The 72,089-nt window shown below is 34.2% G+C and overlaps 2 protein-coding genes across 2 annotated transcripts; one reads left to right on the forward strand and one right to left on the reverse strand.

Moving 5' to 3' along the window:
* Window positions 1-14,114: 14,114 nt before the first annotated feature.
* LOC139512855 (transmembrane protein 19-like) lies at window positions 14,115-33,542 on the reverse strand. The gene is made up of 6 exons (XM_071300784.1): window positions 33,386-33,542; window positions 29,904-30,017; window positions 23,162-23,299; window positions 21,459-21,716; window positions 20,699-20,914; window positions 14,115-17,144 (listed from the first exon to the last, which is right to left on the reverse strand). The coding sequence occupies exons 1-6, from the start codon at window positions 33,471-33,473 to the stop codon at window positions 16,978-16,980; spliced, it is 981 nt and encodes a 326-aa protein (XP_071156885.1). The 5' UTR covers window positions 33,474-33,542; the 3' UTR covers window positions 14,115-16,977.
* LOC139512852 (uncharacterized) lies at window positions 33,514-59,087 on the forward strand. The gene is made up of 4 exons (XM_071300782.1): window positions 33,514-33,593; window positions 48,398-49,007; window positions 50,624-50,833; window positions 57,332-59,087. Exons 2-4 carry the CDS (start codon window positions 48,413-48,415, stop codon window positions 58,744-58,746), a joined length of 2,220 nt encoding a protein of 739 aa, XP_071156883.1. The 5' UTR covers window positions 33,514-33,593; window positions 48,398-48,412; the 3' UTR covers window positions 58,747-59,087.
* Window positions 59,088-72,089: the final 13,002 nt, after the last annotated feature.

The following is a 72,089-nucleotide window of genomic DNA, read 5'->3' on the forward strand; positions in this document are numbered from 1 at the left end:
TAAGGCATTGATCATAATGTTCTCATACGATCGGGAGACACGGTTAAATAAATGACCCAACAGCTGATTCAGCCGGTAACGAATTTCCGATGTCATAAAAGATTCACAATACAAAGGGAACTTCCTCTGCTTAATTGAGCCCCTAAATAAATGTGAATAGTTAAGTTTTATTCAAAATTGTCCAAAGCAAAGTTTCATATGTGTTCTCGTACAAATACTGAATAATAAACTGGAAATCTGCTTGTATTATCGCTACACTCAAACTATGAACAAAGTGTAGTAGTCAGTCGAGAACCAGCTTAACTAAATAACAGACGGACGGCCACACGAAAAAAAAAATTGAAACTGTTCACTTTCGATCAAAAATCCGGAAGATGACAGATATATCGCGTATCATTTTAACACTGCTAAAACTGTAAACTTGTGTTGTTTATAATATAAATTCAAGTTCTTCGTGTACATATTGTCAATATTTCATTTTATTACTTAAAAAAAAAGTTTTGGTGTAGAAAATTCAGGGGAGGCAGTTGCCTCCCCTGCCTCATAGGTAGTTACGGCCCTGGAAAAATAGTATCTTCTCCTATGTGAGACTATTTCATGAAAAGCTAGAAAAATAAGGACAATTGGTACACACACCGCGTGTTAGTACATTAGCAACACGCCGTCTCAATCTTTTAAAACGTCATTATTTTGTATTTTTTTAAACTTTTCTGCAATATAAACGTTTTATGCTATGCATTATTGATGAACACCACCACTAAACGTTTTACTTCCGTCATTCAACATACCCCCGTTCTACTCACGGACAAATATTACCCACACAAACATCAAGGCCAAAATATTTCATTCTTTCTTAGAGATTTTACAAAATCATAAGTATATGATGACCTATTGAAGTACGAATTTTTAAACTCATCGATCATATAACATGTATTAAAGATGCACACAATATCTGTTTGCAATATAACTGTTTTATGGTACATGTTATTTTCAAAAATTTATTGACTTTCTTGTGAATAAAAAGAAATGAGAAGTATACTTCAAAAACAGCAACCCATTTAGGCAAACATATAAGACTTTAAAGTCATATGAAACTTCAAATTAAAAAAAATGATATATATGTTTTTATAACTTAATGTCTATGAACATATACTTTTTTCTCAAGAAAATTCTATAATTTGTCAAAATTTAAAAGAAATTTTACTTTTTTTTTATTGTTTGCTTCCAGTAAACAATTCGCCGATATGTTTTCCGTATTCACTCGGCGTGACCTTCTCGTAAAACTCCGGTGGTCGCAATACGCATGGATCTGTCATTGAAATAAACTATTTTCGTATTGTGCATGTTATACACTTGCTCAAAGTCTATGCTTCTGTGTTGACTTTAAAACACGACAATTATTTAGCTGCCATATGCACATCATAACATTGTTGGCCAATTATACGATATGGATGCGTAAAAAATAATAAAATCGTGCACAGAAAACTAAGTTTATGATATAAACATGCATTGACTCGAGAATAGGATAAACATTATTTTTCACCAGTCACTCCTTTCATATGACTTTAAGGGGCCACTGTGTAATCCTGAACAAAAGGTAAACGTTAGCCTATATAACAATCGCCCAGAGTCTAGAAAATACCCGAAACCATCAAAGTTCTGTCATCAATAATACGTTTAAATTCATCACTAATAATGTAATAAAAAAAGTCAAAGGCAGATGAGGTTTCCGACTTGGGACATTTAACACGTGTCAAGATTAAACACCAACCCCACTTCTTCTATCTTGATCAGTGGAATAATACATACGTGTATCCCTTCGTGCAAATTCATGTGTCATATCTAGTGTTAGTATATTTGGTTGAATATAAAAAAAAAGATGAAGAAGATACCAGAGGACAATAACAAATCACAAGTAGGAAACCTTGACCTTTGATTTTATATTAAAAGTCTTAAAGATAAAGATTTTACTAACAGCATCACATAAACTTAACATTTTTAAGATCCACGACAATGAGGTCAAGTTCAGATTAATCCTGCCAGATAGACATATACACCATACCCGCCGCAATTTTGCGCCTGTCCCAAGTCAGGAGCCTCTGGCCTTTGTTAGTCTTGTATGATTTTAAATTTTAGTTTCTTGTGTATAATTCGGAGTTTAGTATGACGTCCATTATCACTGTACTATTATGCATATTTTAGGGGCCAGCTGAAGGACACCTACGGGTGCGGGAATTCTCGCTACATTGAAGACCCATTGGTTGCCTTCGGCTGTTGTTTGCTCTATGGTCGGGTGGTTGTCGCTTTGACATATTCACCATTTCCTTTCTCAATTTTATTTTATACACCAAAAACCATTTGACTTATTGCTCATGGTAATTTAAAAACTGAACCATGAAAACGAGGTCAAGGTAAGATTAAACCTGCCAGACAGGCATGTACACCTTACAATTACTCCATACACCAAATATACTCTACCTATTGCTGTTAGCATTAGAAAAAAATACCAAATCACAAAAAATTAAACATTGATCAAGAACCAAAAGCGTGAGATCAAAGTCACATGATACCCGTCAGATAGACATGCATACCTTACAATCATAACATACGCAAAATATAGTTGAACTTCTGTTTCAAGTACTTGAAAAAAGACCAAAACACAAAAACTTAACATGGAACAATGAACCATGAAAATGAACCCATTACAATCACTCCATACACCACATATAGTTGACCTATTGCTTATAGTATTTGAGAAACAGACATAATTACTTAACTTTAACTTTGATTACTCATCCATTAAATGAGGTCGAGGACATGTGAATCCTATCTGACGGATTTGGAGATGTTGCAAAGGAACTCATATACCAAATACTAGTATTGTTATCCTATTACTTATAAAAAGTAACTAAGAAACTAACATGACAAATAAATCTCAAGGTTTTTAATATGAAAATGAGGTCAAGGACAATGACAGACAGAAACTTCGAACCATAAAGTAATTGCATAAAGATATGAAACGGTTTTTATAACTTCTGAAATATAAAGCTTAGAACAAATATCTTACCCTCGCCCCCTCCGGATAGTAAATTTTATGTCTCGCATATTGCGACGTCGTATTGTTCAACAAAATCAAGTAACATTCGATGATAAGTCGCATCCGATCACACAGATGTCTCAATCGAGATATAAAACACAATGGCTACGACAATTATAACAAACCCGTAGTCATCTGTAACTGATGAGGACGGTAAAATTTTCGACAAGAAATGTCCTCAACATTACAAATACGAACCCTTGGTTTTATAGAATTCCCGTGATCAACAACATAGCTATGTCAAGGAAATCAAAATAGGAATCTTAAGCCCCGAATTACGTATATATATCTAATTGTAGATATATAATCCATATATGTAGACGCTGTTAAAATGTTGCTACATTGAAATGGAAAAATACGGGAACACAAAAATCCAGTGTCAGTTATCGATTGAACTTTGTCTTATTCTGAAGTTTTATCAATTTCCTTTTTAATTTTGTGGGCGTCATTGATTTATGTATGATGCTTATAAATTCTATAAAAAGTGCAAAATCATTCAAAATCAGCTTAATTCTGTCCTTGATTTCTTTAAAAATCTTAATTATTCCATTGGAAATTTAATCACTTATATCAGAGACTAGATAAGATCATCTTCGGTCTATTTTGTGTACTTAATTTAATTATGTTAGTGACTACTTTAATTATATCAGATATTCATTAACATATTATTTTCATTGATTATTGCCGAACACCACCACTTAACGTTTTACTTCCGTCATTCCAAAAAAACAACAATTGTCCAGATATGTTTTTTTAGTTCTATCCAAGGACAAAAATCAAATTTCACCCACACAAACATCCAGGCCGAAATATTTCATTCGTTCCTCTAAATTTTATAAAACCGATAAAATATGATGACCTATTGAAGTACGATTTTTTATAGACTTATCGTCCACATATTGTATAAAGAAGCATTCAATGTCTTATTAGTTCAGATTTTCGAGAAAAAAAAAATGCACTAAAAACGAGATCAGAACACGATGAAACGGGTGTTATCAGAATACAACGAAATAGGTGTTAGCAAAAAAGCGATGAAAGTATACTTAGCACAATACATCGAAAGAATTGATTGCAGATTCCAACGAAAGGAGTATCAGTATATAACGACGAAAGCAGTGTTACCACAATACAATGAAAGGAATGTTACTGGAATACGGACAAAGGAGTGTTAGCAGATTATGATGAAAGGAGACTTTGATAGCATAATCCGATGAAAGAATTGATTGCAGAATACCTGGAAGAGGGTATCATTATTTAACGTTGAAAGCACTTAGCAGTGTTACCTTAATTTAAATATAATGAAAGAAGTATAAGCAGAATAAGATGAAAGGAATGTAAGCGAATATGATGAAATAGTAGAATTTGATGAAAGGAGGGTTATCAGGATAAGATGAAAAGAATCTTAGATTGTTTGCTGAAAAAAATGAAAGGAGTGTTAGCAGAATCGGATGAAAGGAGCTTGAGCAGAAATAGACGTAAGGAGTGATAACAGGATAAGATGAAAGCAGTGTTAGCAGAATTGGATGAAAGTGCAGCCGTCATACAGTCCTTGGTCATCGTTCGTTCTAGTAACGAAAAAGGATGGAGCTCTTGGATTTTGCGGTGATTATAGGCGCCTGAATAATGTCACGATAAAGGATGCGTACCCGATACTAAGAGTTGATGATTAAATTGACACTCTGACAGGAGCCAAATGGTTTTCCACTTTGGACTTGTTTGCAGTCTAATGGCAAGTTGAAATGGAGGGAAAAGATAGAACGAAAACTGCATTCTCTACTAGAAAGAGATTGTTTGAATTTACAGTAATGCCTTTTGGGTAATGTAACAATGGCACGACATTTGAGAGGTTGATGGAAATAAAAGTGTTGTCGAACTTCACTGAGATATATGTTAAGTCTGCATAGATGATGTTATTGTGATGGGAAAGACATTTGAGGGAGCGCAGATAAATTTAGATTCAGTATTAAAAAGACAGAGCGGCGCCAGTCTAAAACTGAAAGTTAGGAAGTGTGATCTATTTAAGAAAGAGGTTTTTTTTCCTTGTCTGTATAATCACTGATGAAGGAATCAAAACATACGGGGAGAAAATCAAAGCTGTTACACAGTGGCCAAGAATGTTACAGAAGTCCGTTCATTCCTAGGATTCTGTAGCTATTGCAGAAAATGCATTTCTCAGTTCGCTATTATTGCTAGGCCATTACACCGCTTGACGGAAAGGGGCGCGAATTAAAATGAGAGACAGAATATGAAGAAGCATTCTCTGAACTTAAGCTGAAGCTGACATCAGCGCCGATTTTTTGTCATCTAGACATGAATAAGCCATTTATATTAGACACAGACACATCAGGGGTAGGAGGACCTTACTTACTCAAATACACGATGCATCAGTACGGGGTTATTGCGTATTCGATCCGGTCTCTAAGTAAAGCGGAAAGAAAGTATTGCGTCACGGGTAAAAAACTGTTGGCCGTTGTAACGTTTGGATATGTTCCTTACGTCGTAACTACAATCCCCTTCCTTTTCATGAATTTGACCTACCGAATTAGACTATTTACCGGATTTTGTTATCAAATAAGCAACACAACGGGTGCCACATGTGGAGCAGGATCTGCTTACACTTCCGGAGCACCTGAGATCACCCCTAGTTTTTTTTGTGGGGTTCGTGTTGTTTATTCTTTAGTTTTCTATAATGTGTCATGTGTGCTGTTGTTTGTTTGTCTTTTTCATTTTAGTCATGGCGTTGTCAGTTTGTTTTAGATTTATGAGTTTGACTGTCCCTGTGGTATAGTTCGTCCCTCTTTTATAACCACTGGGTCGATGTCTCTGCTGGTGGACATTTTGTCCCCGAGGACATCATCCGCCCAGTAGCAAAACTACAATTGCATGAATTTACGAAGATCAAACAGGAAACTGGCTCGGACGTCGCCCAGTATAAAAAGGTCCGAAACAGACGTCACCATGGACACGGTGTCGTCTGATACGGCAGGTGTCCCCTCATCACCAGACAGGACAAATATCTCAAACATGACTCATTCAGATCATCGTCCTAGTGACAACAGCAATATTACACATATACAGCCATGTTCAGTTCTCCTTGAAGACATTTTTGTTTTTGATGACACAGTACAACACTGTCACATTTCGAAATAAGACACCAAAGGCTGCAAAACTTGTGCAAATTTAATTACAGATGCTGAATTCAATAGCAATTTGACCAAGAAGTCATATTTTACCAGAAGTTACGATGATTTGAATTGTAAATCGATAAATGTCGTCTACGGATAAGAGTGCAAACGTTGCGGATTGGTATACGTCGGTGAAACGAAAGGAAGGCCAAACAAACGTATGTGTGGTCATAGATCAAACATTAACCTCAATGCTAACGACATTCTATACCATCATTTCAATCAGCCCGATCATTCCATCGTTTCTATGACAGTTCGCATTATCGTAAAGATATACCATATCTCTAATAATCCTAATCTGTCAACGACTCTCCGTAGACAAAAAGAGGACTACTGGATTAGACAATTGGGAACTGAGACACCTTATGGTTGCAATGACAAAATTGATGGTATAGGTATTCTATCTAGTCCTTCGTGTAACTCGGTGAATGTGATGAATATTTTCAACTAGACTCCTCGACGTAGACGCATTCATGGTCATCGTCATTATACATCACCTTCTCTGCATGATGTATCTGTTAATGACTTGCTGCCATTTATACAAAAGTCGTTAGGTATTCATCACATTCGCACGAAACTTTATTCATAACCCCTTTCAAAACTTCATTCTCTGTTCAATTTATGTTTGGAATCCACTGTTACAAACCCTCATTCAAACCAATACAAAATTACAGCTATAATTTCGGATATTGCAAGTCACAGACTTTTCAAGCCAGTCCGCATTTGCAAAGATAAAAAAGAGAAAAGATCTTTCCTTAATCTTTCCTTTGCCAACAAAGGTATCGATGGGGTCAACTTAGGTAATATCCTTCATCATAAATTAGCTCAATCAAAAATACCCCCTTATTTCAAAGACCAGTCTGTACCGATCATTTTTTATACCTATACCAAACCTATTGCAACTAAAATTTTCAATTACAAACACGTTTTGCAGGATCTCGATATTGACGACTTCAAGTCTAAACCTCCGGATTGCACTTATGCTAGTTCCCAATTCACATATAATCCTGCTGGTCACGTTATTACCGGTGACCTCAACATTGTTAATAAGTAATAACTAGGGATGTCAACGAGTACTCGAGTACTCGGGTACTCGCTCGGAAGGCCGAGTACTCGAGTACAGTTTTAGTACTCGGATACTCGGTTGCCTGTTATACATCTTGAGATATTTCTCTTCACATTTCACTCACTACTCCGTTGAAATATCCTCTTCGTAATACTAAATAAAATCAATTAATAACATAAATATGTTTACCCTGAGGATACTATTTGTTATAGTAGTACCAGCAACCTCCTTTCCTCCCGAGGGAATGTTTTCATGTGCACTACTTGTAACAAAACATAGAAAGTCAAACAGTCTTTCTTCTGAACTTGTTGACCAGTTCATATTTCTAAACAAGAACAAAATCAAAGTGACCTGCAGTGAACCCTTCGCAACTGATTAAAGACATGTTTAACGGTGTTTGTACAAGGATCAACACTTTTATGGATTAATAATCAACTCATCACAAGCCTTAAAAACTGACCTTTGTTTGTTAATCAAGACTTCTTTGTAAACGTGATTGGTATGAGATGTACATTTGAATTGATTTAATTACTTTGTATTTGAAACTTACCTATAATTGTTTAATTTACAATTTAAAGATTGGCGAAAGTACAAGAGCGGCATTCAAATCAAAAAGTCCAAAATAAACTGACAATATCATGGCTAAAAAAAGAGGGGCAAACGAGAGTGCAAAAAAACAAGAGAAAAAGTAAGACTGAGCAACACGAAAAAAGCCCAATAGTATTGTTGGCAAATTAATGGACAAGTCGTATTATATTAATATATAAATACCAACTCATCAGAAACAGATGATACATATATTGTCTACTTTGTCGAACTTTATAAGCAAATATTTATGATTTTATTGGAACTTGGTTCATGAACACGTGCACAAACAATAATTGCTACTATGATAGGTTATTTGTAGAAACGGCGGTCGGTAGTTCATTGTTTAAATGATAAAAAAAACAGAGAATCAAGCTACTTTTGTAGTTCTTTGTATTTTGTTAATATGTTTATGAAAGGTAATAACAACAACACTGCATCCCACCTAAAATCTCAACTTTTCAGTAGACGTTTAAGATTCATCCGAGTACTCGCGAGTACTCGAGTATCACGACCGAGTATCCGAGTATTAATTTCCAGCTCTTTTAACATCCCTATTAATAACACTTCTCTACGAAAAGTGTTATCGAAAGGTCCGAAATATCGTGAGCCTAAATCCATCAATTGGAAATACAACTTTAAAATTTTGATGGATTCAGTTGAGGATTATGCCAGGCAATGGGGTAAGAGCGAGAAGGAAGACGTAGACACTCTTTCCAAATGGATTAAGGCAGTGAGGTCGTTGGTACAAATCAGAATTAAGTAACTGAATGGGTCTATCAATTCCCATGCTACGTCAATCTTTAATGACCCAAATGTTGCAAAACACATATCTTACCCCAAACAGCCCAAAACAAATGTTGTGTCCCCGCAGATAAAGCCCCAAACAACATCGTTTTTGTGTGTAAAACTCATTACATTAACTGCTTGATAAACGAATTAGGTATTGACAATTCACTTGGAAACTCAACATATACCATCACGACACTTACCAAAGAGGAAATCCTGAATAATCATAGGTCTGTTCTGTGTTCCTTTGGAATTTCAACCAAAGATGAAGAACTGGATCTTCCATCACTGTATTGGATACCTAAACTACATAAGTGTCCTTATAAACAACGGTATATTGCTGGGTCTTCCAAGTGCTCCACGAAACCTCTTTCTAAATAATTAACATCTATTTTATCAGCAATCAAAGACGGGCTTCAAAGTTATTGTGAAACTGCCTATTCTAGAGGGGACGTGAATCAGATGTGGATACTAGTACTTAAAAATTCCAAAGATCTTTTAGAGTACATACAATCTAACTCTCTTTCATCTTATAATAGTATTAAAACATTTGACTTTTCTACTCTTTACACAAGTATTCCGCATTCCAAACTAAGATACAAATTGAAAGAGTTGGTATTTCTTTGCTTCATAAAAAAGAATGGCCAACGTAGATACAAGTATCTTGTCTAAGGGAGGTATAAATCCTTCTTTGTAAAGGACCACTCTGATTCAAACAAAAAAAATCTCTGAAACTGATATTATCAAGATGCTTGATTTCTTGATTAACATATTTGTTACGTTCGGAGGACATGTTTTTCAACAGACTGTCGGCATTCCAATGGGAACAAACTGTGTCCCTCTACTTGCCGACTTGTTTCTTTATTATTATGAGACTGACTTCATGCAGGAACTTCTTAGGAAGAAAGATAAGAAGTTAGCAATATCGTTTAACTCTACTTTCCGCTATATAGATGATGTTCTTTCACTAAATAATTCAAAATTTGGCGACTATGTGGAACGCATCTATCCCATCGAGCTAGAGATAAAGGATACTACAGATACAGTGAAGTCGGCCTCATATCTTGACTTACATCTAGAAATTGACAATGAGGGTCGGTTAAAAACAGAACTTTACGACAAAAGAGATGATTTCAAGTTTCCAATTATGAACTTTCCATTTCTAAGTAGCAACATTCAAGCAGCACCTGTATACGGGGTATATATCTCCCAATTGATACGATATTCCCGTGCTTGCATTTCCTATCTTGATTTTCTTGATAGGGGGATGCTGCTCACAAGGAAGCTATTAAACCAAGAGTTCCAAATGGTGAAGTTGAAATCTTCCCTTCGTAAAATTTACGGACGCCATCACGAGTTGGTTGATCGTTATGGAATAACCGTTTCATAAATGATATCGGATATGTTCCTTACGTCGTGACTACAATCCCCTTCCCTTTCATGAATGTGACCTACCGAATTAGACTATTTACCGGATTTGTTATCACATAATCAACACGACGGGTGCCACATGTGGAGCAGGATCTGCTTACCCTTCCGGAGCACCTGAGATCACCCCTAGTTTTTTGGTGGGGTTCGTGTTGTTTATTCTTTAGTTTTCTATGTCGTGTCATGTGTGCTGTTGTTTGTTTGTCTTTTTTCATTTTTAGCCATGGCGTTGTCAGTTTGTTTTAGATTGATGAGTTTGACTGTCCCTTTGGTATCTTTCGTCCCTCTTTTGCAAGGTATTTCCGCCTTTATTTGTTTTGGGAAACTGTTTAAAGTTCGGACGGATCACAGAGCATTGATACGGTTTTACAATATTACAAAGACCCCGAAGTGCAGGCAGCAAATGGATTGAAGACTTGGGTTGTTATAATTTCAAAATAAAACATCGACCTGGTGTAAAACTTCAAAATGCACACAGAGTCGCATTCCGTCGTCTAAATTAATTAGACGGATGCGCCAATAACATTTGCGAGGAGAATATTGTTAACGCTGTATTGCCCGGTAACCAAGACGAACCTGAATGCCACATTTTTCAAGCTTTGCAGGATTCAGGTGAGGATGTGAAGCAGGTCAAACAGTGGGTACTTGAAAGTGCAAAGCCTTCTGTCGATCGGTCAGGTTGAAAAGTCGGTCAATCAGAGCTCGTTGAAACAATTTCGAAACACTTTTCATTGAAAAAGATATTATGTACAGATGCTGGATTGATGGTAATCGGATAAAACGCCAGACAGTTATACTGTGGTCGGAGAGACGCAACGTTCTTAAAATGTGCCATGACTCCAAGATTTCATGCCATCTTGGTATAAAGAAAACATTGGCTAGAGTGAGACAAAGTTTTTACTGACCAGGACTACAGAGATGTCCGCCCGAATGTTCTGGATTGTTATATTTTTATGAAGAGAAAGAAACTAAGGAAAGCAAAAAACGCGCCAATACAGATTGGAGGATACGCGTATCCAATGGAGCGCATTGCTCTTGATATAATGGGACCCCTTCCAGTAACAAAGAAAGGGAACAAGTTTGTTTTAGTAATTCAAGACTATTTCACCAAATGGGTTTAGATTTTTCCCATGAAAAATATGGAGGCAAATACTGTCGTCGCAAGATTGTTAGCAAATGAAGTAATATCGGGTTAATATAACTGTTATGACAATAGTAAGAGTATACGTATCCGAGAACCAGCATGTCTGGGACGAATATTTGGCGTATGTGAGAATGGCGTACCAATCTTCTGAGCACGAGACAACACAATTCATCCCGAATATGCTTATGTTACGACACAAATTTGGGACACCCTTGCATATCCAACATGAGCTGCCACAAACAGAAATGTCAATGCCTAGTAACATGTGGTCTTGGGAAGTAAATAATTATCAAAGGTACCAGGATTATAATGTAATACCTACATAAGACTCATCACTGACGTTCAGATCAAAATAGTTATGAAGCCAAACTGAGGGACCAAAATTCCAAACAAAGTTGTGCCAAATACGGCTAAGGTAATCTATGCCTGGAATAAGAAAATCCTTAGTTTTTCGAAAAATTGAAAGTTTTGTCAACAGGAAATTTATAAAAATGACCATATAATTGATACTCATGTCAACACTGCAGTGCTGACTACTGGGCTGGTGATACCCTCGGGGACGAAACGTCTACTAACAGTGGCATCGACACAGTGGTGCAAATAATTATCAAAAGAGATGAATTGGAAAAAGCGCATAGATTAGCAAGAGAGTATTCAAACGAGAAATGCTAAGACAAAAGAAGTACCACAAAAATCGACTCTCATGGGATGGGAATCCTTTGAACTAGGCGATAAAGTTTTGGTATATTTTCCGACAAGAAAAATGGCCAAAACACCTAAATTGATGAGTTTCTGGCAAGGACCTTTTAAAGTATTATCGCAAAAATCAGCTGTCACTTACGAAGTTAGACAAACATCTGATGGAAAAAGTTGTGCACGTAGACAGACTAAAGAAATATAGAACACAGATACTATAGTACGTGAAGAGAATTAGCAGAAACAATGTGTTAACCATAGAAGCGAAAGCAAGGATTATATGATTAACGAGTGTCCAATAAGAGTTATTCATGGGACAAATGAAAATGACGACAATCATACAAATTTGTTTGAAACTCATACGCTTTTGACGGGAAATCGCAACGTGAAGTACGCGAGAGCGCAGATTTCCTGTCCTATAAAGTTTTCTGTTTTTACAAAAATAACTGCAAGACGAAGAACGGGGGATATATCAATGAAAGACGAGTTAATATGCGCTATGTGTAATAGCTTGTTTGATACAGAAGACAAATGGGCAGCACACACGCTTGAATGCGACAAGACCAAAAGATTTAAGAAATTTAAGTGTGAAGCTTGCTTGTATGCAACTAACAAGTCGTCAGATATCAAAAGGCATGTAGCAAGGATGTACATAAAGACAGTGAGTGACAGGCGGAATAGCGAAATTGATTGGGAGAGACAGGATCCTGGACCAGTTATAGATATTTTAGGGCTATTGTCGGATTTGGAGCAAGACGTGATGAGTGAGACGCCTCAGAAGTCGACTAATGAGTTACTGCAATCCACAGAACAGATCAGTCAGAAAGATCCTGCTGTGATTTTCGCTAAGTTGCTCTGTCTTGACATGAATATCAATAATGTGGTCATTTTTATAAATTTCCTGTTTACAAAACTTTGAATTTTTCGAAAAACTAAGGATTTTCTTATTCCAGGCATAGATTACCTTAGTCGTATTTGGCACAACTTTTTGGAATTTTGGATCCTCAATGCTCTCCAACTTTGTACATGTTTGGCTTTATCAATATTTCGATTTGAGCGTCACTGACGAGTCTTATCATATGTAGACGAAACGCGCGTCTGGCGTACTAATTTATAATCCTGGTACTTTTGATAACTATTTAAACCACTGGGTCGATGACACTGCTGGTGGACGTTTCGTCCCCGAGGGTATCACCAGCCCAGTAGTCAACATTTCGGTGTTGACATGAATATCAATAATGTGGTCATTTTTATAAATTTCCTGTTTACAAAACTTTGAATTTTTCGAAAAACTAAGGATTTTCTTATTCCAGGCATAGATTACCTTAGACGTATTTGGCACAACTTTTTTGAATTTTGGATCCTCAATGCTCTCCAACTTTGTACATGTTTGGCTTTATCAATATTTCGATTTGAGCGTCACCGACGAGTCTTATCATATGTAGACGAAACGCGCGTCTGGCGTACTAAATTATAATCCTGGTACTTTTGATAACTATTATTACAACGGACCCTGAGGTAGGGAGTCATTAGAAAGAGAACGACACCCAAGGTAATAAGTCAGACATTAAAGCGACTCCCAGTTGAACTGTTTCCAAAACGCCTGGGCAGTCTGTCATTACTGATTACAAGCCTAATGAAACAGGTGCTGATATAGAGGAAGATTTGATGGAAGCGTCAACTTAGGAAACGAATCCTCAAGAAAGTCAGGAAATGCAGAAAAGTCCAAACATAGGAGAAAATGTACACTATGTGGCAGAAAAACGGCGCTAAGCGCATCAGAAGAACCAAACGCACCACAAGAACATACCAAGAACATGAAGAAGAAGAAAAGAACATTATAGGATATTGACCTTTTTTTTTGGTTAAAGACACTTTGTATTAATTTGTTGGAAAAGACTCAGAGAGAGTCAACTTTAATTGTTAAGTAATGTAATATACAATCAAAACATAAAGTCTACTCTACCCACTCATTTTGATTTCTAAATAATAGGATTCATGTAACTCCCAAATTTGTATATAAACAAATATCATTTTCTTAACACACAAATAAAATCTTGTAACATTTCCTGTAACAAGCAGATATAACAAGGCTGGAAATCTGAGATAGAAAACATCAAATAATTATAATTCTCTGCAATTATGTCTGCTTCGTTTTAATAATAATAACAAATCAATACTTCTGTATATATAAACGCATCAAATAACTTTTATCTGCTTAAAAAAGGTTATATTTGTGACAGCAAAATATTTTACTATACAAAAACATAAAAATGCAAGTTCTGTTAAAAAGCAAGTCTCTGAGATAACTTGTTCAACTAATATTATTGTCAAAATTTGACCTCAACAATTATAATGAAGATTTTTGAATCAAAAGTATTAATCAAAATTAAGCTTTCGCTATTCTTTTTTTTCTTCATTATTTTGTTCCAAAAAAAGGCTAAAAACATTGATTAATGGCAATAATTGCCCTGTATGTCATACAGAATTAGTTAAAATTACAGTTTTATATTTGAAATTTGAAAGATTTTATTTAAATGGACATTCAATCAAAATTATTTTTTTCTTCACAAACCAATGAAACTAAATTTAAAAAACTTCTTTTAATTCATTGCTTTGAAACCCCCCTTTAAAAAAAACAACAACAAACAATGCACTTGAATGAGGACATATTTTTGGACACCCCAACCCTCCCTTCCCATTATCCTTGGTTATCAACCCCCCTTTTATAAATGGCTGGATCAGCACCTGCTGGACATATTTTTATATGTCTTCACACATATATCTAAGGGGACATAAGTGAAAGTATATGAGTATAAACAATTCATTCATTTTTTTAAATATAAAATAACAAAAAAAATTTTTTTTTATGGTTTATCTAAGGACCTTAGCTAAATACAAACATGGTGTAAATAAAAAAACATAATTTTGAAAGGAAAAAAACAGATCCTACCTCAATCACGCAATATTGTCTAGCTTAATCTTTAGGTAGGTCAATACTACAAATCAGGAGTAAATTAGAAATTATTTTAATTTTCACAATATACCAAAAAATCTTTAATTTAAACCAATTTCTACTTGCTTTAATCTTTTTATAAATATATTCTCTCAAAATTTATTTTATGAATAATCTACAAAAATTTTAACTCCTTTTATGAAAAATTGGTATATGAAGGTTTAATTAAAACATAACATTATTGCTTCCCCTGACAAAAATAAAACCCTCAAACACATTGCTGAAGTAAAAGTAATAACATAATGGTTTGTACACTATCATGAACAGTTCTTAACCAAAATAAATAACATAAAGCACAACTATCTTTGGCTAGCTTAAACTCAAACTTTATATCAGTGTCAATAAACATTTCCATAACACAGGTTTTTTTTTAAATTTTTCTAATTTGAAGTACTAATGAATTCAGTATTAATCATAGAATAAAATTCTTATAAATATTTTGAGAGGCTCAGTTTTTATGAACTTTTATTCTATTTAACAATTTCAGGCATTTTTTAAAGGCATTATTTTAAAAGCCTGAAAAAATAATTAATTTATAAAATGCCTCAATCTCCACAAGCATACTATAAAATGAATAAAATTTTCAGACATTTTATAAAATGAGCTGCTTCGGATAGAAATCAACTTTATGTAAGTGTACTTATATATATATGAATAAGACGTAGATTGATTTTGAACATTTATATACGTAATAAAAGATTAGTTTTGGTCTGTTTTGTGGGGTTCTTATAACAACTCAACTTTCAAAACAGTATAAAACTTTGCATAGAGTTTTTCTTAACCCGAAATAAGTTTACAAATGCATTGATATTCCTATTAGCATAAGGTCCATTTCTATCAGACGTAGCTCAAATGTTGAAATTTAGGAAATGCTTGTAAAATATACAAAATGTAATTTTAAATAGCTAGGTTGTAATATCTGAGCAGGTTAGAAATTACAGTCAAGTGACAAATCATGCTAACTATATATATTGTAATGAAATTAAGGTTTGGTTCAAATCATAGATAATAAAATAAGCATCATAAAAAATATATGAAAAAAAAAAATGCTGGTACAATTTAATCATAACTCAAAAATTACTATAAAAAATATTTCGTATGAAAATCAATCATGTAAAATCTAAATAATGAATCTTCAATTTTTGTTCAAAATAAAATTATTGGATTCAAAATAATAACATTCAAACAAGAAATGTTCTGATAATGCTGAAAAAAAAACTATCAAAATAAGCTTATATTCAAGCTGATGAAGTCAGTATCAAATAAATGGGGAATGTGTCCCACTTGCATATCATATAAAGTAATAAAGGGACATAACTCAAGAACATTAAAAGTGTCCCTTCTGTACTTGATCTGAGTTTTGTGGTAATAAGTACAATGTATTGTGTATAAGTGTCTGAAAATTTGGTAGATGCAAACTGAATTTACAGAACAGACATGAAAAATTCAGCAATTTTTCGTATTGTGAAGGGCCATTTCTCTAGAACGGTCAAAGTGACTACCTCAAACTTTAAACTTGATTTGTGTTTCGTGGTAATAAGCATTGTGTATAAGTGTCATTTGGTTGAGGCAAACTAAAGTTTGAGAATACCAACTAAAATATTCAGCATTTTTTTCATTTGTAAAGGGGCATAACTCTAGAGCAGTTCAAGTGACACACCCAAAATTCATACTTGATCTGCGTTTTGTAGTAATAAGCATTGTGTATAGATTTCATAGCATTTGGTTGGGGATGAATGAGGTCACACGTATTAATGTGAATATACATGAACATGTGACATTGTTACACTAATGCCTGATTTCATTGCTTAACATTTTGTGAGTATTATGTATCCTGTTCATGATCTGGAAAAGTATCAGGCTTAAGATCAAAAGGAAAATGAAGTAATTGTTGATATTACTGATTAGTGATTATCTCAAGGTGATTATACTTAGTTTGAATAACTAAACTTTACATAGATCAATTGTTTATCACAATAACAACCACCACAAATAAAATGCCACTTTAGGTGTCAACAAGCCACAGAATAAGGATGATAATAAGTTAACACTATGATTATCTAACAGTGACCAGCCACAGATATATTCCACATTTTTACCTTCTGTTTCTACAATCTTATGTGTTACTTTGTTGTATCCTGGAAATATAAAAATATACATCTCATCAACCTGTTATGATCTGAAATATCTAGTTAACCTTTAATCTAGTCAACCTTTAATCTAGTTAACCTTTAATCTAGTTAACCTTTAATCTAGTCAACCTTTAATCTAGTTAACCTTTAATCTAGTTAACCTTTAATCTAGTCAACCTTTAATCTAGTTAACCTTTAATCTAGTCAACCTTTAATCTAGTTAACCTTTAATCATTTTTACATGATCTTGAAAAGTATAAAATGACTAGTAATTTTTGGGGCCCTTTATAGCCCTTTTCTTGCTGTTCAATGTGAGCCAAGGCTCTGTGTTGAAGGCTGTACTTTGACCTTTATTTAATTAATTTTTACTTGGATGGAGAGTTGTCTCATTGGCACTCATGCCACATCTTCCTATATCTAAGGTCATTGGTTTCTACACAATAAATAAGCCTGCAATATTTTATGAAATAAGACTTTACATTATAATTTATAAAGCATTAAAATCTATCATGAACAATATATACATGTACAGGGACGGGTCCAGCCATTTTAAAAAGAGGGGGTGGGGTTCCAACTATATGCTCCCATTCAAATGCATTGATCGTCCAAATAAAAGGGGGGGGGGGGGTTCCAAACCTCGGAACCCCTCTCCCCCCCTGGATTCTCCAATGCATGTTTATGTATAAATGTTTTTATACAGATATTCAAAACTCAAATCATGGTGTTAAAGCCATTTGTACGATTTGCAGGACATGATAAATACACCTAAACCTCCAGTATGGAAGTACAAATCACTAGATTTTTAAAAAGTTTCTTTTCAATAAAAATTAATAATCTTCAGCTGAAATTTTGGAACAAATTTACTATATTTCTATAAAAAAAATATAAAATTAAGAAAATATCTAGTGAAAACTAAATTTCCATTTAAACTTTAAAAGTCTAAGGTTATGGGCTCAGAGATTGTAAACAATAAATCTTACAGGAGGAAATAATATTTACTAACTACAAGATATGCTTTTTCCTATACATTAGAGTGCAAAATGTTAAACAATATATTTAATTTCCCATAAATTTAGTATTTAATGAACTTTATTCAGCTATGAACTTTATTGCATGTTAAAAACCAATACACCAATTCAACTTCAATTAAAATTCCACATTAAACATGATATATACTACTCTTGAACTGAAACATATCTTTTTGTGGCTTTCTGCCCAGTTAAAACAAAGCAAAAGTACACTTATAAATAAACACAATATTTTTTGGACATTAAGCAATTCCAAATTTATTTTCTTTGCATGTATTGCATTAAAATAAAAATAATTCATCATTACTCTGATGGGTATTTTCACAATGATTTTATATTTAAACTGTTTTGCTCACTGAAAATTATACTTAAAAATGTCCTACACGGAAGAAATAGAAGAGTACACATGCTGAAATGCCTTGCCTGATTAATGATTGAGATTGAATTTTATGATAAAAAAAATTAAGGTCAAGGTCTAACCACATATATCACAAAAACTTTCCATTATCGATGGTCCAGGTCAAACTTTCCCTATCTGATAGACATTTGAACAAAAAATACAGGGTTCCAATGTCTCCGATGGTTGCACATATTTTATATGCTATATAAGGGCAATAATTCACTTTTTTAAAATGTATTTTAACAATTTAAAAAATATCTTTCATGTACAAAACTGTATGCATGAGATTGCTAATTTCAGTGATTTTCCAGTGACAAGAAATGTAAGTGTGAGGGTGTTGTAACAATGTAACGCTTTTAAGTATTTATATAGAAATGCTACTATATTCCCAAAAACGCATTCAAGTGAGTGATATTTAAAATTGGACATAAACTCAGTCAGAGAAGTATGAAACTGAAGGCCACAATAACCAACTATTTTAGGGGTACTGATTTACCCTCCCCCCCCCCCAAAAAAAAAGCATTGTCCATATATAAATGGAATGGTACCTAAGGAAAGAAGATCTGAACATTAAACTAAATATCAGTTTTTTTAAAACAGGGATAACTCGAGATGCCTAGGAACCTCAATTGCTATCTGGCAAATTTTTCACTTAATGGACCAGGAAATGATTGCCCCTTCCAAATTCAACTGAAGATGTATACATAAGTATTACTTTCTATCAAGCAAGATTCATAAAGAAAATGTTTCTAACATTAGAACAACCAAAATTGGTTCACATTGTTAAAGGTTTCAGGAAAATAAAAGCATCATTTCATTTCCGAAACAGCAACCATTCTTGCCACTTGTTTGATTTTTTAACGTGATGACAATGTGATGAGTCTTTCAATAATTTTCAAAACATATGTCAGAATCAGAGTTAATAGTTATGAAAACTGGACAAGTTATCATAATGAAAGAATTACTCTTTTGTAATGTTTTGCAGTCAGACAAAATCGAACAAAGAAGTCTATAGTGAAGAGAAATCATAGTATCCTGAGCATCACATTCATATACTTTATTAATTTTGCTCATTATCGAACAGTGTATACTGTGAACTATAGTTGCTTTCTTTAACTTTATTTTGTCTCTTTATAAGGAAAGTTGTCTCTAATACTATCATACCACATCTCTCAATTGTTGTATTCACATTCATTAGGTTAAAAAGATTGTAAAAGACAAATCAATGTTAGGTAACAAATAATTCATGCATATTAAGGATAAAAAAAAAACAACCTCTGGACAAAATTAGAATTATTTATGCACACATGTTCCTTCACTAAGTTACATCAGGATAACCATTGATTTGGGACCAAAATTGGAGTTATTGAAGCATCTCCTTTCCTTGTGTGTAATGATCTCTATTTAAGAAGAAATTAATCTTCCATCTGTAAATTTTTCTTTTTTCTGTTTAAAGTAAGAGTACTATTTACAAGTAAAAAGTTATCTGGAGTCTTCAAGATGATATAAAATCATCCTAAGATTTTTTTAAATAATACAAAATGGTTGGGCCATAATAAATAATAGGTTTGTTTGCCCAAACGCTACCTACCCAGAAAAAAGCTGCCTACTCAAATTCTTTTATTGTCCTGATTTGAAAGTTTTTTTTAATCAAATAGGCATGAAGACTAATAAACATCTGATACTTCAATTTCTTTTTTTGAAAAAAAAAAATGCCTATCTACCTACCCACTGTCTCAACCTTTGGGTAGGGTTTGGGCAAACAAAAATATTTTTAAGTGTGGCCTTGTAAATTTAGCCTATAGTGAATAGGTAAACTCCTTTCAAACTTGTGGATACATGTGAATAAAGCTGTACCAATACTTTTAGATAACAAAATTAAGTGCACTATGCCCAGTATAATGATATACTGTGGATTCAATTATTTTTGTGGGTACCAATTTTCGTGGTTTGAAGAAAACTTGTATATTCGTGGATATTTAATTTCGTGGTGTTGGCAAAGTCTGCATACATTCCTTCAGAAAATTTGTTTTTTCGTTTATCTTTTGATTTCGTGGTTCTCCTGTACCAACGAAATCCATGAAAATTGGAATCCAACGAATATTAATGAATCCACAGTACTATGTACTTACCAGAATATTGAAATATAGCACCAAGGTATGAATCTATAGTGGATCCTAGAACTCCTGCTATAGTACCTAAAAGAATGATAGGCCATTGTGGTGGACATTTCTGTAGGTATACATCTGACAGAGAAAATATTAGTGTCAAATAATAGGCCACACCCACCACTAATCCTCCAATCAAACTGCAAAGAGTTCCAACTAATGATACTCCACCATTTGTTCCTGCAGGAATAATTATAATATATTAAACAAAAAAGGACATGGATGAAAAAACATATTTCAGTTTATCAAACTACATGTAACTCACTTGTGAAGGTGATACTCAATAATGACTGAAGGTCAAGAGAATAAAATGGAAATCAATTAATTAATCCCTTAAATCCAGTGCCATAGAGCAATTTCTATATTTGTTATGTAATAACTTTTTGAAAAATGCCCACAATACAAATAACTTTTGAATGGTTTTACACTTGTAATTTTTGTAATTTTTTGGGCCCTTTATAGCTTACTGTTTGGTGTGAGCCAAGGCTTCGTGTTGAAGACCGTACTTTGACCTATAATGTTTTACTTTTACAAATTGTGACTTGGATGGAGAGTTGTCTCATTGGCACTCATACCACGTCTTCTTATAATTAAGTAACAACACTGCTCAAACTTAATTTCTTTGAATGAAATCTATAATACTCTATATTCAGAAAATATTTAAATAATTTAATAAATAATTCAACCTCCTTAAACAGGAGAAACAAATACACATCATACCCACCTTTAGGAACTTTTCTGAATGTTGTTATAAGTCTAGGTTGTGTATTATACTTAAAGACAGTCCCAAGCTCTGATGCAAAAGTATCACCACAGCTACAAGCTAGTGCTCCCAGGACAGCCATTGAGAAGAAAGAGGGTGTATATCTCTTAGAAAAATCTACTGGCATTTCTCCTACCCCATTGTCTAACATGTATATCATAGCAAACATTGATGCTATACCGCCATTACATATAACCTGTACCCAGTTTCTTTGTCCACCTGTCAAAAAAAACCATACATATCCTGTTAATTCAGGGCACTACAAATTTACATACATAAACAAATTTGTTATACTATTTTATGTAACTGTGAATACAATCTGAAAGACTCAAATGATAACTTTAAAACCAGTTTCAGATATTCTACTCATTTGAATTACTGCATCATTTTTCAAAAATTCTGAATCAGGAAGAATTGAGTATTTACACGCATACCATAGATTTATTGCAATTTGATTGTGTTTTATTCTTCTATTTGATATGAATGATGAGAGTTCAGAACCTTGAGATTAATACATGTACCACCAAAATATTTCTCCTATTATTCTTTGTAAATCAATCATTATCATAAACTGCAATGTATAATAACTTTATCCTTTTTTCAAAAAGAGTCACTCTTTATGCACAAGTCCATACCCTTTTCAGTATTCCTGTATAAACTTCAACTTTAGTAGTTCAATGCTTATATGGCGTTCATTATCACTGGACTAGTATATATTTGTTTAGGGGCTAGCTGAAGGACGCCTCCGGGTGCGGGAATTTCTCGCTACATTGAAGACCTGTTGGTGACCCTCTGCTCTTGTTTTTTATTTGGTCGGGTTGTTGTCTCTTTGACACATTCCCCATTTCCATTCTCATTTTTATTATAAATAAATATAAAACAAGTGAAACTGCGAGCTACTGCTCACTGTTGATACCGCCGCCCCAAGTGGATAATTTGAATAGTGTAAAAATATGCAAGTGTTCGGTAAACAGGAAGTTGTTGAGTGATGAATCTGAAAACGCATTACACGGTATAGCTGACTTGTATTAATCCTGAAACCAAATTTCAGAAATCCTTGTATAGTAACTCCTGAGAAAAATGTGACGAAAATTTTCAACTTGGCTATCATATGTAAAATCATACAAGTGTTCGGTAAACAGGAAGTTGTCGAGTGATGAATCTGAAAACGCATCACACAGTATAGCTGACTTATATCAAGCCTGAAGCCAAATTTCAGAAATCGTTGTATTGTAGTTCCTGAGAAAAATGTGACAAAAATTTTCAACTTGGTTATCATGTGTAAAATAATACAAGTGTTCGGTAAACAGGAAGTTGTCGAGTGATGAATCTGAAAACGCATCACAAAGTATAGCTGACTTATATCAAGCCTGAAACCAAATTTCAGAAATCCTGGTAGTGTAGTTCCTGAGAAAAATGTGACGAAAAATATTCATGGGACGGACGGACTGACTGACAGACTAACGGACTGACGAACTGATGGACTGACGGAAGGACAGACAGAGGTAAAACAGTATACCCCCCTTTTTTCAAAGCGGGGGTATAATTAAATTGAATTACATTTATACTCAAAAGATAGTGGAATAACGTTTTGTAATAATTTTTTTGTCTGTGTTAATAAGTATAATTTTATCACTATTTATAGAATATTCAAGATTGTTAACCTTCTTTAAAATCTTCTTCTAACTTCTTCTTCATCAATGACTTATATTTAGTTGCCTTTGAAGCTAACAGGAAGAATGTCAACAGTGAAGTGAAAAAACACAAGTTGCTAATGGTCAATAGGAAACCAACTACAATACCTGAAATCACAAGACACATGTTACTAATTGTCAACACCAAACCAACTACAATACCTGAAATCACAAGACACATGTTACTAATTGTCAACACCAAACCAACTACAATACCTGAAATCACAAGACACATGTTACTAATTGTCAACAGGAAACCAACTACAATACCTGAAATCACAAGACACATGTTACTGATTGTCAACAGGAAACCAGCTACAATACCTGAAATCACAAGACACATGTTACTAATTGTCAACAGGAAACCAACTACAATACCTGAAATCACAAGACACATGTTACTAATTGTCAACAGGAAACCAACAACAATACCTGAAATCACAAGACACATGTTACTAATTGTCAACAGGAAACCAGCTACAATACATGAAATCACAAGACACATGTTACTAATTGTCAACAGGAAACCAGCTACAATACATGAAATCACAAGACACATGTTACTAATTGTCAACACCAAACCAGCTACAATATCTGAAATCACAAGACACATGTTACTAATGGTCAACACCAAACCAGCTACCATAACTGAAATCACAAGACACATGTTACTAATTGCCAACACCAAACCAGCTACAATACCTGAAATCCGAAGACACATGTTACTAATTGTCAACACCAAACCAGCTACAATACCTGAAATCACAAGACACATGTTACTAATTGTCAACACCAAACCAGCTACAATAACTGAAATCACAAGACACATGTTACTAATGGTCAACACCAAACCAACAACAATACCTGAAATCACAAGACACATGTTACTAATTGTCAACACCAAACCAGCTACAATACCTGAAATCACAAGACACATGTTACTAATGGTCAACACCAAAGCAGCTACAATAACTGAAATCACAAGACACATGTTACTAATTGTCAACACCAAACCAGCTACAATACCTGAAATCCCAAGACACATGTTACTAATTGTCAACACCAAACCAGCTACAATACCTGAAATCACAAGACACATGTTACTAATTGTCAACACCAAACCAGCTACAATAACTGAAATCACAAGACACATGTTACTAATGGTCAACACCAAACCAACAACAATACCTGAAATCACAAGACACATGTTACTAATTGTCAACACCAAACCAGCTACAATACCTGAAATCACAAGACACATGTTACTAATTGTCAACACCAAACCAACTACAATACCTGAAATCCCAAGACACATGTTACTAATTGTCAACACCAAACCAGCTACAATACCTGAAATCACAAGACACATGTAACTAATTGTCAACACCAAACCAGCTACAATACCTGAAATCCCAAGACACATGTTACTAATTGTCAACACCAAACCAGCTACAATACCTGAAATCACAAGACACATGTTACTAATTGTCAACACAAAACCAGCTACAATAACTGAAATCCCAAGACAAATGTTACTAATGGTCAACACCAAACCAACTACAATACCTGAAATCACAAGACACATATTACTAATTGTCAACACCAAACCAGCTACAATACCTGAAATCACAAGACACATGTTACTAATGGTCAACACCAAACCAACTACAATACCTGAAATCCCAAGACACATGTTACTAATGGTCAACACCAAACCAGCTACAATACCTGAAATCACAAGAAACATGTGACTAATTGTCAACAGGAAACCAACTACAATACCTGAAATCACAAGACACATCTTACTAATTGTCAACACCAAACCAGCTACAATACCTGAAATCACAAGACACATGTTACTAATTGTCAACACCAAACCAGCTACAATACCTGAAATCACAAGACACATGTTACTAATGGTCAACACCAAACAGCTACAATAACTGAAATCACAAGACACATGTAACTAATTGTCAACACCAAACCAGCTACAATACCTGAAATCACAAGACACATGTTACTAATTGTCAACAGGAAACCAACTACAATACCTGAAATCACAAGACACATGTAACTAATTGTCTACACCAAACCAGCTACAATAACTGAAATCACAAGACACATGTTACTAATTGTCAACACCAAACCAGCTACAATACCTGAAATCATAAGACACATGTTACTAATTGTCAACACCAAACCAGCTACAATACCTGAAATCAAAAGACACATGTTACTAATTGTCAACACCAAACCAGCTACAATACCTGAAATCACAAGACACATGTAACTAATTGTCAACACCAAACCAGCTACAATACCTGAAATCACAAGACACATGTTACTAATTGTCAACACCAAACCAGCTACAATACCTGAAATCACAAGACACATGTTACTTATGGTCTACACCAAACCAGCTACAATACCTGAAATCACAAGACACATGTTACTAATTGTCTACACCAAACCAGCTACAATAACTGAAATCACAAGACACATGTTACTAATTGTCAACAGAAAACCAGCTATAACACCTGAAATCACAAGACACATGTTACTAATTGTCAACACCAACCAGCTACAATACCTGAAATCCCAAGACACATGTTACTAATGGTCTACACCAAACCAGCTACAATACCTGAAATCACAAGACACATGTTACTAATTGTCTACACCAAACCAGCTACAATAACTGAAATCACAAGACACATGTTACTAATTGTCAACAAGAAACCAGCTACAATACATGAAATCACAAGACACATGTTACTAATTGTCAACACCAAACCAGCTACAATACCTGAAATCACAAGACACATGTTACTAATTGTCAACACCAACCAGCTACAATACCTGAAATCCCAAGACACATGTTACTAATGGTCTACACCAAACCAGCTACAATACCTGAAATCACAAGACACATGTTACTAATTGTCTACACCAAACCAGCTACAATAACTGAAATCACAAGACACATGTTACAAATTGTCAACACCAAACCAGCTACAATACCTGAAATCACAAGACACATGTTACTAATTGTCTACACCAAACCAGCTACAATACCTGAAATCACAAGACACATGTTACTAATTGTCAATATCAAACCAGCTACAATACCTGAAATCACAAGACACATGTTACTAATTGTCAACACCAAACCAGCTACAATACCTGAAATCACAAGACACATGTTACTAATTGTCAATAGGAAACCAGCTACAATACCTGAAATCACAAGACACATGTTACTAATTGTCAACACCAAACCAGCTACAATACCTCAAATCCCAAGACACATGTTACTAATGGTCTACACCAAACCAGCTACAATACCTGAAATCACAAGACACATGTTACTAATTGTCTACACCAAACCAGATACAATAACTGAAATCACAAGACACATGTTACTAATTGTCAACAGGAAACCAGCTATAACACCTGAAATCACAAGACACATGTTACTAATTGTCAACACCAACCAGCTACAATACCTGAAATCCCAAGACACATGTTACTAATTGTCAACACCAAACCAGCTACAATACCTGAAATCACAAGACACATGTTACTAATTGTCTACACCAAACCAGCTACAATAACTGAAATAACAAGACACATGTTACTTATTGTCAACAGGAAACCAGCTACAATACATGAAATCACAAGACACATGTTACTAATTGTCAACATCAAACCAGCTACAATACCTGAAATCACAAGACACATGTTACTAATGGTCTACATCAAACCAGCTACAATACCTGAAATCACAAGACACATGTTACTAATTGTCTACACCAAACCAGCTACAATAACTGAAATCACAAGACACATGTTACTAATTGTCAACAGGAAACCAGCTATAATACCTGAAATCACAAGACACATGTTACTAATTGTCTACACCAAACCAGCTACAATACCTGAAATCACAAGACACATGTTACTAATTGTCAACACCAAACCAGCTACAATACCTGAAATCACAAGACGCATGTTACTAATTGTCAACAGAATACCAGCTACGATACATGAAATCACAAGACACATGTTACTAATTGTCAACAGAAAACCAGCTACAATACCTGAAATCACAAGACACATGTTACTAATTGTCAACACCAACCTGCTACAATACCTGAAATCCCAAGACACATGTTACTAATGGTCTACACCAAACCAGCTACAATACCTGAAATCACAAGACACATGTTACTAATTGTCTACACCAAACCAGCTACAATAACTGAAATAACAAGACACATGTTACTAATTGTCAACAGGAAACCAGCTACAATGCCTGAAATCACAAGACACATGTTACTAATTGTCTACACCAAACCAGCTACAATACCTGAAATCACAAGACACATGTTACTAATTGTCAACAGAAAACTAGCTACAATACCTGAAATCACAAGACACATGTTACTAATTGTCAACACCAAACCAGCTACAATACCTAAATCACAAGACACATGTTACTAATTGTCAACACCAACCAGCTACAAAACCTGAAATAACAAGACACATGTTGTTACTATAGGTCATTGATAATACCTGTTTCATCCTCTAGGCTCTTGGCCCATTCATGGCAATTAATTTACACTTTTAATTGTTGGAGGAAGCATGAGAAAACCACTGTCATTTAGCAGAAAAACTAGCACTCATAGACAATTTAGATATAAATTAAATAGTTGTGCCATGATTGTGGTTGGAAACCCACAAACTCAGTGTTTATCAGGCACTTGATCACTGTAGATGAACTTCTTAGTCCGCTTAGCATCAAAGGTCTGAATTGGTTTAAGAGGATAACATTTAATAGATGTTAATCAGTGATTACAGAAGATTGAAACCAAGTGATAAAAACTTTTCCCATTATAGTAGTTATCACTTTAAGCTAGGTGAGGATACAAAAATGAAAATTTATCATATCTTCTTGTTGCTGTGTAGTGTCTTCTATAATATACCAAACCTGATATGGCAATGATAAGTTAGTACACAACAACATCCTAAACCTTACTGCCTTTGTACAATCATCCATTTCAATTTGCAAAACCAATCTAGATGTTTTGGGGAATTTGAAGTGACTTCCATACAAGTGGGAAGCTTAGCTAGCTATAAAACCAGATTTAATCAACCATTTTCTACATAAGAAAATACCTGTACCTAGTCAGGAATATGGCAGTTGTTATCCATTCATTTGGTTAAGTTTAAATATATTTATTTACAGTGGATTGGGAAACAAGTTTTTCAACTTATATTAGTCCCTTTCCACTTTGCGGGTGCGAGTGCTGCCTTGTAGCTGCATTAGCCTACTCTTTTTCGAAATCTACAAGGGTGTGTTTAATGTGCAAGAGATATGGCTCTCTCTTAACACGGGTCAGCCATTTATCGTCCCCTTCCGACGGACTATCATCGTTTCCTCAAGACCATACTCGCAGATGGTGTCAAGGGAGAGCCGAAAATTGAGATCCTGAAATTTTCATCCCAAACGGGAATCGAACCAGGAACCTTTGTGTTAGTAGTCCGATGCACTAACCACTACACCACGGCTCTCTCATTTCGTTTGGTGTGTTTCAGCCTTTGAATATGCTATTTGATTAGGGACCTTCTAAATTTTGCTCGGAGTTCAGGAATTTTATTTTACTTTTTTGTACATTTTTTATTTGAATCTGCCACAGACATTATTGCATCCATCTTCGCTAGCCAAGGGTTACGATCCACTCCCGTTCTCTTCACCCTTGGCGGATTGAGATAAAATTTCGGAGACACAAGGTAAGGATTTTTATTGGTTGCAGTCGAAACTCGCTACATCCAATCAAAAAGTGCCTATAACATGATCACGTGTAAATGTAGAAAGTGTTTGTAAACAATTGCCACATGTTTATTGTGCAACAAGTCTTTACATTCTATAAACATACGACTATATTTAGTGACAACTTGAATGTTTTTAATCAATAAAAAGGACTTCCTGTGTATGTTTCATGCACAGATGCATGAATGTTGACTTATTTTTTCGTTTCCGGCTTTATCAAGTTGTAGGTTCTAGACGCTACCGTGTTTTTACCTCCAAATTGAAGAGTTCAAGTGCTACCATTGGTCAAGAATAATGTATTCGGAATGGGCGTGACTTTAATCTTCCGATAGATGGCGCAACATTGTTTTCACAAATGTTGGCTCAATCTGCCAAGGGTGAAAAGAACAGTAGTGGATCGTAACCCTTGGCTAGCGAAGATGTATTGCATCCTGATGTTGACTTAAATTTCCATAATTTCAAACCTAGCTCCTCTCATTCCAATTACAGGAAAAGTTGTCTAAATTTGCTGGTTTTATATAAAGATATGATTGAAGGCAGTCTTCAATCAAATCTCTATAAAACCAGCAAGAAATAACTTTTAAAATTTCAAACACATAATAGTGGATACTTAATAATCATCAAACTTACTTATTCAGATTTATCTTAACTCATCTTTTTCATACTACAAAAACAAACTTATGATGTTGTCAATAGTTTCTAACACATCAAGCATCACATAATAATTACATTACATTGATATTTCATTATAATAAGTTATTTTGATTGGCTAACATCAATCTGCGCTTCATACAAAATGTACTTCAGTCAAGGCTTTTACACCCAAATAAATTTACAAAAAGAAGCATTCATTTCTTAAGTGAATCAGAATAAACTTACCTGCTACTGAACCAGATTTATCCAAACTTTTCTTTCTCAAGCCATACCATGCCAATAGTAAAGATGCAAATATAGCTACCAACCATCTCCATGCTGCGATGTAGGAACTGTAATCTAAAAATAAATGCCTACAGCTTCAATCAGGCCTCATTGAACTTGTATTTAAAAAAAACTTAATAAAAAGAGAAGAAAATAATGTTGAGTATAAAAATATGGAGATGTGGTATGATTGCCAATGAGGCAAATCCACCAGATTTTAAATGACAAAGATCAAAGCTATAAGCAATAATGAGTCATTGTACTGCCTTCAACAATGACAAAATCTGCACATCCAGTATGTGCCTTTTGATGCATGGTTTAAAAAGGCTGATGTACATTTGATAGCACCACTAAAGGCAGCAATCACAAGGAGTTGATGCAGCAATGAGCACATCCATTTTGGACGTTAATCAATTTCAATCTGCAATGTCCATTTGAATGTAACACAATCTTTCAGTCATGTCAGTGACTGCCATGCCTCAGGTAATAAATACTTTTGACCAAAAGTTTTTGTCCATCTGATGAGTTAAGCCTTTTTTAACTGATTTTTATAGTTCGTTCTTATGTTGTACTGTTATACCACTGTCCCAGGTTAGGGGGAGGGTTGGGATCCCACTAACATGTTTACCCGCCACATTATTTATGTATGTGCCTGTCCCAAGTCAGGAGCCTGCAATTCAGTGGTTGTCTTTTGTTTATGTGTTACATATTTGTTTTTCGTTCATTTTTTTCACATAAATAAGGCCGTTAGTATTCTCGTTTGAATTGTTTTACATTTTTTTTTATCTGGGCCTTTCATACCTGACTATGCGGTATGGGCTTTGCTCATTGTTGAAGGCCGTACGGTGAACTATAGTTGTTAATGTCTGTGTCATTTTGGTCTTTTGTGGATAGTTTTCTCATTGGCAATCATACCACATCTTCTTTTTGTCAGAAACAAATCATTTTGACACTTGCCAACATATGTAACATTGTAAGTTAACAATTTTTTGGCTATAGACATGAACAGAATTTCCTTTTTTTGTTGGTAAGAAATGTTACTGCCAATTAATGAATATAATGCTATAATATCAATAAATTTCAATATACTCACTATTTTATTTATACGTGACAGTACTAAGGACATGTGGAGTATACATCTATGAGAGTTTGTTTTACCAAAAAAATGACAAAATAGATATTTGGGGGACAAAATTATTTCATATTGGTTTTGTGATATGTTTTTCTGTCGTTCATAATTAAATTTTTGGTAATTTGGTTTTCATGGTCTAATTTTTTTCTAAAATCTGTTAGTTTTCATACTTTCATGGCTTTAATGAGGTGAGCCTTTTTTCAATAAATGTTTTATCATGTTTATATAATGTGTCCTTTTATGTCGTATTGTTACACCATGAAATGTTTTAGGTTAAAAAGATGGATCCAGATAAAACTTTCAAACCTGTTGCATTTGTTTGCACCTTTCTAAAGTCATGAACCTGATGTTCAGTGGTCATGGTGGTTGTCGTTTGTTGATCTGGTTCATAAGTGTTTCTTGTTTCTTGGGTTCTATATTGATTAGACCGTTGATTTTCCTGTTTGAATGGTTTTACACTTGTTATTTTAGGGGCCCTTTATAGCTTGCTGTTCGGTGTGAGCCATTTTGAAGTCTCCATGTTGAAGCACATTCTTTGATCTATAATGGTTTACTTTTACAAATGGATGGAGGGTTGTCTCATTGGCACTTATACTACATATTGTATAGTAATGAATACATGAGGCTAGGAAATGACGGTAAAATATTTGTTAAAATAATATTATCATCATGATCATAAAATATTTCCTGCATTTGATGCTGATATAAAGTGGGTCTCATTGGGGTTTAAGTGTGACGCGGAATTGCCGATTTTTTGTAAGCGTGACACGTGAAAGTCAAATTATTGTATCGTGAAAACGGGTAATGAGGTCTTGCGGGACCCGGGAAATGACAAAAAAAATAGAATTGCTTACGTACATAGTGTAAGCGGGATAGAGGAATCTGTCAAAACAGTAAGCAGGATCCTGGATCGGAACCCCCCCAATGAGACCCCCTATAAATAGTATCTACAGAATGTGATTCGACAAATGATGATAAAAATTTGAGGCTCATCTGATGCAGACACTTATAAATAGTTTATAGTTGTATCCTCTAGAATGTGATTAACTTATTTTGAAAAAAAATGTCTAGCAGGGGCGTAGCTAGAAGGAAACGATGTGCAAGCAACTACCGCTTGGTACCCTTTTATGCAGATTTTTTTTTCTGTTTTCTGTCATAGGACAGTTAAAAGAGGAGCTACATGTAGAAAGGACTTATAAACAATTTATGAATGAAAACTATTAATTACTCTTCTCAGAGACATATATACACATATATATGTCTCTGCTCTTCTGAATAGAGTAAATCAACATAAATTGAATACATAAAAAACACATTTTTGTGATACCAATTAAATTACTCAAAATTGTCCAAAATCTGCTCTTCGGGTCTACATGTAGGCAGAAACGAACTGCTCTATTACTTTGTCAATATTAACACTGAATTCCCGATGAATATGCAGTAATGCTAGCGATGATAACCTGTCGTTGTTCATTGTTGATCGTACATTTGTTTTCAACAGACGTAGTACCTTGATATATCTCCACGGTAGCACTCGCGAGGTGTTATAAATCAGCGTACGTGTTCGCCATCGAGAGACCTCCCTATTGAATTCGTCAAAATTACATGCCAGGTCAGTTTCGTATGTCTCAAACAAAGTTGAGATTTCTTCGTTTGTTATATTTCAAACAACACAAGGAAGCAAATATGGCTCAAAGAAGCGATTTTCTAATAATACCAGACGCGACTCCACTCTCCAGTTTCATTATCATATGGTCTATGAACGCAAAATATAATGAGAATTTCCAATACCGTTTTGGCGTGTTTGCAGGGTGATTGGGTCTTGTTGTCTGTCGAACACATCGCCTCGGGATCTGATAAATCTAATGCCGATTGGTACATCTCATTCCAAACAGATAAACCGTACTCATCAGTAAAATGTGCTCCGAAACTACATGTCTTAGACTGAGTATAACAAATTCAAATCTTGTAAAAGATACAAATTACTGTCTGATTTTGTCATGATCTCCAATAAAACTTTTATTTTGAAACCAAATGCCGTTATTTAATGATATTTCATTAATAAAAAAAAAAGTGACAACATATGTGTTTCCTTTAAACATTTAATTTATATTTTTATTTTGCCATATTTTTTTTTGCATGCCGAATCGATGTGCATGCAACTGCGTGTTAGCGTATATGCACCTACGCGCCTGTCTAGAGATAGTCATGGATAGAAAACAAGTGCCTGTGCCTGGCCTAGCTAGGCTACTATAGTCTATAATAATTTATATATTCAATCTACTTATTACTCAAATGAAAACTAATTTACCTCCACTAATGAAAGAGTAAACAACACTAGTTAACCATAAAACCAAACTGATTGGAATGCCAATAGCTAATATTACTGCTAAAATCATCTTTAATTTCTTGACTCTTTTTCAGAACTTTTCAATTTAACTTGAAAGGGGCGGTAACTATTGTTGACTTCCGTTGCGGGAACACATAGCAGCTAACTTTTGTAGTACAACTTCCAACATGTACAGTTGGAAGGCAAACGCCTGAATCTGACAGATAGAGGTCAATTTGTCGACAAAAAAAGAACCCGTATGTAAAATGTTTACGCCCACAAACAGCGCCACCTATAATTTTTTCTACGGCATCTTTGAGAACGATGTCCCATTCTGTAGTAAATTAAAACATTAAATTAACTAAAACATAGAAAAGTAATTGTAAAACACAAATTAAAAGATATATTTGCAGATGACTGTTTATGCATGATACGCTGGCAATGTGCGCAATGTCCTTTAATCCAAGACTGAAAATTAGTTTGTTTCCTACGTCAAGATGGCGGATTTCAATGTTTACATTTTTTCACCTATTTATAATCTGACACAAATTCGTATCCAATCATTTATTAGCAATTTTATTATTGATCTTTAAATATCATCCAATTACATTTGCCGTTAGAAAGTGGCTACACGTTACCAGCCGTCGTTACAAAGTAGCCATGTGTTTTGTGGGGATACCTTGGGAATGTTGTGTATTCAAAAGTTACGGTAAAAATCAATGTTATCTTCCTTATATTTCCATGCATACACAATTTATAACAGCAAATCCATTCTTAACAGACCCCATAAGGTAAACGGACATATTTAACTGTCAGATTGAGCAACAATTCGTGTAAATAAGCCTGATGGGTCGTTTTGAATTCAAGCACAGCAGACAAACACGTGGTAGAATGTTTATGTTTGACAGTTTGTTTACCTGAATTACACGTTGATGTTACTATATACTTACCAATAACCTTTATCGTGTTATACTTTCAAGAGTAATATAATAAATCTTACTCAAGAAATACGTCTAGGTAGGCGCAGGGACTTCCTTTTCTTGGTCCTTAACTAATGAGAGTGTAATGATACATTACAGCATTTTTTTGCATTTGATATATTTCATGTACATGTACATTTTATGTACACAAAGAACAATAAAGTAAAAGAACATACATGGGTTTAATTCCCACCCTAGGTATACGTTTTGACTCTCATAACAGGTTGGAACAAATAGAGCAGATAGCAATTGACAATAATGTAATGCTAAAATGCTGATTGATGGGGTCAAGTCATCAACATCATTTTTTCTAGTATACATCAACTCCCCTAAGGATAAGTCATACTTTACTAAGAGTCCAGTGGCTATAAGTCCTGTCTTTTTTGCCTCTGATATTTACTTATTTATATTTTAATTTCTAATATTCTCTTGTGCATGTAGTAAGGCAAAAGCTATTGTTACTCTTATTTTCCTCATTTGCCTTAAAACAATGGAATGTATTGATTGTTGATGTATGTAAAGTGACTTGTAATTTAACTGTCACTGCTAAAAGAGACTTGGACTCTGATGATAAGTGTCCAGACTGTTATCTCATTGGCAACTATATCATAAATGTCAGTTTCCCCTTTATAAGTTAAATTTTTTAAGAAAAGAATTTAATAATTATATAATAACAAGTAGTAAAAAATTTGAAAAGTTCAGCACAAGGGCCAAATCTTATTGGCTTTTCATTCAAGGAAACCTAGAGGCATTGAAAAGTGTTGCAATTTAAAATAAATGGTTTGAACTCAGAAAACTATCAATATATAGAGTACAGATATTGTTTTAATTGGGCCTTTGGGAATATTTGCCAGTTAATTGAAGATATAATTGTTATATGCCTTTTCAAATACATGTGTGGCTCTGCACTGGCTGTGGTTAAAAATCTAAGAATGAAGTTGGTTATCTTCATATTTATCTGATTAATATCAACATAATTGTTCCATTATATATACATATATATAAATCATTGTAATACATGTACATTACTTTGCTCTTCATATGCCCTATAACAGTGTTTAATTGGAATAAAGTATATTGTCTTAACCACATTTCTTTATTTTAGTATTGACAGGTTAACTTTTAAAAGCATTTAAAGTCAGTGAGTTGATGACAAGCTCAGTCAATGATTGTAAATCCAGATAATATGAGTTTTTTTATAAAAATAAATAATGTGATTAAACTGGTTATCTCAATTAAAAGAACTGACATTCTGCTTTGATACTATGAGATTATTTCTGATATAACAGAATAATAAATTTCCCATTGTTGTCCTTTTTCAATAAAATTCTAAACATACTGTTTTTAAGTCAGTTTTGTTTTTGTCTGAGACTACTATAACATGGGAGGTGACCACAATCTCTATGTTATACATTGAAGTATAGTCTCAGGTTTTTGTAGTCCAATTGACTGCATTTTAGAGCAGGTAAATATGAATTTGGATTAAATTTAAAGTCATTCAGTATATCTAATGACATCATACCACTATTTTGTTTCATCAAAGCATTTTCAATTTTTATTTACTGGTCAGCTTAGGTTATCATCCAATCAATAATTTAATTGAAAGGACTTACAGTTGGTTAGTTGGTTGCAGGACTTTTGAATTCAAATATAAGAAAGAAGAAAAAATATAAAGCAAAACTTCAAATATTACATATAATAGGATTTATGATAACTGCAGGATAGCAGATTGCAATGCTGCTTTTGTTCAGTTATCTTTGTGTTGATTATTATGTTTTAAATCCCTTTCTGGGTCTTTGAATTTGATTTGAATGTTCAGATTTTTTTTCTCTTGTCAGATTAAGACAAGCAACAGAACTTGTACAACTTATGTAGTTTCTTATCTCAGGGTGAATCCAGAAAATTTAAAACATAAGTGGTGGTATTCTCAACCATAATAACAAGGATAAAAAGGTGGTTCCAACTATATGCATGATCCCATTCAAATACATTAATCTTTCATAAAGATGAGGTTCCAATCACCAGACTCCCTGAGATCTGCAACTGTATCTTAAAGCAGCTATAATAAAACAAAAATTGTACATGTACTTCTGGCCACTGCAGATTGATTTTATTTTCAATCTATGGTATTAAATGCTCACAATTTTGAAGACTATTTCCCTTTTTCCATATTTTTGTTTAAATGTAATCTCCTGCTTCTGCATCTATTGTAACACAGGTTCTTCTGACAAATGACTGATAAACCCATCTTGTATCCTTCTATCTACCAAAAGGGTGTTTGAGAATATATATATACAATAAGTCCAAGTATTTTGTCAAGAAAAAGTCAGTCTGTTATAAAAATGTAGGTACAAAAAAATGTAATTGTCTTCTATGGAAGTGTTCAAAAACCTGTAAGAACTTGAATAAAAATGTCATATTCAACCTTTCCATGGCTATTTTAATGTTACAACAGTAGAGGAACATAGAATATTGAAAGGTATTCAAGAACTCGTCGAAATAGATCTGCAATCATTAATTTTACTCAAATTTACTGTTGTGAACTTGCAATATCATACGATGCGCGTACCGAGTTATCTCCCTTTGATCTCCGCTTCGCCACGAATAAACTGACACAATTGCGTATCCGGGGTTTTTGTGATCTGATATTGAAATAGTTTGAGCAAAAAATGGTTTTACTTCATATTTTATACCCCTCAACACGTTACCAAACCTATTTAAGGATTTATTACGGAATTTCCGTGGACCTACGCAAATTTTCAGAAAAAAAGTTTCACTTCACTCGTGAATTTATAACATTTTAACAATACTTTTTTATTATATTTATATAAAATAAGAAAGCTTATTCAATCTAGAATTGAACACTTTGGTTTTTATTAATGTACGAGTTCAAATAAGACGATACGAGTCCAAAAACCACGAGGCATGCACGTTTTCAAAAAAATCGTAAACTCTGACCTTTTATCACGTGACCAATGTCTTGAACTTAGAAGCCATTAAATCGTTTGCCGTTCAACTGTGTAAATATAATATTTATATCAAGTAAATGACACAGTCGAGATGACATTTATGTGTCCTTAATCCACAATTATATCTGCAAGCGCATCGCATGAAACTTTTTCATGTCCTACTTCATTTATGACAACGGATTTTGAAAAAGGTGGAGGGTATAGTCCCTAGTGAATTTATGGTCAAATCAGCACCTGTATATATATGTCTCTGGTCTAGGTGACCCATACTTTATATTTATTATTTAAAAAAGCTCGATAAAAACATCATATTGACAAATTTAAAATGCTATCAAAAAAAAATTTAATTAAGATGCCCTAGATTTGACCATAAACAGGTCAGGAATAACCACCAATTGGTGGATTATACCTAAATTGACATATAATCCACTATTAGACCACTTTCGAGTTCATCCGTCACCAGAAAAAACTCGTCAATTTAAGGCGCCTTTATGACGTCATTTACCAGATAGAGGGTCGCCTGTATCCCTGCACTATTTACGTTCATCAAGCGTCTTGGTGATAGTCATTGTGCAGGATAAACTAGAAATAATGGTTGTTCTGTAGGTACTTAATAACAATTTCCCAAATGACATCAATGCTGATTGTCAATTTTGACAATTCAATTTGTTGTATAATTCGTACAATATAGAATTATAGTTTTCCAACCACTCGCTCAACATTGGAATGGAAGTGACAACAACGCCCCTAAATGCACAAATGACGTTCACTAAAACCAGAGTTTTTGACGGAAATGTATCGAACTCAAAAGTTGTCTATTGAGGTATATTGGTATAGACCAATTGACGTATAATGCAATTTTTTTGTAATAAAATGCTAGTGTGAGATAGGAGCATGATTTTGCAACTTGCAACCCATTTTATGACCCTTATTGAGTCCTCCGAAAGTTTCAGTTTTGTCAAAGCCTGCTGCATCTCTTGAGAATGTATATGTACAACAATTCTTTTGTTGAAACATTTGTACTATTGACCATGATTGACTTTTGATAATAAAAGTTAAGTATTAACAAAGAGCTCCATTCACCTGTTGTACTCATGATCACGTCATGACTGCAGACAGTATTGATGTCCATTGACAGGTGATTACAGGTAAAACAATAGAAGAAACTGCAAATACAATTTTTGTTTAAATGCAATATATGTTATGTGACTATACTTAACTAAGAAATGTTGACAAGTTCTCATACCATAATATGGTTTTAAGAAAACAATGCTCCATTTTGGTGGAATAATTTGTTCTGGAAAACAAAGAATTATACACCAATTGGTCTATACCATTATATGTCAATTGGTGGATTATACGTCAATTGAGGTATAATCCACCAATTGGTGGTTATTCCTGACCTGATAAATCCCCTGGGACAATACACCTTAGGCCACACCAATTTGATTCCTTGTTCGACGGACCCGCCCGCACCTATTTTTTTCAAAACAGAATTTTTTTATTTTTTTTTTATTCCCGCTTCCCGCATCCGGAAATGTAATCATGTCTATTTCCCGCACCGTTTTTTTTGTAAATATTATAAAAAGATATCAACATTGGTTTCTTTCCCCCTTACTTATATTCCCTATTAAAAAATGCTCGTTGTTAGAATAAAGTACAAAGAACACATGAAGGATTTGCCTTCAACTGCAATTATATTATGCTGGCAAAACAAAACTATCTATAGCCGCTGCATGTTTATGCACCTGTCCTGATTGATTCAGGGGCCTGTCGTTCAGCAGTTACCGTTTGTTGATGTTGTTCATTGGTATAATTTTTCCCGTTTGGATATATAAATTAGATCGTTGGTTTGCCTGTTCGAATTGTGTACGCTAATAATTTTGGGATCCTTTATAGCTTGCTGTTTGGTCTGTATCAAAGCCCTGTGTAAAAGGCCGTACTTTGACCTGTGTTTGTTATTGTCAGGTTGAGAACAACCCTCCCTCAGACAAGGGGTCATTTTACTGATGTAGAAAAGAAAATAGAAATACCGAGGATTTGTATAGTTCTTCTATACAAAACCTTTGAAAACTTAGATTTTTGTACTCAAAAAGAGGAGAGTTACATCATATTTTAAACTTTTTCTAAAAGAGGGGTTCACTTATTTTGAATAATATTAAACGCTTTGACCATTTAATACTAGATAGATATATAGTTCTTTGAGAAAATATGAGCCCTTTTGTACAAACAAATATATTATAACTTATATTGATCCCTCATAAAACATGTAAAAGGGATATGTATAACATTAAGGGGTTGCCCCCAAACTGATTATGACTTGGATGGAGAATTGTCTCATTGTCAGTCACACATACATAGACCAGATTTAATTATTTCTTGGTGTATAGGGATAAGTTTTACTCAGTATTTTGAGTTCATTTCCAGTACTATACAGATACAGATAGGGAAAAAATACTTCAGAAATTAAAGAAATGTCAAAGTACAAGTTATAAATCAAGTTTAATTATTGTCAAAACCTACTATTTTATGTTTACAAAAAAAAATATAGTCGCTCGCCTTTACTTTTCAAGCTTCGCCTCAAAAATTTGCAAATTAAATATTTTTTTATTAAAATTTTCAAATCGCTCGCTCGCCCCAAATTTTTGAGTCCAAAAATCCGTAGAACAAGTAATTAAATTGGTGTGGCCTTATCGCTATTTGACTGCCATTGCTGGATATCACACAGGTTCCTGTTAAATGTTGACATCATAAAACAAAATATCTGACACCACAATCAGTCAGGGGTACCACTTGTACAAGTGTATTTTATTTACTTGAAGAAGTAAAAAAAACATACACATATATAAGTAAATAAATAATGTTTGAATAATCTCCCCTTAATTTTCTAAAAAATTCACTTGTACATGTGTATAAGTAAATTTTTCTTACAATCCCACAAAAATCCTCAAGTTTTGAGATGTAAAATCGTGCCTTTTATGATTTTTCCCAGGTTTGCTCAAATTTTTTCATTAAAGTTCAATGTTTCATCTAATTAATTCATCAAAGAAACTGATTGAGCAAAGATCTTAGGTATTTGCGCAAGGCAATCAAAAATTGTTCCTTTGGGGCTTGTAAATGAGCAGTGTTATGAAGATATCAGACAAATGGGATTTTCATTGTCCATGAAAAAATGATTAGTAAAGACATCTGTAAAGGGTACACAATTTAAAGTTCAATTAGAACATAGAAATCTTAAGAATTCAAGAAAAGAAGAAAGAATTATTTTTTTACTTATACAAGTAAAACAATCTGAATGCCTAAGGTACATAACTAAGCCTATTTTTTTTTACCTATACAAGTAAATAAAATTCACTTGTATAAATATCCTACAAATTTACTTATATGTGTATATTTTTTTTACTTCTTCAAGTAAATAAAATACACTTGTACAAGTAGTACCCCTGACTGACAATGGAAAAGTCATTGTTGTTGATGTCAAAAGTTCAAGCGACCGGGTCAGCTGGGATTAGCGATAAGATGTATGCCCCCCTCCCCCCATTTTCAGAGTGAATATTCGTAGACGACATCAATGACGCTGACACATAACCAACGACGGAATGTAGGATAGCTATGTCTCGCTTTTGTGACAAAAGTCGCATGCTCGACAAAAAAGAGCCTTCAACACAGGGTGAAAATACTGCACCAGTAGGCGGGCTGAAGCTGACTCCTAAGAAAGCAATCATTTAACTTTAAAAAAAGTTGGTGGGGGAAAGAAGTTAAATGATCGTTTCCTGAACCAAAATATGTACTAGTTCATATAAAATGAACATCACAATATACTACGAAACAAATAAATGAACCTAAATTATAATAAAATAGCAGAAGTTCTGGACTTTTGGTCGCGCCCTATAGTAATCACTCTATCAGATCTGTCTGTCTGTCACACTTTCCTACGTCGCACCAAGTGTGCTTTGACTGATTGAAATAAAACGTATAATTAACAATACAATGAAGAATTATCGATTATTTATGTCTGAAAAGTTGGACTTCAGCTGGTGAGGCCCTTCATGACTTAGTCATTTTTCTTGGAGTCAATCACTTTGTCTGCCATTGGGTCCGTTCAATTGTCTGTCCATCATAAAAATATCATACTTAGGTGTGTAATCTGAAACTTGATTAGCTTTATAAGAGCTTGGTATTTTGCGACTTTGTACAGTTGTTCTGAACACATTGCAGGTGTGCATTTCCTCTTTTCATTGCTTTTGGTTTGATTTTGGGGAAAAGGGTATATTAAGGGCATACGACAGTCAGAGATATAACTCTATAGGGTTATTCAAGAAAATAACTTACGTGTGTTATTACAGATACTTTCATGAGTTGTCTACTCTTTATTCCTTAGATTTTCCAAATCTGTAATAACATACGCTTGTTATTTGTAAAATTATTTCATTTATAGTGGGCTCTAGGGAACTCTTGAGACTTTGCGCAGAAACTAAGTGCATAGCCTTGATAACTAATTTTTTAATTAGATTAATACATTTCTGATTGACCATGGTAAATCAATGAGTCGAGGCTATTAAGGGATAAACTTAGCTGTGATAACAAGGCTCAGTTATTAAAGAAATGTAACTTATAAAATAAGACACTTGGGAATTACTGAGAAACTTGCACAGAACCTCATTACATGCTCTGGTTATTATTTCTTACAATAAATCAAACTACATTGTAATTACTAATTAAGCATGATGTATGTCTGAGCAAATGCTTTGAAGTGATAAAGAGAAGCTGTGATAACACCCTTTAGTTATTACAGGCATATTTTCTCTGTAATAACATATAGGTGTACTATGCAAAATTGGCAAACTATGAACTGTAATATCTTTAAATAGTTAAGTATACATATGGAAAAAAGTAATATCAATAGAGCTTTTATACATTTTAACTAAACTAATGATGTATATATATTGTCCCTTTGAAACATGTTACATACATATGTTATCAGAGTTCTTTGATTTTTTAGTCCACAATAACAAATGTATGTTATTTTCCTGTAATAACCCTATAGAGTTATATCCCTGTCTGTATACGATACAGTTTTGATCCCGTATTTAAAGTTTGATAAATTTCCATGTAGGCTATTTTTTGCCTGATTAAATCAAATATGTAATAAAAAATATACCTTCATGTGCTACTTTTTGAGTTAAATGAGGTCAAAATTTTGTATATTTGCTCAGAATTTGGATTTGTTGCCGTATTTTCCCTTTCAAAAGAAAGACATAACTTTTTTGTTTTGAAAGATGAACACAAATTGTTTTTTGTTAAATAATTTGTAATTTCTGTATTTTATAACTATCCTAAAAATGCATGCATTTTTTATTCAGAAATAACTCATATTTATCAATTGATCATAAATTGAGAAAGAAAACGTCATGTTTTGCTGTATATTAATATTGATCAGATTAAAAAAAAAATTGCACTATTTACAGTTTTATAAAATTTGGTCCATTTAATCTCCCTGCAAAATGAAACAAATGTAGTTTTAAAAAATAGGGGTCCATGAAAATAACATTTTACGTTAGCAAGGTCATTACCTCCCCTGTAACTGTACTGTATACCCTTAAAGTTGGTGTTGACTGTTATCAGTATTTTAAATTTGTTGTTAACTGTTTGTACCAAAAAGGAGGTGGGGTTAACATGTTAACAGCTAGACCCCATACTGCCCCCCTCTAATATCTCACAATTTGATTGGCTGATATTGTCCCAATAAATTTCTGTACTATATTTTCATTACATTAAATGGGATTATCTCCCTTATATCATTGACCTAATAAAAAAAACTATATTTATGCCCCACCTATGATAGTAGAGGGGCATTATGTTTACTGGTCTTTTGCGTCCGTTTGTTCGTTCGTCTGTCCTTCCGTCTGTCCCACTTCAGGATAATGTTTTTGGTCAAGGTAGTTTTTGATGAAGTTGAAGTCATATCAACTTGAAACTTATATAATTAGTATACATGTTACCTATGATATGATCTTTCTAATTTTAATGGCAAATTAGAGTTTTTATACCAATATCACGGTCCACTGAACAAAGAAAATGATTGTGCAAGTGGGGCATCCATATTCTATGGACACATTCTTGTTTTGAGTGGCTTCATAGTCCTTTTGTTTGACTTTTAGATTAAATATATTTGAATATACTCATTTGTAATATAACAAAATTAGGATAAATTGGTTACACAGTGTACAATAGACCACTTTCGAGTTCATCCATCACTGGAAAAAACTCCTCAATTATGCACGCCTTTCTGACGTCATTTACCAGATAGAGGGGATTGCTTGTATCCCTGCACTATTAAGGTTCATCAAGCGTCTTAGTGATCGTCATTGTGCAGGATAAACTAGGCAATGTTTGTTTTGTAAGTACATTTGTACTTACTCACGATTCCCTAATGACAGCAGTGCTGATTGTCAATTATGAGAATTTAATTTGCCGAATAATTCCTACAAAATAGCATAATCGTTTTCCAACCACTTGCTCATTTTTGGAACGGAAGTGAGGATGCCCCTCAACACACCAATGATGTTCACTAAAACCCGAGTTTTTGACGGAAATGCATCGAACTTGAAAGTTGTCTATTGTTCTTTAAATACGGAATTGATCGGGTCAATTAAATTCATATTGAGTTTGGCTTTGCCTCAGCGGATTTGAATTTTATTGACCCAATAATTTCTGGTATTTGGACAATTGCACACTGTGGAACTTATAATAAATTTTGTGCATATTTTTGTTTATCTGTACCAGGAATGCTCAACCTACAAATGACCTAGTGGCTGACCCCAAACTAAGTTCACTATTATGGTCTAAGAGAGTTGGAACCTTGGTTTCTTTACAATTTATAAATATATATCTTCAGAGAATTTAAAAAAGATATCTATGTTATGAATCATGTCAGTACCGATATTGAATGTAAATTAAAGTAAGTTGACCTTTAATCTACTACTCTGCTAGTCTAAGAAAAAAAGGATAAATTAAAGTAAGTTGATCTGTATTCTACTACTCTGCTAGTCTAAGAAAAAAAAGATACCAATTTAAAGAAACCTAATGATAGATAGATTCACTTTGGCAAAAACCATTTAAGATATATATCCAGATATATATATATGCTTATATAATCTGTAAGGCCTCAAATGAATTAACCTTACTGAAAATGTTAAAGCTCCAATAGATGATTTGGGAACCCAACGCCCATGCAATAACTTTGTTTATCCCAGCAAACCATTCCATCTTACAAATTACATGTACAAAAAAGGATTTAGAAAACGGCAAAAGGGAAAACAAAGCTCTGAAGCTTTATTTAGTTTGAACATGTTGAATGCAGATCATGGAAGTAGATGTATTGAGTAGTTTCATTGAGCATTTGACAGATCTATCAACATATTGATTTTTGTGAAGAATTTATAATATTAATAGGACCATTTTTAGCTCACCTGACCTGAAAGGTCAAGTGAGCTTTTCTCATCACTTGGCGTCTGTCGTCTGTCGTCTGTCGTCTGTCGTCCATAAACTTTTACAAAAATCTTCTCCTCTGAAACTACTGGGCCAAATTTAACCAAACTTGGCCACAATCATCCTTGGGGTATCTAGTTTAAAAAATGTGTCCGATGACCTGGCCATCAAACCAAGATGGCCGCCATGGCTAAAAATAGAACACAGGGGTTAAATGTATATTTTGGCTTATATCTTTAAAACCAAAGCATTTAGAGCAAATCTGACATGTGGCCCAAGACCACAATTAATGACCCCGCTTTTCGTTGTCCACGAATATAGTTCCTTTTAATTAGAGTGTATTTTTCCTTATTTTTTTTTTCTTTCCCTTCCTCACTCATTTCTTAGATTTTTTTGGGTGGAAATGAAAGAAGAGAGGTGAAATAAATTTTTGGATGTTGTATTTTAACTGATTTTGATTTGGAATGAGTGATTAGGCCAAGTGCAAAAAGGTAATATTTACAGTTTTCGGAACATCTCTTGACTTGTCAATAGGGGTATGGATGTGTATTGGCTAAATTTGTAAAAGTGATTGCTACAATCTTTCTGAATTTTGGATATATATTTGGACTAGGACTGTACATTTCACACACAAAAAATTTGACAAAAGTGCATGGTGTAATTTTTTTAATGATGCAAAAGGTTATAAAGACTGATAGAGGAATTAATTGTGGTCTGTGGCCATGTGGTAAATTTGTTTATCAGGTCAAGATTTATCTGCCCTGAAATTTTCAGATGAATCGGACAACCTGTTGTTGGGTTGCTGCCACTGAATTGGCAATTTTAAGGAAATTTTGCAGTTTTTGGTTATTATCTTGAATACTATTATACATAGAGATAAACTGTAAACAGCAATAATGTTCAGCAAAGTAAGACCTACAAATAAGTCAACATGACCAAAATGGTCAGTTGACCCATTATAAAGGAGTTATTACCCTTTATAGTCAATTTTTAACAACTTTTTCGTCATTTTTTATACGACCACAAAATTTGAAAAAAATTTCGTCGTATATTGCTATCACGTTGGCGTCGTCGTCTGCGTCGTCGTCGTCGTCGTCCGAATACTTTTAGTTTTCGGACTCTAACTTTAGTAAAAGTGAATAGAAATCTATGAAATTTTAACACAAGGTTTATGACCACAAAAGGAAGGTTGGGATTGATTTTGGGAGTTTTAGTCCCAACATTTTAGGAATTAGGGGCCAAAAAGGGCCCAAATAAGCATTTTCTTGGTTTTCGCACTATAACTTTAGTTTAAGTAAATAGAAATCAATGAAATTTTGACATAAGGTTTATGACCACAAAAGAAAGGTTGGGATTGATTTTGGGAGTTTTGGTTCCAACAGTTTAGGAATTAGGGGCCAAAAAAGGGCCCAAATAAGCATTATTCTTGGTTTTCGCACAATAACTTTAGTTTAAGTAAATAGAAATCAATGAAATTTAAACACAATGTTTATGACAACAAAAGGAAGGTTGGTATTGATTTTGGGAGTTTAGGTCCCAACAGTTTAGGAATTAGGGACCAAAAAGGGACCCAAATAAGCATTTTTCTTGGTTTTCGCACCATAACTTTAGTATAAGTAAATAGAAATCTATGAAATTTAAACACAAGGTTTATGACCATAAAAGGAAGGTTGGTATTGATTTTGGGAGTTTTGGTCCCAACCGTTTAGGAATAAAGGGCCCAAAGGGTCCAGATTTAAACTTTGTTTGATTTTATCAAAAATTGAATAATTGGGGTTCTTTGATATGCCGAATCTAACTGTGTATGTAGATTCTTAATTTTTGGTCCCGTTTTCAAATTGGTCTACATTAAGGTCCAAAGGGTCCAAAATTAAACTTAGTTTGATTTTAACAAAAATTGAATCCTTGGGGTTCTTTGATATGCTGAATCTAAAAATGTACTTAGATTTTTTATTATTGGCCCAGTTTTCAAGTTGGTCCAAAATTAAACTTTGTTTGATTTCATCAAAAATTGAATAATTGAGGTTCTTTGATATGCCAAATCTAACTGTGTATGTAGATTCTTAATTTTTGGTCCCGTTTTAAAATTGGTTTACATTAACGTCCAAAGGGTCCAAAATTAAACTAAGTTTGATTTTAACAAAAATTGAATTCTTGGGCCTCTTTGATATGCTGAATCTAAACATGTACTTAGATTTTTGATTATGGGCCCAGTTTTGAAGTTGGTCCAAATCAGGATCCAAAATTATTATATTAAGTATTGTGCAATAGCAAGAAATTTTTCAATTGCACAGTATTCAGCAATAGCAAGAAATCTACAATTGCACAGTATTGTGCAATAGCAAGAAATCTTCAATTGCACAGTATTGTGCAATAGCAAATATTTTCAATCGCACAGTATTGCACAATAGCAAGAAATATCTAATTGCACAATATTGTGCAATAGCAAGAAATATCTAATTGCACAATATTGTGCAATAGCAAGAAATTCCAATTGGATTTCAATTGGAGTTATCTTTCTTTGTCCAGAATAGTAGTTGAATCAACTTAAATCATTGTTTTATACAATATACAATGTACATGTATATTCACTTTTACTACCAACTGATAGATTAAAACAATCTTTACCATTCAGTGATAACAAGCACTTTTTTTACATTTTAATATTTTATGATGTATTTAAATGAGTAGTTATTGTTGCAAACTTCATTAAAATTTGAATTGAGATCAGTTTTGAAATAAGGGAAAGGGGGATGTGAAAAAAAAATTGGAGGGTCAATTTTTTTCATTTCAGATTTCATAAGTAAAAAGAAAATTTCTTCAAACATTTTTTTGAGAGGATTAATATTCAACAGCATAGTGAATTGCTCAAAGGCAAACATTTTTTTTTAAGTTCATTAGACCACATTCATTCTGTGTCAGAAACCTATGCTGTGTCAACTATTTAATCACAATCCAAATTTAGAGCTGAATCCAGCTTGAATGTTGTGTCCATACTTGCCCCAACCGTTCAGGGTTCAACCTCTGCGGTCGTATAAAGCTGCGCCCTGCGGAGCATCTGGTTGTAACTTGTACAAAAATCTTCCTCTCTGAAACTACTGGGCCAAATTTGAACTTACTTGGCCACAACCATTATTGTGGTATATAGTTTAAAAAATGTGTCCGATGACCCCACCTACCAAACAAAATGGCCGACATGGCTAAAATTAGAACATAGTGGTAAAATGCAGTTTTGGCTTTATATCTTTGAAACTAAGACATTTAGGGCAAATCTTTTAAGATGTAAATGTCCATCAGAATAAGATCTATCCCCTCACAAATTTTCAGATGAATCCTACAACCCGTTGTTGGGTTGCTGCCCTAAAATTGGTAATTTTAAGGAAATTTTGCAGTTTTTGGTTATTATCTTGAATACTATAACTTATATATAACTTGTACAAAAATCTTCTTTTCTAAAACTATGGGCATAACAGGTGAGCGACACAGGCTCTTGAGAGCCTCTAGTTATGTTATTTGCTCTGTTTTTAAACATATTTATAACTTTTTACTTTCAGATAGTTTTAAGAAGAATGGCTAAAAGGGAACAAAGCAAATTAGAAATACAGTTCTCTGATATATCTCACAAAATACTATTTTATATATTCCGTAGGTATTGGAAGTTAAAAACTCAATTTGAGTTGATTCAGTTAGCATTGTATCAATTTAAATACAGTAGCGAAAAATTGTTTAACTCTTTTGACTCTGGTCTCTGTGAATGTCGCTTTAGGATTCTTGGAGTAAATGTAGGTGTTGGTTCTGGTCAAGATAAAAAAGAAGCTCAAAATTCAGCTGTTGGTGATGCATATCTAAAACTAGTGAAACCCTACTGCAGAGTTGTACAGACAGAAGTGAATGAACTTAACTTGGAAACCTCCAATACACCATTTCTTGAAATTTTGAATCCTGTTAATGCTATGGAAGAGTTTTTAAGTGGGGAAGATTTTCATGAAGACAACCTTAAAGGTTTAGGTGACAAGCGAAGAACAGAAAGGGATTTGTCAAAGTTTATCATTGTTAGGACTATGGGTGCTAGTCACTCAGAAGCAGCACCTATGGCAGTACTTCAGTCTAGTTCATTGTACAGTGGTATGATGTATCAAATGGACTTTGGTTTTGAAAATGGTGGTAAGTAAATACTTTTTATGTAGAATGATTGAAATAATAATAAAACCAAAGTCACACAGAATTCCATATGAATTAACAAAATGTAAATCATATCATGATCATGCATATGTTAGCGACTATAGTTCACCATAAAGCCTTCTACAATGAGCAAATCCCTTACCACATAGCTAGTAATAAAGGCCCAGATATAATGAAATGTAAAACAATTTGATTAGGAAAAGGACAGTCTGATTTATGTACAAGACAAAAATAAATATGATATACATTGTACAAACAACAACCACTGAATTAGTACAGACTACTGAAAAGTGAGATGAGACAGACACATGTGTAACAGAGTCTTCTAGGGTTAAAAAACCTTGTGTGTGCATAACCTGGGACTAGTATAACAGCACAATAAAATTGAACAAATTCTAAAAATCAATAGCAAAATAAACAACCAGTATAAACACTAGAGACACGAAGTACCAATTTTGGAGTACCTGCAATTACCAAGACAAAAACAACTATAAAAAAACATGTATACAAGGAAAAAATGTCAATCAGTTCACATCCAATTGATTTAGTGTAAATACAAAATGTACATCCTTAACAGTCTTGGAAAACATGACCTTGTATAATGCCAAAATGGAAGTACTGAGTCTGACAGGATGTTTAACTGTTAGAATTAATAACTAGAGCCATACATTTTTAGGTAAATGCAGGTATTAATTCATTATTAAGGACCTCAATGTTAGTAAATGTGCCAACATTAAAATATTCTTAGGACGAAAGGCTTACATGTATTGTATCATGTACTTTTGCTGAGGAATGTGTATTGTTGTATACTACAAGTACACACCCGTGATATTGCGGGTCCGTGACTGAATTAAAGTATATAACTATGCCTAAGCCTTATTTTAGTAATTGGTATTGTCATCTGATAAAGATACACAGTTTTCTCTGCTTTCAAATCTTTCTGTTTGAACCCGTTGACCTGGAACTTATCAATTATTGGACTTGAAATATTAATTATTTGGAAAACAAAAGGTCCAGACTATCCAGGAATGGGATATTTTTTAATCAACAGCATTGTCTAAAGTCTTGCTGATTGCTGAATAAAGCTACAATAGGGAACAATTAGACAATGATTGAATTTAGAAGTGTCAGCCCTTTGATTATGACCCGTGTATATAGCAAAATCTTTAATACATCGTTTGGTGGTGCGCCTGTCAAATGCGGAACGTACCTGTAGATAAGGTAATAGCTAACAGGTGAATATACTATTGGTATCGGTATCGGATTAGACCTGGAACTTGTTAATTATTGGCAATATTAATTATGTGGAAAACAAAAGGGTCTGGAGTGGTGTAATTTTTAATCTACACCATTGTCCTATATTAGTTATATATAGAGTTGAATTCTTTGATTTGTCGTTTTTACCCGATGACGGCTGACAAATTGGACCTCATTATTTTAGTATTATAGATACAATGTATAATCCTTTTTTTTTCATTTTCATTGATGGTCCAGATTCATTCAGGATAAATTTCACCCTTTGCATTTTATGTATAAACATTTCCACTCTCAAATTTATATACAAAAACACTAATATCATGCATCTTCTTTGATGATAGAGTTCACATGTACTGTAGCCATTGAAGGACACAAAACAGCAACAGCATCATCTGACCAGAAACAAAAAGTAAGGACATTGGCTGCAGAGAAATCTCTGGAATACCTTTCACAGACATGTTGGACTTTATTGATAAAAAGACAAAGAAAAAAATCAGAAAATATGACTAGAGAAATAGTGGAATTAGAAATAGAAAAACATGAAAAGCTAAGTAAGTCTGAGAATAAAAAACTATATTGAATGTGAATATTAACAGGAAACTTCTTGTAGAATAACTGAATCAATCCTACCATTTAAAACAAATAGAAGAGAATGTGACACATACATGTAGGGACTACAATCCTACGGCTATGGTGAACTGTTTGTATAAAGCTTCAAAAGGTGGAACACCTGAATGCTTCATACATGTACCTATACAGCTAGTATGGTATTCAGATGCCTTTTGATATAAAGTTTCTGTCTGTCATATAACCATTGTTCTTGACCACCTTTTGTGTTCAGAATCTTCAAGTTTTTGTCATTTAAAATACTCACTTATTATCATGATTATGAGTTATAGAATAACTTTATATTTGGTATATGGACCATAATTTGCTATTGGGCTCGTTTCCTATAACGATAGAAAAGTGATAAAAATGTGTATTTCTGTAAGAAAAGTTGTAACTACATCTAAAGATGCCTTTATTTTTATCAACATACAAGTGTATGCTACTCTTCCCTAGAAAAAAAATTGAAATTAACAAATTTCAAAGATTATACGACCGTATTTTTGTGTCGTTTCTCGCGTTACTTTTTGCTTCCGAAGTGCAAAATGCTGACTGATTTATAGATAATCGTCACTGGCAAATTCGTAACTTTTGCTTTCAAATAATAAAGAACATCGACCAATAAGAATAGTCGGAAGAAAATGCAGAGAACTATAAGTATTTCTGTAGCAGGTGTAAGAACACTGGCGTTACTTTCGTTTCCGATTTCGTAACGCAAATTTTAGATGATGTAATCTGCTTTGTTGTAACAGAATTCTTTATATCAATATGCAAATATGAACAGGTAAATCAGAGATGATTGACATTCTAGTTTTGTTCTTCGTAATTATTAAGTTAGAAAATGACGTTATCGTTATCATGGTTATGCGTTACATTTCACACGAAACAGAAGTCCAGTTATTTCCTTTTTTTTATTAAAATTGTTTTTGTCGTTAAGTTCTAATCATTTCCGGTCATACGTGAAACATACGAAATACTAGGTCTAAACATTGTTTTTGTTTCCAACGGGATGTTAGCAAACATAATTTGTAGACTTGTTTCGTCTTGTTACAAAAAGGAAAATACAATTTTCAAAGAGATTGCGCCGGGGGTCTATTATTTTTCCTATGTGCATAATGTTACATACAATCTTGTGTGAAAATAAATGCCCAATGACTTGACAAAATCAATTTCAGATTTGACGATGTTATAACACACTTCGTTTCCGGATAATGATGTAAAGGGTCCTTGGAAAATTCAATCGAAATTACGTCTCTTATCATTGTGCTGTTGCTCGTTGGATTGATTTTGCTTCAGCAGTAAATATTACTGGATATTTTAGGTGAATTAAGATAATTTAATAAAAAATACATGTTAATATACCGTTACACTTGGAATGTACAAATTTGGTATTCTTGTCACAATTTTTTAATTATTTTTTTTTATTCATGTTCTGCAAACACTTTTTATACGACCGCAAAAATTTAAATTTTTTGGTCGTATATTGCTATCACGTTGTCGTCGTCGTCGTCATCGTCCGAATACTTTTAGTTTTCGCACTCTAACTTTAGTAAAAGTGAATAGAAATCAATGAAATTTTAACACAAGGTTTATGACCACAAAAGGAAGGTTGGGATTGATTTTGGGAGTTTTGGTCCCAACATTTTAGGAATAAGGGGCCAAAAAGGGCCCAAATAAGCATTTTTCTTGGTTTTCGCACTATAACTTTAGTTTAAGTGAATAGAAATCTATGAAATTTTGACACAAGGTTTATGACCACAAAAGGAAGGCTGGGATTGATTTTGGGAGTTTTGGTTCCAACAGTTTAGGAAATAAGGGCCAAAAAAGGGCCTAAATAAGCATTACTCTTGGTTTTCGCACAATAACTTTAGTATAAGTAAATAGAAATCAATGAAATTTTAACACAAGGTTTATGACCACAAAAGGAAGGTTGGGATTGATTTTTGGAGTTGAGGTCACAACAGTTTATGAACTAGGGGCCAAAAAGGGGCCCAAATAAGCATTATTTTTGGTTTTTGCACCATAACTTTAGTATAAGTAAATAGAAATCTATGAAATTAAACACAAGGTTTATGACCATAAAAGGAAGGTTGGGTTTGATTTTGGGAGTTTTGGTCCTAACAGTTTAGGAATAAGGGGCCCAAAGGGTCCAAAATTGAACTTTGTTTGATTTCTTGGCCTAGTTTTCAAGTTGGTCCAAATGGGGGTCCAAAATTAAACTTTGTTTGATTTCATCAAAAATTGAATAAATGGGTTCTTTGATATGCCAAATCTAACTGTATATGTAGATTCTTAATTTTTGGTCCAGTTTTCAAATTGGTCTACATTAAGGTCCAAAGGGTTCAAAATTAAACTAAGTTTGATTTTAACAAAAATAAAATTCTTGGGCTTATTTGATATGCTTTATCTAAATATGTACTTTGATTTTTGATTATGGGTCCAGTTTTCAAGTTGGTCCAAATCAGGATTCCATATCAAGTATTGTGCAATAGCAAGAAATTTTCAATTGCACAGTATTGCACAATAGCAAGAAATATCTAATTGCACAATATTGTGCAATAGCAATTGATTTTCAATTGGAGTTATCTTTCTTTTTATAGAATAGCAGTTGATAATATATGTTTGAAATTTGCCAGACATGACTATGATGTCATTTTCTATTTTTATTTGCCAATAACTTTATGTAAATAACTTCATTGGAAATTTGCCAATATAAAATGTTGCTGATGAAGCTTTTTTTCCTTATCTTATCTAAAATGTTTTTAGATAATTTATGTTGGACATTTGCCAGACATGACTATGATGTCATTTTCTATTTTTATTTGCCAATAACTTTATGTAAATAACTTCATTGGAAATTTGCCAATATCAAATGTTGCTGATGAAATTTTTTTTATTGTTTTATACAATGAACAATGTATATTCACTTTTACTACCAACCAATCTTTACCATTCAGTGATAACGAGCACTTTATTTTACATTTTAATATTTTATGATGTATTTAAAAGAGTAGTTATTGTTGCAAACTCCATTAGAAATCTGAATTGATATCAGTTTTGGAAAAAGGGAAACGGGGATGTGAAAAAAATGGGGGGGGGGGGGGGGGTAAATTTTTCTCATTTCAGATTTCATAAATAAAAAGAAAATTTCTTAAAACATTTTTTTGAGAGGATTAATATTCAACAGCATAGTGAATTGCTCAAAGGCAAAAAAAAGTTCATTAGACCACATTCATTCTGTGTCAGAAACCTATGCTGTGTCAACTATTTAATTTTAGATTTAAATAAGTTTGAAGAAGAAATCTTTAATTGATTTGTAAAATCTTGACATTTGTTTTGTGTATAAAACCCATGTAATGTCAAAAATTTGATCACAATCCAAATTCAGAGCTGTATCACGCTTGAATGTTTTGTCCATACTTGGCCCAACTGTTCAGGGTTCGACCTCTGCGGTCATATAAAGCTGCGCCCTGCGGAGCACCTGGTTGCACTACAACTTTAGTTTAAGTAAATAGAAATCTATGAAATTTAAACACAAGGTTTATGACCACAAAAGGCAGGTTGGGATTGATTTTGGGAGTTTTGGTCCCAACAGTTTAGGATAAGGGGCCAAAAAAGGGCCCAAATAAGCATTTTTCTTGGTTTTCGCACAATAACTTAAGTATAAGTTAATAGAAATTTATGAAATTTAAACACAAGGTTTATGAACACAAAAGGAAGGTTGGGATTGATTTTGGGAGTTTTGGTCCCAACAGTTTAGGATAAGGGGCCAAAAAAGGGCCCAAATAAGCATTTTTCTTGGTTTTCGCACAATAACTTAAATATAAGTTAATAGAAATTTATGAAATTTAAACACAAGGTTTATGACCATTAAAGGAAGGTTGGGACTGGTTTTGGGAGTTTTGGTCCAAACAGTTTAGGAATTAGGGGCCCAAAGAGTCCAAAATAAAACTTTGTTTTATTTCATAAAAAATTGAATAATTGGGGTTCTTTGATATGCCAAATCTATCTGTGTATGCAGATTCTTAATTTTTGGTCCCGTTTTCAAATTGGTCTACATTAAGGTCCAAAGGGTCCAAAATTAAACTTAGTTTGATTTCAACAAAAATTGAATTCTTGGGGTTCTTTGATATGCTGAATCTAAACATGTATTTAGATTTTTGATTATAGGCCCCAAATCGGGGTCCAACTATATAATCACAATCCGAATTCAGAGCTGTATCAAGCTTGAATGTTGTGTCCATACTTGCCCCAACTGTTCAGGGTTCAAACTTTGCGATTGTATAAAGCTGTGCCCTGCGGAGCATCTGGTTGTGTTTTGGTCTGTTTTTCTTAAACTATGAGCAATAGGTCAACTATGTTTGTTGTATGTAAGAACTCATTTACTGTAAGCTGTACAGATCTGCCTGGCATAGTTCATCTGACCTTGACCTTATCTTCATGGTTCATTGGTCAATGTTTAGGTTTCTTGGTTAAGTCTGTTTCTTAGAATCTATTAGCAATCAATCAACTATATTTAGTGTATTGAATGTCAGATTTTAAGGTGTACATGTATTTCTTGTTTGGTTTATATGACATTGACCTTATTTTTTTGGATCATTTTAAGTTTATGTGATAGTTGTAGTAAAGCTTTATATTAAGGACTATCAACAATAATATCAATGATTAGTAAAGAAGGCGAGACATTTCAGCATGTGCACTCTTGTTTAAAAGATTTGTTAAAGACGTTGTATTAGATAAATGATATTTTGGATTTTTTTCCTTTTCTTTAAGCCCCAGTCCCACTAGACCACTATCACACCACGCTCACTGTGATCTAAATTAAATTCAGATCGTGGTGAGGTCGCGGTATGAGCGGCAAGAAAATGTAAATTTTCGTTGCTTTTACGATGCTACTACGTCCTCATTACGCTTCTACAACGATCCCGCTATGATTATAACACGTTCTCACCGCGCTTATTCTGCGACCTTATTACGCTTATCAAGATCTTTCTACGCTCATCCCGTTCTCACTACGACCATACCACGAATTATCCGATTGCAACACGATCTTACCAAGCTTCTACTGCGATTATAGCACGTTCTTCCCACGATTACACTACATTCAAACCGCGATCTTACTACGCTCTCAGCAATAACGTCAACATTGTGTTCCATATCAATACAGTATCATTCCTTCAGTTCTATTTCTGATTGATACGTAGATTTCTCCAAAAAAATACAGTCATGTCACCAAAATCTACTAGAACACATGGGCGTGGTGTTAGGGTTGATGTAGTGGCAAATGGAGCTCTGATAGTAACGAATCTTGATCAAGTAGAGATGTCGGACCGACCAATCCGACCTCCTAAATTACACACTATTGCTGGTCCATAAAGCTGAAATGAGGATATTTTAGTGAACGATAGCAGATATGAAACAGATGTGTCAATAGATATAGGAAGATGTGGTATGAGTGCCAATGAGACAACTCTCAATCCAAGTAACAATTTTTAAAAGTAACAATTATAGGCCAAGATATGGCCTTCAACACGGAGCTTTGGCTTACACCAAACAGCAAGATATAAAAGGCCCCCAAAATTACTAGTGTTAAAAAGTAAAATCACAAAAATACTGAACTTAGAGGAAGATCAATTAAACCATTCAAATGGGAAAACCAACGGTCTAATCTATATGAAAACAAGAGGCATGGTTGAGCCATTAGAGAAAATGGACAAGAAGGTCCCAGTTACATACAGACAAACAAAACCTGGAGAGAATTAATATATTTTATGGGAAAATGAAAATGAGAATAATGGTTGTAGTATGAACGTACTCAGGTCGTAAGAAGAGCGTGATAGAATCGTACTATGGTCGTGAACAGCGTGGTATAGTCGTAGTGGAAGCGTAGTTTGGTCGCGGTGAAAACGTGATGGTCGTAGTGAGGTCGTAATAACGTCGCAATGACACAATGAATGAGATCATATTAGATTAGAATCATGCTTTTACTACGCTCTCACTACGATGGTACAGCGACCTTTGCGATCTTACTACGATCTTAGTGCGCTCTTACTACACTTCTACTACGACCTGATTTCGCCACGACTGCACCCTGATTGTTTTGAACATGTTCAAAGTTTGCCACGCTCATCACGATCTTGAAGACCTCACCACGACCATGATATAACCTTACTGCGATCTACACGATTGTACTACGATCATTAAAATTTGCATTTTTTTCACAGATCGTAGTGCAATCGAGGCCTAGTGGGACTGGGGTATTAGTAATTTGTTTGATGAATTTAGTGGTCGGTTTGATTATTATTTTATGAAGTTTACAAATTACACCATGACAAGTTATTGATCAAGTTAGAATTTCATTCTATTATATACACTTTATTTTTAACTGGTAGGGGACTATGTATTGCCATGCAATGCTCACAGAATTCTTGTTTAATTTTCAGGAAGAGAAAGTTTTGATCAGTCAGGGCAAATACAAGAGAAGGAAATGACCTTTATGAACAGAAAGAATTTACCCATTCGACCTCCAGGATTCAAAATACATTTTGAGGAGGCTGTTCAAAAGACTTTGAATGAACATATGATCAGCAAAAGGGATATAGCATTCTATGATTTTGAGCGTCATGAGATGAAGAAGATAAGAAAGATTACAAAAGTGTATGATAATGTTTTAGTTAAAGAGATGATAGCAGACAACAAGAATTGTCTCGTCGTAAGTCAAGTTGTCCTTGGAGAGGACAGCAACATGAAAGGTATTGGAGTTTCTGGAGATTATTTTCTAGAATATCCAAAAATAGCTCCTGTACACCAATTTCAAGGAAATTGTAGGCCAAATAATGCCCAAGAAGGTTTGAAGACAGCGTCTATTCAAAATAAAAAGGAAGATACAAGAGATGAATCAGAATGTACTTTGTATAGTGTGAAGCAGGAAATAGGGACTAGTGCTTGTTCTGTTAACCATTGTACAATTAAACAGGAGAATTCAGTGAGGGATAAATTTGCTTGTCCGCATACAATGAGTGTTGGACAGGTTAGTCAGGCTACTGTCAAAGAAGAGCAAACCATGAAGAAGGAGCAGCCATCTCAATATCATGTGGATGAAGATTATAATCATTTTTCTACTCAAGAAAATATTGGATTGAAAAGACCATCAACGACTAATTATCAGGACAATTATGATACACCTCATTCAAAAATCTTACGAATTTCAGACATTGAATCTGTTAAAGCTATGACTCAAAATAATATGTATTCTGACTCAAACTACAACACCAGCCCTAATTACATACAAAATTTACAAGGTGAAGGTCACTATGATTCGACAGGTTACAGGCAGACACCTTATCACAACTCTCAACCCCCACCTCCAACACACATCAATAGACCACCATTACAAGGTCACCATGCACCACAGGGTCATAATAGACCACAATTACAAGGTCATCATGCACCACAGGGTCATAATAGACCACAATTACAAGGTCACCATGCACCACAGGGTCATAATAGACCACAATTACAAGGTCACCATGCACCACAGGGTCATAATAGACCACAATTACAAGGTCACCATGCACCACAGGGTCATAATAGACCACAATTACAAGGTCACCATGCACCACAGGGTCATAATAGACCACCATTACAAGGTCACCATGCACCACAGGGTCATAATAGACCACCATTACAAGGTCACCATGCACCACAGGGTCATAATAGACCACAATTACAAGGTCACCATGCACCACAGGGTCATAATAGACCACAGGGTTTTTATAGACCATACCCACCACACCAGATAAGACCTCCATTTAAAGATTATTCTGTGGATAATTTTGATCAAGGAAACTGGTTCTGATGTTGTTCTTTCCTTTATTGTCAGTTAAAAGAAGAGAGTTGATGTGTTGTATATATTAATATTTACCATGGAAGCAGTGCAATAAAGGATAGCTATGACAATTATCACAAAGTGACATAATTATGCCATGATGGGCCATTACTATAAGCTGTTTATACTTAGACCATCTACATGTATGCATTTCTGCTCATCACTGGCAGTGTTGTGACAGTGTATATGGACCTAATTGCTTCTATTTTGTAGGACATAGAAAAAAGCAATGACTTTTTCATTTTAATAAACAGGTTGTATACAATATTAGTTGCATTTGCAGAAGACGGCATAAAAGTTCAAAATACAAACCATTTCTAATTTCTTTTAGATCACAAATCTTTGAATTACTACAAATTGCATAAAAAAAATATATGAAAAAATGCAAACCGTTCTAAGTGTTATGATTAGTATATATTTTTTAGAATATATCACATTTAACATTTAAATCATTTATCAACAAAAATTTTGTCAACATTAATAGCAAGTATTTTTTTAGTTCTTGGAACAAAAGCAAATTACTGTTTTAAGAAGAATCATATTTACAGCATGTTATGTATGTAAACCAGTCAACATTTATTTCTTCTTTAATGTATGTAATACCCCTCTCTAGGAGTGAACATTTATTGTATTCACCTTGTCTTTCAATCCTATTAGTTTAACAACTTTTTTTGTCTCACCTTTCTGAGGTTCAACTGAACAGAATGGCTTTATATTGGGTCAGCAGCTTGACATTGATAAGTTATAATGTTTGAGCACTTTTAAACACAACAGGCTTAAAGACCATGTGAGCTTTTTTCTTGGCTTTCATTGTCTTAAAAAAAAAATCTTCTCATCATAGACTACTGGGCCACATGTTACTAAACTTTTATAAAATGTTCTTTAGAGTACATGTACCTAAGGGTATCCAGGGATTTTATTCATCAACAAACATATTGTACTGTCACATCACTGTCCCAGGTCAGGAAAAGTGTTTATACCCACCACATTCTATATGTAAAATTGAAAATGGAAATGAGGAATGTTGCAAAGCGACAACAACCCAACCATAGAGCAGACAACAGCCGAAGGCCACCAATGGGTCTTCAATGTAGCGAAAAACTCCCGCGCCCAGAGTCGTTCTTCAGCTGGCCCCTTAACAAATATGTATACTAGTTCAGTGATAATGGACGTCATACTAAACTCCCAATTATACACAAGAAACTAAAATTAAAAATAGTGCCTGTCCAAAGTCAGAAGCCTGTAGTTCAGTGGTTGTTGTTGGTTCATGTCCGTTATACTTGTTTTTCATAAATAGTTTTGTTATAAATAAGACTCAATTGAATTGTTTGCTTTTGTACAGAATGGGTATTTTCATTGTTGAAGGCCATACAGATGCATATGCTTAGGGAGCTACCATTTGATTTTTATGGGGGGGCTAGGATGAAATTTGAAAAAAATAGGCAGGACAGGAGTTTAGAGTAAAAAAAAAGGCAGGATGAGACACTTGCAAAAAAAAAAAGTCAGGACGACAATTAAGGTAAAAAAAAGAGAGGATCAACTAAAAAAAAAAGGCAGGACCGAACAGAGTGAAAAATAAAAAGGCAGGACAGAGATTACAGCTAAAAAAAATGCAGGACAAAATTTTTCATCCTAGCCCCCCCCCCCCCCCCATAAAAATTAAATGGTAGCTCCCTTACATCCACTTCATTTGAACTTTGGTGGATAGTTGTCTCACTTGCAATCATACCAAATCTCCTTATTTTTATACGGCTGATGTTGCTAAAAATAAAATATGGGTAAAATGCAGTTTTGGGCTACTAAAAATAAAACATGGGTAAGATACAGTTTTGGGCTTCTATCTCAAAACTAAAGCAGTTATAGCAAATATGACACAGAGTAGAAATGTCCAAAATGTCAATCTCAATCAAAATGTTCAGAAAAAATATGGAAACCCCATTCTGGAGTTATTACACCTAAAATATCACTTGTTAGTAGACTTCTAATTTCTAATATACAAACAGTTATCTAAATGGTACACTTTGTAAGTTACTCAACAAACAACAACGGAATAGTTTTACTGGTAAGCTTGGTAAGCCATTCACCAAACAACAACAGTATAATTTAACCAGTAAACTCAGCCTAAGCTATTCAACAGACAACAACAAAGTTATCTTACTTTTGAACTCGGTAAGCTAAGTCAACAGACAACAACATTGTTATATAGGGACGACATCAAAAGATCAATGTAAATTAAAATTGCTGCAAGTTTTGTTTATTCGAAATTGATTTTCACTGGCGGATCTAGAAATGTTCATAAGTGGGGGCCCACTGACTGCGCTAAGAGGGGGCACGCTCCAATCACGCTTCAGTGATTCCCTATATAAGCAACCGAATTTTTTCCCAAAAAGGGGGGGCCCGGGCCCCCTGGGCCCCCCTCTAAATCCGCCTCTGATTTTACATATATCCATATTGGTCAATCAATTTTTCTAAAATTTTAAGAGGGGTGTTGCTAAACGGCGAAACGGAACGGAAACAGAAAGAATTAACATCTTTTCTTTTTGATTATTTTATCTACATAGGCATGTTTTATATAGTTTTACACATGTTTACAAGGGAAAAAAACAAGGATTGAATTCAAAATAAAAGATTTTAAAGCATAAAGTATTGAAATAATGACCAGGAGATGATGAGACTTATGTTTTTGAAATATTTGATAAGGTCATGTGTACGCCGTTAATGCGATTCGGGATAGTCTGTTCAACTTCTCTTCTTTTTTCTTTTTTTTAAATCGGCCTCGATTCTATAAATAGGTTTTGAAGTAATAATTTTTTGGGGAAATCCTTTGCATCATTTTTGTCGAGCCTGCAACTTTTGTTGCAGAAAGCTCGACATAGGGATAGTGATCCGGCGGCGGCTACGGCGGCGGCGGCGGTGTTAGCTAACTTCTTAAAAGCTTTATATTTTAGAAGGTGGAAGACCTGGATGCTTCATACTTTGTATATAGATGCTTCATGTTACGAAGTTTCCGTCAGTCACATGTCCAATGTCCTTGACCTCATTTTCATGGTTCAGTGACCACTTGAAAAAAAAGTTCAGATTTTTTGTAATGTTGAATTCTCTCTTATTATAAGTAATAGGATAACTATATTTGATATGTGCGTACCTTGTAAGGTCCTCATGTCTGTCAGACAGTTTTCACTTGACCTCGACCTCATTTCATGGATCAGTGAACAAGGTTAAGTTTTGGTGGTCAAGTCCATATCTCAGATACTATAAGCAATAGGGCTTGTATATTCGGTGTATGGAAGGACTGTAAGGTGTACATGTCCAACTGGCAGGTGTCATCTGACCTTGACCTCATTTTCATGGTTCAGTGGTTATAGTTAAATTTTTGTGTTTTGGTCTGTTTTTTTCATACTATATGCAATAGGTCTACTGTATTTGTTGTATGGAATGATTGTAAGGTGTACATGTCTAGCGGGCAGATGTCATGTGACCTTGACCTCATTTTCATGGTTCAGTGGTTATAGTTAAATTTTTGTGTTTTGGTCAGTTTTTTTCATACTATATGCAATAGGTCTACTATATTTGTTGTATGGAATGATTGTAAGGTGTACATGTCTAGCGGGCAGATGTCATGTGACCTTGACCTCATTTTCATGGTTCAGTGGTCAAAGTTAAGTTTTTGAGTTTTGGTCTATTTATCTAATACTATATGCCATAGGTCAACTATATTTGGTGTATGGAAATATTTTATGATCTTTATGTCAGTAGCGCAGGTTTCTTTTGACCATGACCTCATTTTCACGGTTCATTGCACAGTGTTCATTTTTTGTGTTTTGGTCTATTTTTCTTAAACTATAAGTAATAGGTCAACTATATTTGTTGTATGGAAGCATTGTTAGCTGTACATGTCTGCCTGGCATGGTTTATCTGACCTTGACCTCATTTTCATGGTTCATTGGTCTTTGTTTAGTTATCTTGGTTAATGTTAAGTTGATGAGACAGTTGTAATAAAGCTTTATACTTAGGACTATCAACATAATATCAATGATTAGTATAGAAGGCGAGACATTTCAGCGTGTGCACTCTTGTTCTTCTTTGTTTCTTTTTTCATTGCCTTGAAACAAAATTAGTGATGTGGTGTATCTTGTGGTGATTTTCGTGGTATCTTTTCTTTTCTCCTATGTCAAGACAACTGAAAACTCATTCTGCTCTTTGTTTTTTATGACGGAAATGATACTCTATTTCACACTACGCATCTGATCTTTTGGATGTTTCTACTGGCCGTACACCCGATTTTCAAAGATATCACTGATATCATTTACTAAGTAACACCTGACCCAGAACAGTTCCTTCAGATTCCCCAGAATTAACGGCCAGTTGGACCTGTTTGGTGTTGTTCAATTTACCACGACTCTTTGCTTGCGAAAGCATAGGAATAAGTAAATATATAAAAGGAAGATGTGGTTTGATTGCCAATGAGACAACTCTCCACAAGAGACCTAAATGACACAGAAATTAACAACTATGGATCACCGTACGGCCTTCAACAATGGGCAAAGCCCATGCCGCATAGTCGGCTATAAAAGGCCCCGAAATGACAATGTAAAACAATTCAAACGAGAAAACAAACGGCCGTCTATTTATGTACAAAACAATGAACGAAAAACAAATATGTAACACATAAACAAACGACAACCACTGAATTACAGGCTCCTGACTTGGGGCAGGCACATAAATACCGAATGTGGTTGGGGTTATAAATGTTAGCAGGACCCCCCCCCCCTAATAACCTAAGACAGTGGTATAACATTACAACATAAGAACGAACTATAATAATCAGTTGAAAAGGCTAAACTCATCAGATGGACACAAATACAAGTGGACGTTACCGGGTACTTGTACATCCCAACAACAAAAAGACACTAGGTACAGATCTGAGAGTACTCGCAGTTAACTGACAGCTAGTTCAAAGCCACTAGCAACTAATAAAAAATCGTGCATCTAAGATGTAAAGCATTGCTCATATTATAATAATCTAGACGGTAACGCATTATGTTGGAGAACACTATATGTTGCAGCATCTTGCAGAGAATGCATGTTTGAGATACTTAATTAGCGGAAATGCACAAATGTCTCCAGTTGTCTATTCATCAGGTATCAAGCTGGTATTGATGATGGTTGAAAAAATGGTGAATAATAATATGATAGCTGCTAATTCATTTTATATTTTTTTTACATTCTATGGCCTATTTCTTCTGGCCCTCATACTTTTGATGTATTGAATCCCTATTATAATACTTAAGCTATTATGTCTTTCCATTTTGGATTAACGGTTTATTTAGTGGTACATATTTAGTTGATGTCTTCTTAGTTGATACGCTTATAGTGAAATGGTCGTTTTCTGCTGGTACTAAGACCTGCTTTAGTCTTTGGTGGTAGACTTTGAGAGAGTTCTTTTTTATCTGACCTGGCCCTGCTAAGTGAGCTTTTCTCGTCAATTGGCGTTCGTCGTCCGATTTTGTCTTTGTTAACTTTTACAAAATTTCTCAGTCTCTGAAACTACTGGGCCAAATGTTATTGAACACATGTCTTTTAGGGAGTCGCCTGATAGTTTTGGTTAAACATTCAATTTGCAACAATTATCATTAGTGTATCTAGTTTTGTGTTGGATAACCCTGCCTGTCAGCCAAGTTAGCCGACATGGCTAAAATTAAAACATAGGGTTAAATGCAAGTGCTGTCTATTAAGAAACGCTATGAATAACGAAAACCTGATGTGAAAAACATGTCTAATCTGACATCGGACTCGGACTTCTTTTAAAATTAGGTTTACTGTGTGTATTGCTTCATATGTGTTTCTTTATTCTACATTGGCTAGAGGTATAAGGGAGGGCCATTTGGATCTCACAAAACATGTTCAACCCCGTCGCATTTGTTCGCCTGTCCCAAGTCAGGAACCTCTGGCCTTAGTTAGTCTTGTATATATTTTTTAATTTAATCTCATTTATGTTTTGGAATTTAGTGTGACTTTCATTTTCACTGAACTGGTAATCAATTTTATATCGGGGCCAGCTGATACCACCTCCGGTAGCGGGATTTTCTCGCTGCGTTGAAGACCCAATGGTGGCCTTCGGATGTTGTATGCTCTTTCGTCGGGTTGTTGCCTCTTTGACATATTCCCCGTTTTCATTCTCAATGTTATTGTCCATTCACGTCAAAACGGTCAGATGACTTCTTATATGAGTTATCGACCTTATATGACGAATTTTCTCACTTGCATGTTCGCCTATCATATTGAAATATATGATATATATTTAGAAACTTTTGATATAAAAAAAATACCAGAAAGACGAGATCTATTGATTTTCATAGTTCTTTATCCCCCCTTAAATACCGTCTGTATACAAATTTCTTTCCGTTTCCGTTTCCGCCGTTTAGCAGCACCCAGTTAAGAGGGGGTGGGGTCAGTTAAAAAAAAAACTGAATTAAGTTTTTTATCCTACATTGAACTTTTGATGTCGTCCCTTAAATTTTTAACTCTTTAACATATTCTACAGACAACAACAACATGATTATCTAACTTGTTAACTCGATAAGCTATTCAACAGGGAAAAAAACGCTTATCAAACTGATCAACACGGTAAGCAGCTATTCAACAGACATCAACAGAATTATCTAAGTGGTAAAATCGATAAACTAGCCAACGGGCAATACCATGCAGGGCTATGTAACTGGTAAACTCGATAGGCTATTCAACAGAAAATAACAAGATATCTTACTGGTAACCTTTGCAAGTAATCTAACAGACAACTACATGCTAATCATGTTAAACTTGTAAGCTCGATCGGTGATCTATTCAACAGACAACAACATGGTTTTCCAACTGGTTAACTCTGTAATCAATTCAACAGACAACAGCATGTTGTTTTAATACTGGACATGTACAATTATTTTAAATTAGTAAGGCAGCAACCATTTGATTTTCTGGGGGGGGGGGGGGGGGGGGCTATGTTTTTTTTTGGAAAAAAAAGTTTGTTTCCAGGTTTTGGTGAAAAAAATAATTTGTTTTGGACCCTGAGAAAAAAAATTGTTTGTTTCACCCTCAGCTCCCACTGTATGTAATGCTAAAATTGAAAGAAAAAAATTGTTTTCGGTTTGTCGTTAAAAAAAAAGATTGTTCTTCGCCGAAGGCGAAAAAATAAGTTTGCACAGAAAAAAAAAAACCATAGCCCCCCCCCCCCCCCCCCCCCAGAAAATCAAATGGTTGCTGCCTAAGTTATTCATCATTCAGACAAAAAGTGTTATTTAACTGGTAAACTCGGTAAGTTATTCATCAGACAACAGCATAGTAACTTATTTTTGTACTCTGTAATATATTCAACAGACAGTATTATCTAACTTGTTAACCCGATAAGCTTTTCAGCAGGAGAAAAAAACCGGTTATCTAACAACTGGTAAGCTATTCAATACGTGGTTTAAGGTGGCTCCTGGGTACAAAAATTTCAGCAAAAAATTAAACCTTTATCTTTTCATTACAAGTTTTATTTATTACACTATTTACTTTATGATATGGTACAAAATACAACCAAAAAATTGATTCAGTTTGGCCCCAGATGACTTTTAAAATGCTTATATCATTGAAAAAGCTCCAAATTATCTCCCTTTGGTGCAAAAATGCCATTTTTTGGCATTAAATTTGAAATAACTTTTTAAACTCAACGGTGACCTATATTTTTTATTATTGTTTTCAAATAAGCTGTACATAAACTAAATAATTGTAAAATTTAAGCGATTTCTGTAATTAGGTTATTTTTTTATTTCGATATTACATCTATTTCTCCTATTAGTTCAACAGAAAAAAAGGACATTAAAAAAAATGTATGCTTCTTCCAGAGGCAGATTGTGAGCATAAATGAACGGTGACTCCATGGCCATCTTTTTATTTCATTTTTCCTTTAAGTATATGATAAAGTTCATTTATAAAAAAAATATAGCGAAATCCTATATTAGAAAAAAAATTTGATTTATACCCAGGAGCCCCCTTAAGTGACTTTTGAAAAACTATATATTTACCTCATCAAAAGACAGTAATTGTATAAGCCTAAAGGGGACTTTCTATACTATTTCTTTAGTATAGAAAGTCCCTGTTGTATAATATCACTGGTAAACCTGGCAAGCTATTCAACAGACAAGAGCAGGGTCATCTTATTGTTAAACTCGGCAAGCTACTAGTAATCAACAGAAAGCAACATGGTTATCTAACTGGTATACTGTGGAAACTAAAACAACTGGTCAACTGAAGTAAGTTGTTCAACAGGCAATACCAGGGCTACTAATAACGGGTAACAACAACATGGTTACGCTTACTGGTATAATATGTAAGCTATTCAACAGACAACAACATGGTTATGCTAACTGGTAAACCCAGTAAGCTATTCAACAGACAACAACGTGGTTATGCTAACTGGTATAATCGGTAAGCTATTCAACAGACAACAACATGGCTATGCTAACTGGTAAACTCGGTAAGCTATTCAACAGATAACAACAACATGGTTATGCTAACTGGTAAACTCGGTAAGCTATTCAACAGATAACAACAACATGGTTATGCTAACTGGTATAATCAGTAAGCTATTCAACAGATAACAACAACATGGTTATGTTAACTGGTATAATCGGTAAGCTATTCAACAGATAAGAACAATATGGTTATGCTAACTGGTAAACTCGGTAAGCTATTCAACAGACAACAACAACATGGTTATGCTAACTGGTATAATCAGTAAGCTATTCAACAGATAACAACAACATAGCTATGCTAACTGCTATTATCAGTAAGCTATTCAACAGATGACAACAACATGGTTATGCTAACTGATAAACTCGGTAAGCTATTCAACAGATAACAACAACATGGTTATGCTAACTGGTAAACTCGGTAAGCTATTCAACAGATAACAACGTGGTTATGCTAACTGGTATAGTCGGTAAGCTATTCAACAGACAACAACAACATGGTTATGCTGACTGGTAAACTCGGTAAGCTAATCAACAGATAACAACAATATGGTTATGCTAACTGGTAAACTCGGTAAGCTATTCAACAGAGAAGAACATCATGGTTATGCAAACTAGTAAACTCAGTAAGCTATTTAACAGATAACAACAACATGATTATGCAAACTGGTAAACTCGGTAAGCTATTCAACAGATAACAACAACATGGTTATACTAACTGGTAAACTCGGTAAGCTATTCAACAGATAGCAACAATATGGTTATGCTAACTGGTATAATGTGTAAGCTATTCAACAGACAACAACATGGTTATGCTAACTGGTAAACTCGGTAAGCTATTCAACAGACAACAACAACATGGTTATGCTAACTGGTAAACTCGGTAAGCTATTCAACAGACAACAACATGGTTATGCTAACTGGTAAACTCGGTAAGCTATTCAACAGACAACAACATGGTTGTTCTAACTGGTATAATCGGTAAGCTATTCAACAGAGAAGAACATCATGGTTATGCTAACTAATAAACTCAGTAAGCTATTTAACAGATAACAACAACATGATTATGCAAACTGGTAAACTCGGTAAGCTATTCAACAGATAACAACAACATGGTTATGCTAACTGGTAAACTCGGTAAGCTATTCAACAGACAACAACAACATGGTTATGCTAACTGGTATAATGTGTAAGCTATTCAACAGACAACAACATGGTTATGCTAACTGGTAAACTCGGTAAGCTATTCAACAGACAACAACAACATGGTTATGCTAACTGGTAAACTCGGTAAGCTATTCAACAGACAACAACATGGTTGTGCTAACTGGTATAATCGGTAAGCTATTCAACAGACAACAACAACATGGTTATACTAACTGGTATAATGTGTAAGCTATTCAACAGACAACAACATGGTTATGCTTACTGGTAAACTCGGTAAGCTATTCAACAGATAACAACAACATGGTTATGCTAACTGGTAAACTCGGTAAGCTATTCAACAGACAACAACAACATGGTTATGCTAACTGGTATAATCAGTAAGCTATTCAACAGACAACAACAACATGGTTATGCTAACTGGTATAATCAGTAAGTTATTCAACAGACAACAACAACATGGTTATGCTAACTGGTAAACTCGGTAAGCTATTCAACAGACAACAACATGGCTATGCTAACTGGTAAACTCGGTAAGTTATTCAACAGACAACAACAACATGGTTATGCTAACTGGTAAACTCGGTAAGCTATTCAACAGATAACAAGAACATGGTTATGCTAACTGGTAAACTCGGTAAGCTATTCAACAGATAACAACAACATGGTTATGCTAACTGGTATAATCAGTAAGCTATTCAACAGACAACAACAACATGGTTATGCTAACTGGTATAATCAGTAAGCTATTCAACAGATAACAACAACATGGTTATGCTCACTGGTATAATCAGTAAGCTATTCAACAGACAACAACAACATGGTTATGCTAACTGGTAAACTCGGTAAGCTATTCAACAGATAACAACAACATGGTTATGCTAACTGGTAAACTCGGTAAGGTATTCAACAGACAACAACAACATGGTAATGCTAACTGGTAAACTCGGTAAGCTATTCAACAGATAACAACAACATGGTTATGCTAACTGGTAAACTCGGTAAGCTATTTAACAGACAACAACAACATGGTTATGCTAACTGGTAAACTCGGTAAGCTATTCAACAGATAACAACAACATGGTTATGCTAACTGGTAAACTCGGTAAGCTATTCAACAGATAACAACAACATGGTTATGCTAACTGGTATAATCAGTAAGCTATTCAACAGACAAGAACAACATGGTTATGCTAACTGGTATAATGTGTAAGCTATTCAACAGACAACAACATGTTTATGCTAACTGGTAAACTCGGTAAGCTATTCAACAGATAACAACAATATGGTTATGCTTACTGGTAAACTCGGTAAGCTATTCAACAGACAACAACAACATGGTTATGCTAACTGGTATAATCAGTAAGCTATTCAACAGATAACAACAACATGGTTATGCTAACTGGTATAATCAGTAAGCTATTCAATAGATGACAACAACATGGTTATGCTAACTGGTATAATCAGTAAGCTATTCAACAGACAACAACATGGTTATGCTAACTGGTAAACTCGGTAAGCTATTCAACAGATAACAACAACATGGTTATGCTAACTGGTATAATCAGTAAGCTATTCAATAGATGACAACAACATGGTTGTGCTAACTGGTATAATCAGTAAGCTATTCAACAGACAAGAACAACATGGTTATGCTAACTGGTATAATGTGTAAGCTATTCAACAGACAACAACATGGTTATGCTTACTGGTAAACTCGGTAAGCTATTCAACAGATAACAACAACATGGTTATGCTAACTGGTAAACTCGGTAAGCTATTCAACGGACAACAACAACATGGTTATGCTAACTGGTATAATCAGTAAGCTATTCAACAGACAACAACAACATGGTTATGCTAACTGGTATAATCAGTAAGCTATTCAACAGACAACAACAACATGGTTATGCTAACTGGTAAACTCGGTAAGCTATTCAACAGATAACAACAACATGGTTATGCTAACTGGTATAATCAGTAAGCTATTCAATAGATGACAACAACATGGTTGTGCTAACTGGTATAATCAGTAAGCTATTCAACAGACAAGAACAACATGGTTATGCTAACTGGTATAATGTGTAAGCTTTTCAACAGACAACAACATGGTTATGCTTACTGGTAAACTCGGTAAGCTATTCAACAGATAACAACAACATGGTTATGCTAACTGGTAAACTCGGTAAGCTATTCAACAGACAACAACAACATGGTTATGCAAACTGGTATAATCAGTAAGCTATTCAACAGACAACAACAACATGGTTATGCTAACTGGTATAGTCGGTAAGCTATTCAACAGACAACAACAACATGGTTATGCTAACTGGTAAACTCGGTAAGTTATTCAACAGATAACAACAACATGGTTATGCTAACTGGTAAACTCGGTAAGCTATTCAACAGACAACAACAACATGGTTATGCTAACTGGTAAACTCGGTAAGCTATTCAACAGACAACAACAACATGGTTATGCTAACTGGTATAATCAGTAAGCTATTCAACAGATAACAACAACATGGTTATGCTAACTGGTATAATCAGTAAGCTATTCAACAGACAACAACAACATGGCTATGCTAACTGGTATAATCGGTAAGCTATTCAACAGATAACAACAACATGGTTATGCTAACTGATAAACTCGGTAAGCTATTCAACAGATAACAACAACATGGTTATGCTAACTGGTAAACTCGGTAAGCTATTCAACAGATAACAACAACATGGTTATGCTAACTGGTATAATCAGTAAGCTATTCAACAGACAAGAACAACATGGTTATGCTAACTGGTATAATCAGTAAGCTATTCAACAGATAACAACAACATGGTTATGCTAACTGGTATAATCAGTAAGCTATTCAATAGATGACAACAACATGGTTATGCTAACTGGTATAATCAGTAAGCTATTCAACAGACAACAACATGGTTATGCTAACTGGTAAACTCGGTAAGCTATTCAACAGATAACAACAACATGGTTATGCTAACTGGTATAATCAGTAAGCTATTCAATAGATGACAACAACATGGTTGTGCTAACTGGTATAATCAGTAAGCTATTCAACAGACAAGAACAACATGGTTATGCTAACTGGTATAATGTGTAAGCTATTCAACAGACAACAACATGGTTATGCTTACTGGTAAACTCGGTAAGCTATTCAACAGATAACAACAACATGGTTATGCTAACTGGTAAACTCGGTAAGCTATTCAACGGACAACAACAACATGGTTATGCTAACTGGTATAATCAGTAAGCTATTCAACAGACAACAACAACATGGTTATGCTAACTGGTATAATCAGTAAGCTATTCAACAGACAACAACAACATGGTTATGCTAACTGGTAAACTCGGTAAGCTATTCAACAGATAACAACAACATGGTTATGCTAACTGGTATAATCAGTAAGCTATTCAACAGACAACAACAACATGGTTATGCTAACTGGTAAACTCGGTAAGCTATTCAACAGATAACAACAACATGGTTATGCTAACTGGTATAATCAGTAAGCTATTCAATAGATGACAACAACATGGTTGTGCTAACTGGTATAATCAGTAAGCTATTCAACAGACAAGAACAACATGGATATGCTAACTGGTATAATGTGTAAGCT

Source organism: Mytilus edulis, chromosome 2 (genome assembly GCF_963676685.1).
Source record: "Mytilus edulis chromosome 2, xbMytEdul2.2, whole genome shotgun sequence".
In the NCBI taxonomy this organism is placed as follows: domain Eukaryota; kingdom Metazoa; phylum Mollusca; class Bivalvia; order Mytilida; family Mytilidae; genus Mytilus; species Mytilus edulis.

Coding starts and splice junctions, on each gene's coding strand:
- LOC139512852 (XM_071300782.1), top strand. CDS start 48,413: ATGGCTAAAAGGGAACAAAGCAAATTAGAAATACAGTTCTCTGATATA. Junction 49,008..50,623: donor CTTTGGTTTTGAAAATGGTG/GTAAGTAAATAC, acceptor CTTTGATGATAG/AGTTCACATGTACTGTAGCC. Junction 50,834..57,331: donor AGAAAAACATGAAAAGCTAA/GTAAGTCTGAGA, acceptor TTTAATTTTCAG/GAAGAGAAAGTTTTGATCAG.
- LOC139512855 (XM_071300784.1), bottom strand. CDS start 33,473: ATGATTTTAGCAGTAATATTAGCTATTGGCATTCCAATCAGTTTGGTT. Junction 23,300..29,903: donor TAAATCTGGTTCAGTAGCAG/GTAAGTTTATTC, acceptor TTGTGATTTCAG/GTATTGTAGTTGGTTTCCTA. Junction 20,915..21,458: donor ATTCAGAAAAGTTCCTAAAG/GTGGGTATGATG, acceptor TTATTCCTGCAG/GAACAAATGGTGGAGTATCA.